Here is a 71067-nt window from a genome sequence, read left to right as displayed (position 1 = left end):
TAAAATGAAAACAAATATTTGACTCACCGGAACCTAATTAATGTTGCTGTGTGGCTGGCTGTGATGTGTTCACTACATTGTTCTTGAATCTGTTTGAAACAATGACATATCCCGCTTGTTATTTGTTCTACAATTACATCAAGATCAAATATCACATACATTTATTGCATAAACGTGATGAAACTAAATGACCCATCAAGACTTACAGCCTTATTTGTTTGTTTGAAAACGTCGCTGGTGATGTCATTGAATGACTCCTTATATTCCAGATTCATGGTGAGTTTTAAGTTCCTCACTGGAACAGAAACAGTTGTTATCACGAAGAAGCAACTTTATGAGACAAACATAACTTAATTCATACATTTTAAATGTATATATATATATATATATATAAATACCACTGGGTGTTGAATTTGGCGTTGTTGTCACTGGTGTTATTGTATTTGGCGTTGTCGTCATTGGTGTTGCTTTTGGCGTTGTCGTCATTGGTGTTGCTTTTGGTGTTGTTGTCATTAGTGTTGTATTTGGTATTGTTGTCATTGGTGTAGTTGTATTTAGCGTTGTTGTCATTAGTGTTGTATTTGGTATTGTTGTCATTGGTGTAGTTGTATTTAGCGTTGTTGTCATTAGTGTTGTATTTGGTGTTGTTATGATTGGTGTCGTATTAAGCATTGTTGTCATTGGTGTTGTTGTCATTAGTGTTGTTTTTGGTGTAGTTATCATTGGTGTCGTATTTAGCATTGTTGTCATTTGTGTTGTATTTGGTGTTGTTATCATTGGTGTCGTATTTAGCATTGTTGTCATTTGTGTTGTATTTGGCATTGCTGCATTTGTCGTTGTTGTCATTAGTGTTGTATTTGCTGTTGTTATCGTTGGTGGTGTTGTCGTTCCTGTAAAAGAGAAAAAGAATATCTGCAACACTTCGCATCAGTAAATGTTATTTAATGTTTCTTTTTCATAACAGTAGTATGACTTTACAAGGAAACCTGGTAGAGGCTTTAAATTTCCACATGCAACAGATTCTTTTATTCAGACATTTACTGAAACAACTATTTGATAAAACTTCACAGAGTGTCACAGGTAGTTCCTTGTTTAATGATTCATTGAAAGCGAAAACTCTTGTGTCAACTTTATCCATTCAAAAGAAAGAAAAAATTGTTCCATACCAGGAGGGGTCGTACACTGAGAGATATCTGTGGAGCCACATTGAAATTAAATTATTACAACATATTTTTATGCTATAGAAAACAGAAGAACAGATCCAGTAAATATTCATTTATTACCTTTTTGCCAATAACATCACTTTTATTGGAACAGCTATAAAATGGCAGTGCTTACTTGTGATTGGTTCACAGAATTCTCCATCAGAAGGAAGTCCATTTATGCACCCACAGGTTTGTTCGGTGGCATTGCTGCATGCACCGTAGATGTTACACTTGTCACATGACCAAGCAAACTGCTCCTCACACTGACACTGCAGTCCTCCAGTGGAGTTTGGGTAGCACACTTTCAAATAAATGTAAAAAAATCTGACACTATTGGATAAAACAGCAATAAATCAGCCATACAAATTACATAAGCAAACAAACAAAAAGCAACAGTTCTTACCTGTAGTGAAATTTATGTCTATTACTTTTAAGAACTGAGTGATGGTGTAGGGTAGTGGGAACTCTTTCAGACCTTCCTTGATTATGCTAATGAGGTTTTGTGACACATTGACGGCTGGGATGCGCAAGTCAAGGACAATGTCAATTTCCACTGGCTCTGTGGAGGAGAACAGACAAATATACATCACAGAAGTCTGTCACCATCATGTAGAACAATATTCACAATACCTTTCACACTGTGCAGTCATCATGACACAAATTATGTTGTTCTGTTACCCACGTGCACTGTTTTTTAAACCTTTCAGCTAACCCTTTGGATTGAATTGAAACTTAAAATGGGTTGCTGTATGAGCCTAAAGGCAAACATATATTTTTCCAAACTACTGAAGTAGATGTGAGCTTTTTTTTTCAAAAGCTTTACAATTTCCGTGATTTTACAGTGCCAGTACAAATTTTCAGAAACACACACAGAGCCCATCATTCTTTCTATCTATGTGTCATACCGTTTGGTGGTGAAGGTGATGGTGTTAGCTCTGTAAAAATAAAAATAATAAAATTAAAGATAGAATCAGAAATCAGCTGCACTTTTAATATTATAGGATATAATAAGACATTATCCGGAACCTCTGTAATATGTTCAATTAAAATGGTGGTATGACTTCACAAGGAAACCTGGTAGAGGCTTTAACTTTCTACATGCAACAGATTCTTTTATTCCTGTATTTACTGAAACAACTATTTGATAAAACTTCACTGAGTGTCACAGGTAGTTCCTTGTTTAATGATTTATTGAAAGCGAAAACTCTTGTGTCCTACACTTGTAGTCACTTCTCTTTTAAACAAAAATAAATTAAAACTAAAATACTTTTGCCCAGTACAGTATAACAGCCACAAATGGACCATTTAGGTTGTGGATTTGATGCATACAAAGCACCATCTACTGGCCAAAAGAGAGAAGAAAAATATGGCACCAATTCATTTGAAAATTAATGAATAATTTTTTATTTTCCAAGAGGTGTCCTCAACTACTACAGACTCTGTTCAACTTTATCCATTCAAAAGAAAGAAAAAATTGTTCCATACCAGGAGTTGGGGTCGTACACTGAGAGATATCTGTGGAGCCACATCGAAATTAAATTATTACAACATATTTTTATGCTATAGAAAACAGAAGAACATATCCAGTAGATATTCATTTATTACCTTTTTGCCAATAACATCACTTTTATTAGAACAGCTATAAAATGGCAGTGCTTACCTGTGATTGGTTCACAGAATTCTCCATGAGAAGGAAGTCCATTTATGCACCCACAGGTTTGTTCGGTGGCATTGCTGCATGCACCGTAGATGTTACACTTGTCACATGACCAAGCAAACTGCTCCTCACACTGACACTGCAGTCCTCCAGTGGAGTTTGGGTAGCACGCTTTCAAATGAATGTAAAAAAATCAGACACTATTGGATAAAACAGCAATAAATCAGCCATACAAATTACATAAGCAAACAAACAACAAGCAACAGTTCTTACCTGTAGTGAAATTTATGTCTATTACTTTTAAGAACTGAGTGATGGTGTAGGGTAGTGGGAACTCTTTCAGACCTTCCTTGATTATGCTAATGAGGTTTTGTGACACATTGACGGCTAGGATGCGCAAGTCAAGGACAATGTCAATTTCCATTGGCTCTGTGGAGGAGAACAGACAAATATACATCACAGAAGTCTGTCACCATCATGTAGAACAATATTCACAATACCTTTCACACTGTGCAGTCATCATGACACAAATTATGTTGTTCTGTTACCCACGTGCACTGTTTTTTAAACCTTTCAGCTAACCCTTTGGATTGAATTGAAACTTAAAATGGGTTGCTGTATGAGCCTAAAGGCAAACATATATTTTTCCAAACTACTGAAATAGATGTGAGCTTTTTTTTTCAAAAGCTTTACAATTTCCGTGATTTTACAGTGCCAGTACAAATTTTCAGAAACACACACAGAGCCCATCATTCTTTCTATCTATGTGTCGTACCGTTTGGTGGTGAAGGTGATGGTGTTAGCTCTGTAAAAATAAAAATAATAAAATTAAAGATAGAATCAGAAATCAGCTGCACTTTTAATATTATAGGATATAATAAGACATTATCCGGAACCTCTGTAATATGTTCAATTAAAATGGTGGTATGACTTCACAAGGAAACCTGGTAGAGGCTTTAACTTTCTACATGCAACAGATTCTTTTATTCCTGTATTTACTGAAACAACTATTTGATAAAACTTCACTGAGTGTCACAGGTAGTTCCTTGTTTAATGATTCATTGAAAGCGAAAACTCTTGTGTCCAACACTTGTAGTCACTTCTCTTTTAAACAAAAATAAATTAAAACTAAAATACTTTTGCCCAGTACAGTATAACAGCCACAAATGGACCATTTAGGTTGTGGATTTGATGCATACAAAGCACCATCTACTGGCCAAAAGAGAGAAGAAAAATATGGCACCAATTCATTTGAAAATTAATGAATATTTTTTTATTATTTATAAGAGGTGTCCTCAACTACTACAGACTCTGTTCAACTTTATCCATTCAAAAGAAAGAAAAAATTGTTCCATACCAGGAGTTGGGGTCGTACACTGAGAGATATCTGTGGAGCCACATTGAAATTAAATTATTACAACATATTTTTATGCTATAGAAAACAGAAGAACATATTCAGTAGATATTCATTTATTACCTTTTTGCCAATAACATCACTTTTATTAGAACAGCTATAAAATGGCAGTGCTTACCTGTGATTGGTTCACAGAATTCTCCATCAGAAGGAAGTCCATTTATGCACCCACAGGTTTGTTCGGTGGCATTGCTGCATGCACCGTAGATGTTACACTTGTCACATGACCAAGCAAACTGCTCCTCACACTGACACTGCAGTCCTCCAGTGGAGTTTGGGTAGCACGCTTTCAAATAAATGTAAAAAAAATCAGACACTATTGGATAAAACAGCAATAAATCAGCCATACAAATTACATAAGCAAACAAACAACAAGCAACAGTTCTTACCTGTAGTGAAATTTATGTCTATTACTTTTAAGAACTGAGTGATGGTGTAGGGTAGTCGGAACTCTTTCAGACCTTCCCTGAATACACTAATCAGGTTTTGTGACACAATGACGGGTGGGATGCGCAAGTCAAGGACAATGTCAATTTCCACTGGCTCTGTGGAGGAGAACAGACAAATATCCATCAGAGAAGTCTGTCACCATCATATAGAACAATATTCACAACACTTTTCATTATGTGCAGTTATCATGACAAGAATTATGTTGTTCTGATACCCACGTGCATTATTTAATCAAACCTTTTAGCTGACCCTTTGGATTTAAACTGAAACTTGAAATAGTTTATGTCTGGAGAACAGCAACCTTTAAACTTGACCTTGTTCATTTGACGAGATTTAACTTGACTTTTATTGTGACAGGTCACTTCCTGTTTCAGTTCAAGCTTTAAATGGTTTACGTAGGTTGTATGAGCCTAAAGGCAAACATATATTTCCAAACTACTGAAATACTCTAATTTCCTTGATTTTACAATGCCAGTGCAAATCTTCAGAAACACACACAGCCCATCATTCTCTATATATATGTGTCGTACTGTTTGATGGTGTAGGTGATGGTGTTAGCTCTGTAAAAAGGAAAATACAAAAATAAAAACAAAAATCAGCTGCACTTTTTGTATCATAGGATATAATAGGACAAGAACCGGAACCTCTGTAATCTTTTCAATTAAAACTGTGGTATGACTTCACAAGGAAACCTGGTAAAGGCTTTAAATTTCTACATGCAACAGATTCTTTTATTCCTGTATTTACTGAAACAACTGTCTGATAAAGGTTCACTGAGTGTCACAGGTAGTTCCTTGTTTCATGATTCATTAAAGCAAAACTTGTGTCCAACACTTGCAGTTTCATATGAACAAAAATAAATTAAAACTAAAAGACATTTGCCCAGTACAGTATAACAGCCACAAATGGACCATTTAGGTTGGGGATTTGATACATAAGCGCCATCTATTGGCCAAAACAGGATATTACCCTTAAATCCAAAATTGATAGACTATAAAGACTTACTGACACTTACTCCTGATTTGTCATACACATTTTATTAAATGATGTCGCAACAGTTAGGTCTTCAGCTGACTAACTGAAGCAGGAATTAGAATCTGATAAAGTATCAAATTGTCTATTAATGGATTGTTTGTACAACTACAACATGTCATCCTATTTAACACTGAACATGTAAAACCTGTACGTTTCTATAGTTGTAGGATGAATGTGGTGGAGTAAAAGTACAATATCCTTCTGAAATGTAGTGGAGGAAGTATAACACATCATAAAGTATCATTTACTAAAATGTACCGGCCACAGTAGAGCTAATTCTACTGACTCTATATACTGCTGTGTGGTTTAAGTTACTGCATAACAATGCCCATGCCCATTATAGTTTTATTGTATTTATAGTCATTAAAAATTACAATCTTTTCCACTTAAATGTCGTGGAAAAAACTTCCATAGCAGCATAAATCTACTATCTAAGTATGTCAAATTCCTACTGAATGTATTTGTATGTATTGTAAAAAAGTTATCTTATGACACTTTTCTAATAGAGCAGTTTATACTCCAAGTACAGATCTTCAGTAAATGTACTTAGTTACTTTTCACCCCTGACGAACCCAGAATTAACATGAAGTTTATTTTCCAGATCTCTGTGTGTATGCATGAGCAGTTCTCTCGTGTGGTTGTGCTGGGCTGACCTGTTTGACTGGTGTTCAGCTGGCAGTACTGATCATCAGCTGGAAGGCCAGTAATGCATCCACATGTGTCATTAATGATGGCATCGCAGGCTCCGCTTATGCAGTTGTTGTATGACCAAGCAAAGCCCTGCTCACACCTGCACTGGTATTCACCCATATTTGATGAACACACTGTGTGGGGAGACAGCAGCACACAACATCAAGGTTTAATGACGGGTTAAAATATGTCATATTGTCATAGGGTTAAATATATTCATCTTTTGGCAAACAGTGCAGCAAGAAAATGACAGGATGTTGTCATTACCTGTTGTGGTGTCAATGCTGGTAATTTCAGCAGTGCTGTTGATCAGTAAAGGAAAGCTGAGTGTGTCCAAAAGCATCTGGAGACGCTCCAGGTCAGAGATGTTTATAACAGCTTGGAGTACATAATCGGAGGAATTAAGGAGTGCTGGGAAGACATGAAACAGGCACAGTCAGATACTGTATCATGGGAAAATTGGTAGTCCGTACTTTAATGACGAGCAAAGCAGAGTTAAGTAAATATTTAATAAAAGATAATCATTTTATCATTATAATATTAAATATAACACTTTAAAAAGTAATCATAGGCACATTATACATGGTAACAAAAGACAATAGCAGAAACAGAAACACTGATACAGTTGAAACATTCTGTTGATACTATCAAAATGTGACTCACCCGCTCTCTTTTCTCTGGCATGTGATGTTTTTGTACCCATCAGTTCCTGGAGAAATCCATATACATCTGAGTAGTTCACTTGTACAGTTTGTCTACATACAACAATAACTGTCACTAAATACTAATTATACACACAACTCCGTATCTCATATAGCACTACAACCTTGTGAGAGTTATTACTTATGAATTATATTTCTTACCTCAAGGGATACATTCAGAGACTGTGTGTATCCCTGATTATAGTATATAACCAGAAGAACAACAATGTATCCCACTGCCTTAGGTAATGCCATCCTGACTAGAGTGAGGATACAAGAAACACAATGATTTCTCATTATGAAATGAAACAGGAGAAATGTTTCTTTTATTTATTGTAAGATAAACTGATAGCTGATGGTAGCATAGATGCTTGAGATGACAAGGTGCTGGAACACAAAATGCTACCAGGAAGCTAATAAGTGAATCAATGCTGTCCTTTCCTGATAACTGGTCTGATAATGAACACACTGCTATTACAGTTCCTTACCCTCAGTGAATGTTTGAAGTCGGAATGTCAACATATAAACAAAAGGGTTCTTTAAAGCAGGAGCTTTGAAAATCTGTAGGAACCCCCTCAAACAACAAATATTATATCATATATGGATTGTACAATATGATCATTAATATTAATAGATTCTGTCACTCTTATTATTATTCTTTGTCTTACTTCTTTTTGGTAGATATTATAGCCCCAAGTTTTGAGAGTTAACAGGAAGCTAAGCTGTGGGCCCGTTTTTTTTTCTTTTTTTCTTTGCCTACATTTAAAAGAAACAGACTACCACTCTAAGAGGGTCGGATCACTAGAGTAGTTTTAGTTTTGGACTTGTAAGTAGCCTGAATTTCTGATGATTTCAAAGCCAATTTATGGTTGTTTGTTTGTAATGACATCAGACCCAAAAATATGTTCATAAGGTCTATATGTTACAGACAGTTATGACAGCCAGAACGAGCACAAGTTTTGATGCAAACTGCTGCTGCCTGAATGTGTTATTGAACGAGCCTAATTACAATAACATTCTGTTCTTTTAGAAGACCTGGATGCATCTCCCTTTCACCTCACACAGTATCTATGCCTCACATCTCTCAAGGAATATTCAAACCATGTGTTGTTTTTACAGTTTGGTCTTGTGCAGATTAAAAAACCCCAAATCTAACATGTTACTTAGTGAGCTTCAGAGGTGTGGGTAGGGGGATTTTGTTTTGACCTTTGGATAAAGCCCTGCAGGCTAGCTGGGAGTAAAACTCATTGAGAGGTTTTTTAAACCAGATTAACTTTGCCTTGTTTCGATCCAATTACATTAATTAACTAAATATTTGAGTTAACTAACTGAACACCGCTCACATCTGCATTTGACGACCCGGGAACAAGTAACTACATTTCATTTAGGAAGTTACATTTGCGGTTATCAAGACGAACCACTTCTACACACTTCCTTTTCACACTTTTCATTCATTTTAATCCTAACGATCAGTGACAGTTGAATGTAAACAAATATGAGATATGAATTGTTGCCTCTTATGGTTATCCCTACTTGGCTTCCTTATCTAACCATGTAATGCCTGTTTGCAAGAGAGTGGGATTCTGTTTTGACTGTTTTATTCGCATTAGAAAAACTAGTCATGCTTCTTTTAACCTCATGACTCTGAGGATTCCACATTTCTCTAGCTTATTTCTGGCTTTAATACATTTGCTGTCACACATTACATTACTCTGATTTTAGCTTTATTACACTGGCTTCGAGTTCATTTTGGAAATTATTTAGAAATGTGTTTAATTTTCTATTTTTGCATTACATGTAGATGAGACAGCTGACACTTAAAAGGACCACGGTGCACTTAACTGTATTTAACTTGCCATATAAAAAAATACAGAAATTACAACGTGTAGAAGTTGGAAATGATAATTTCTTACATACACATTATAATATTAGACCTAGATACTATATACTCATACGCCTATGTCTATAGTCTGTATTTCCTCTAAACTATACTCCTGTATATATTTTTGTCCTGTACAATTTATTATTTTTACACCGTGCCACTACCTCCTGCTTACACTATTTTTTCTATTTTCATTATATCTTTTTTATTTAATGTGTATTTTCTTATCTGTTGTGTTGTATCTGGAGTCCATCTTATCTTACCTTATCTTATCTAATTTGATTACAGCTTTCCCTTTATGTGTTTACCTTACAGCAGTTTTGTTTGCCATTCACTTTCTAAACCGTTTCTAAACAAACAGTTGTTTCAGTAAATACAGGTTATTGAAAAGTTCCATAATTATTTTCAGTTAACATGACATTGCTTGTAAATGTAAATTACTATTTCAATTTGTTGTATGAACATAATTTGTAGGTTGACCACAGTTGGCTGAATGTTTCTGTTAACTATTATTTTTCCTATGTTGTTCGACCACATTATGGAGTTTTTATCAACCTTTCCATTACATTTGTTTTGAGCAGCGTCATGCTAGTCCTGTGTATACACTCTTACTAATAAGGACTAACTTAGCTAGTTGAAATGGATACTGCTACTGATACTTTCAGAGTAAATAATCCAAATGAATTCAAATGTTTTTGAGAAAGCCACTTTATAAGACAGGATTAACTTTTCAAGACTAAAGCCAACGTATATATATATATATATATTGTATATGTATGTAATGTATATTCTGTCAGGCAATTGGCCCAGTATGTGTGTTTGTGCATTCTCACTAAATGTCATCTCTATCTTTAATCCTGTTAATTGCTTCATCCGTAAAGAAATATAGAACTCAATATCATCCCCTTATTCCTGTTTATCTTAAGTAACTTGCCAAATGCTTTCACCTGTTTGGTAAATTGGGTTAAATGTTCAGTGTTAAATGTTGTTCTACATGACAAATCTAATATGAGAAATCAGTGCTTTGTCTGTAACATGTAGCATTATCCTCTACAGTTTGCCTTAAAGCATAACACATATTTACCACCTATATAAGATAAGAGTTAAGTTTTAAAATGTTAATTGTATTTATTTACCTTTCATTGTGTTCTGTCTCCCAAAAAGGGCTCCTGTCAGAAGGAATGTCTCCACATATACAGACCAATAATTAAACATGAGAAAGGCCATCAGTCAACTTCCTGGAATATTTTGTCTGAGTCACACACCTGTCTGGCAAGTTTAGAGAGTTGATCTTGGCATGCTATAATTTTACACACACTGGTAGTCTGTATAGTAGAGAACTGTGAGTGTGGTGATTTGTTGTTGTGTACACGGATATAAGTTTCAGAGATTTTGTTCAGTATCCAAAAGTGGCTGGCACGTCATTCCTTCATAGGTCATTGATAAACTGCTGATCAGGATTATATTTAAGGAGATTTACTTCATGTGCATGCAAGTCCACAGGATCTATATTCAAATAAGGCCACAAATGTCATTTTGTGTATTTCTTTATGATATCCTCACATAAACAGCTTTGACACTTAAAGGACAAAAGTATCTTTATCCAGAAAATTCCAGCTGTGTACAAGTTTATGGATCTGTATCCAGATTATCATGTTATATTATCATGGAAAAATAAAATCTGTCAAAGATACAGTTTGTCATCTTCTGCATACTGTCTGTATCTTTGACAATCTATCTCCACCTTGGATAGTACCTTTTTTTCTGCATTTATTCCAGTGTTAGACTAAAGTACATTTTTCTTTCAGTGTATTATAAATGAAAGCAGAGAATTATTTCTCAAGGCACTTTATTCTGTCAAAAGTAGCACTACAGTGTCAAGCTTTTTTTCCCCCCAGATCATCCTGTTTGCTGACCCAAGCTGTATTCATGATATAATCTGACATATGATGTTAAACAAGAATTTCTCAGGGTTTTTTTTTTAGCTTTTTTCAACTAGATAGCAAGCAATAACCCTCCGTGACACTCTTTTGAGAATAGACTATATTATTAATAACAGCAATAAAGATAATGATACCTGTTACACTGGTACTACTTGTTCTGTTGTTTGTTTTGTTCCTCTTTCTTTATGGTAAATGCAAAACCATTTGAGAGAGGAGTAGCTACTGTTTTAGTCTTGGTCTTTTTAAAAGCCTTTGGATGGACAGAGGGAGGAATAAGTAATCACAGATATCTTGAATATTTGGGCAGCAGAGTAAAACCACAAATTTTACTTTGGGCCACATAGTGCATAAAGAGGAGGTTAGGATTGCTTTTTACTCATTTAGTATTTGTGCATCTGTCAGCCATGGTAGGATCCAGGGTCAGCACTGATTCATCATGAGTCAAAAAATGGGACTCATGTTAGCCTCTTGTGGCCTTTAGGTCATGTGTATTACTGTAAACCTAATACTGTATATGTATCTGTGTCTGTAATAAAACTCTTAAATTAAGTTTATCACTACAATCTTCATTCATTTGTATGTGTCATAAACATTTCTGTTATGATTACACTAATTACTACAACTAGCATTTACAATGTTACATTTATCAAGATGTTACTTTATGTCAGAATATGCCAACAGGAAACTGGTTGCTACTGGAACAAATGACTAATGATGTCGATATGGGATGAAGAGAGACACACAACTTTACAGGAAATGCATAAATATACAGAAGCAAAAAGCACTCTGATTTCCGTTTCATGTGGACTCCACACTATCCATTATCCTTTAGAAACTATTCTTCAAACTCTTTAAATGACGAGTATCGCTCTTACTACGACCCCGTGAACACAGAAATCCAAAGCTTGACAGGCTTGCTGACTAATGGTTAATTCAGGTTATACCTTCTATTCAGGAAGTGTGTTTCCATCCAACTGTTCTCATTCACATTTTCAAAATGAAAAAAAAGTTTTAATATCACAAAAGATTGTTTATGCTTGGCTAAAGTGGAACAGTTGAGTACATTTGACAAAGTGTGAGTAAAGGATGAAAATCTTTTTTGGCCAATTTTCTGGAAATTTTATAATGAGTTAAACTTTTTCTTTGAACCATGAACACAATCTTTCCCCAAACTTCACCAAGTGGTTTTTGTGTGTTTTTCAGTCTTTAACCATAGAGGTGGTGACGTCAGAAAGTTAATTTAAGTAGTCCCTCCTAGCAGATAATATTATATAACTGAGACAAATCCAAACTGTGTCAACCTTACCATCCCTAAAAGGTTAAAACATGTTGCTCTTCTGGACACACCCAAATGGTTTAGCCTGATGTGGGTGTGATGTGCTCAAGTGTTCATTAACAATTATTAGTGATTAAAAATAACCCTGAACACTGTACCTTGTTGTTACACGTGCTAATGTGTATGGAAATATGCTATTGGACTTATTTACAGTATATATTAAAGGTCCAGTGTGAGGCATCTAGCTGAGTGAAAAGAGTGAAAAGAAATATTTCTCCAATAGGAGATTAATAAAGTATATATCTTCATCTTCTTCTTCTCCTATTATAGAAACATGGCAGCTCAACATGGCAGCCTCCATGGAAGGCGACCCGCGGCGTCTGTAGATATAAACAGCTCATCCTAAGGTAACGATCCCTAACTTCAGTTGATTATACACTCATGAAAACATACCTATAAATATTAAATTCCATTTCTGCCAATAGATCTTCCTAAATGTAGGCACAATTTATACTCCAGAAACAAACATATTCATTACGTTTTGGTTTGGTTTTAAACATCATCAACATGTCATAACGTATTACAGAAACTATAGGTTGTAAAGTCTTGACGGGGTTAACTATTGTTGTAGATGACCCTCTACGACAGAACCCCTCACTGTCAGTGGCTCAGTCAAGTGTGATGGTGAGTGTGATTAGATGGCATAATTTTAGCTATATGTTACTTTTCTGAACTATCAAAGTCCATTGACAACTGTTAATTAGTTGTTATTTTTCTGTTGTCCAGATATGTGCACAGTCACATAACACCATGACGTAAATCAAACAAGATTGAATCATCATTTTTACACCGTAGAAAGCTTCTCGATTGATGTTCAGTCAATAACCAGAATGTATTCCCTAGACCATAAGGAGGGCTTTTCTCACATTTCTTGTTTGCTCCTTGTTAAATTGGACTCTGTGGTGTATTATGTCATTATTCAGATCATTAAGTGGCCACACATTTGTTTTGCTCTATTAGTTCTGTTATTGCTAGAAAACAATAAGGCCCCAGGTAGAAGAGGTGAGATGATGCAAGCAGGAAATGTGTGTGTGTGTGTGTGTGTGTGTGTGTGTGTGTGTGTGTGTGTGTGCGCGCGTATATGTGTTGCGCCAAAGGCAGCCCAGGGACCAATAACCATACATTCACACCTCTAATTGAAGACTCTTGAATCACATCATCTAACTGGAGACATAATTATGAAGACATAACTGAGCCTTTGGATCAACGTGCATTAAACTTTAGTTTTAAAAAACATATCACATACGAGCTGTCGGGCTCCACGTTGTAGGGTGTTACAGTGGTCTAACTGTATTGGTTTAATCAATTCATGGTTATCAAAATGTATAATTATCAAAAGATAATAGAAAATTACTTTATTTTTTATTAAGGTCCTCGGGGCACCACCCTTAAATAAGGGAAACGATAGCCAATAATTGATTGATCAGTCTAATAAAATTCACTAAACTATTATTTCAGAAGTCAGTTTAATAATTAAATGAATAACTACAACCAAAATCCTTATTAATAGCTAAAGTGGGAGTTTTGGAGTTCTACATAGAAGAGGTTGGTATCACTCACTCTTGTACGACATTAAATAGGCCAGCAAATATAAACACAAGCATTTATTAAAGAAAAAAAATATAATAAAAGCAAACACAGGAAAATATACTATATACAATCTAACTTAAAGGAAGTTAGAGGAAAAAGGTGTGTGTGTGTGTGTGTGTGCATGGGGGTTGGGCGCCAGAAAAGGTGTGTGTCCTTTGTCCTCTGACCAGATGTTTCAATGTATGAAACATGTGTTGGTGAGAGACAAAGAGCACGGAGAAGCGGGAGGGTTTGAGTTCCCTCTCCATGTATGTGTGCTAAGGTTTAGGCCGAATATATGTGTGTGTGATTTTAGATTAACGGTGTCATTAAAAGGGAGTTAGTTGCATGCAAAGACTGTGTCTGTGTGAAGCATAACATTAACCTAACATCACCTTAGCACTGTCTGAAAGACTACAGTTACTACAGTAACCTGAGTTAATCAAATCCACATCACAATACAATAAGCTGAATAAAACACATCAGTTACATTAACAGTAATTAATCAGTCCTTGTTTAGCCGTTAACTCTGTTAAGTTATCTGTCTATGCCCAGTACGTAACCGACAGTCCAATGGAGATGAAGAAGAGTTGCGGGTGTTGTTCGGATCAGCTGGTGGTACTGTGAGCCAGGCTGATCAGAGTTGTGGTTCTAGAGTCCAAACTTTCTGCTGTGCTATGCCTGCTGGTGCAAGTAGCAAGAGGAAAGGCCTTTCGCTCGTTGCTCTGCAGAGTTAACGTATCAGCGTTAACGTCGCGTTGCTCCGGTGAAGGGGATCGCAGGAAGAAGCAGGCTCTCGTGCCGTGCTACAATCCCTTGCACACCAATCAGCCAGGGTGCCCAGGAGGTCATAATGTTACGGCTTATTGGTGTATATTAGACAGATAAAAGAGAAACAATATTTTAATGATTTTACATTCTCATTGCAGTGCCATTCACATTGAAGCTGCAGAGTTAGTACATGCCTTAGACACAGGGCAGGTATTTGGGGCACAGGGCACAGCATAGCGAATTTAAATTATTTTACTGTCTTTTAAAAGAGTGAACTTGGTAGACTTGGCTAATTAGAAGGTGGTTTGTAGAAATGTAGGAATATACAACCGAAGCCAAGGATTCTTCATAAACTCTGCTTTTGTGCTCTCTCCTCATCAGTGCTGTCTGAAGGTTAGAAGGGACTTTATTACTTTAAACATTTAAATGCCCATCACCTCAGTGTTGCAAGCGATAACTGTGAGTTGCCACACTGTACAACAAACAGCAGTGCCATTATTAGAATATATCTAAGATGTCCACTGTCACAGGGGCAAGAAGATAAAGGGCTGTGGCCTGCAGAAAGGGGGAATTGGATGTTCAACCGTTAACCTACCTACCTTTAAATACACAATAACAACTTAAAAATAATTTACCTTCCTAAAAAGGTAAAAGACAAAATGTATTAGGCTATTATGTGTGATGTCTGGACCACAACAGGCCATTTTACTTCGACTCTTACTTTGACTTTTCCAGTTAATGGAGTTATATGTGAAGCAGCAGGGAAGAAAAACTGCATGTAAGGCCAGAATATTTTCACATCTAAAGATTTTAAAAGTGTCTTAGTCAACTAGACGTGCACTCATTTCTGTTTTAGCAAAACTAACAGTTAAACCGTCAAAGGGAAGAAAACAGGATTAACTTCTGTTATTAAAAGGCCCATCCAAAATTTAAATTCTTTCATCTGCAAAACAATTTAAAGATGGCAGTGCACCTTTTGGGTATGGTCTGGCCATATCGTAGTTAACATTATATTATTGAGATAAAACTAGCTGAAAAAGCAGCAGACTGTCAAGTGTATACTTTGTGGATGCAACTTACAAATATAAAGAGGAAGCACAAGCTGCTAAACTGCTGCTGCTAGTATAATTTGCAGTGCATGCCATTCAAAACCCCTTGCAGCCTTGTATTTCCGCAGTCATACAAACTCTTAGAAGGTCAGTTCATCTAAATTTCCTATTTTCTTTCTTACCCCAGAGGAATCTAGCCATGCAGATAGTTTTGGTTTGGTTAACTGTCACAGAGGTTTAATGTTCACTTGAGAAAAGCTGTGTCATTGTGTTTAACACAGACCTAGAGAGACATTTGATGGCAACCAGTGATCATTCTTCAAAATGGTGGTTTCCCCCAACCTCTTTTAATGCTTCATCTTTCATCCAAAACCTGAAAAACCTGCTGATGCAACATTCCTCTACTAGGACTCTGATGTTGGCCACAAGAGAAAAACTCCACTGGCAAGTCTTTGAATGCTGACAGCTAACATCATCAAACTGTGCTTGATTAGCTTGAATTTTATTGATTTAGGGAGGGATAATGCGCATTAATTATCATGAGCACTTGAATGCATCATGTAAATGTTTTTTTTTTTTTAGATTTAGCCATTCAGACAAATTTTCATCTATAGTCCCTGGCAGGGCCATGGTATACCACTGGTGCAGTACAAGCAGTTAGATCAGTTTCCACTCAGTTGCTTGTCATACAGCAAAATCAAGTTCAAGATTCAAGAGGTTTATTATCATATGTACAGTATAAACACAAGGCTAGTACGCACAATGAAAATCTTACTTTGCCCGACTCTACGGTGGCCGACAAGGGCAATTGGCCGCAAACGGCAAAACGCTGCAAACGCGGGAATGATGCAAATCCAAAAACACACAAACACATATAACAAATGCAACAGAAAAACGCAGCAACAGAAAAATACTGCAATCACAGAAACGAAGCAAAAAAACGAAACAAAAACTAACAAACCCACAAAACAACTGCCAAAAAAAATACTGCAAATACCAAAACACGAAAACCCACAAAACAACTCCAAGAGAGAAATGCTGCAAATTCACTCGACAAACGGAAGTGCGCCAGGCCACTACAGGGACCAGACCTGTGGGACCAGACCCGAAAGACATGAAGAAGAAGAAGAAAGTTGGCTACGTTTTGGAGAGGAGAGTATTATAATATTATAATTATATTATTTAATATTATTATAATATTATAGAAGAATATTACAATTATTATAATATTATTATAATATTCTTCTACAATATTATATTATTATAAAAATATAATATAATTATTATAATATTATATTATATTATAATTGTGTCATATTATTATAATATAATTATAATATTATAATAATTATAAAAGATTATGGCCAAGTGTTTAAAAAAGACATAAAGGAAAACGTACATTTTTACTCTCCTCTTAGCCAACTTTCTTCTTCTTCTTCTTCTTCTTCTTCTTCTTCATGTCTTTCAGGTCTGGTCCCACAGGACTGGTCCATCCCTTAGGTCGGGTCCCCCTAGTTCCCTGGCGCACTTCTGTTTGGTCAAGTGAATTTGCAGCGTTTCTATCTGGCAGTTGTTTTTTGTGTTTTGGTATTTGCAGCATTTTTCTTTGGCAGTTGTTTTGTGGGTTTGTTAGTTTTTGTTTCTGCTTCGTTTCTGTGCTTGCAGTATTTTTCTGTTGCTGCGTTTTCTGTGTTGTGGGTGGGAATTGTCCTTTATGATTTTGTGGGCCCTCCTGATGACCTGGTTGTGTAGATGTCCTGTAGTGATGGGAAGGCTGCTCCAGGGATGAATTGTGCAGTTTTTGGTAGTCGGAGTGAGTGGCATACACAGTGAATAAGCTGCAGACTTGGCTGCAGTTGTTTGAGCAGTATAGTAACAGTGAAACAGTATTAGTGTGCATGTGGCGAGAGTGCATGCTGCCAGTTACAGTAGCTCCTGCTGTCTTCTTTACTTTTTCCCACTTAGATTTTTTGTTCTCAAGTATTTGATTTAAGCTGCACCCTCTCTAAGAATTCTTGTATAGAGAGTTTTGGTTTGGTTTCAAACATCATCTTCATGCTGAATTGCATCTACACCCATCTGGACAAGCCGGCAAACACTTTGAGGGGTCATGTTTTTTGACTTCTCCATTGCTTCCATCCAGCCAGCTCTGCTGGGTAAGAAGCTGACAGCGATGGAGGTGGATGATCCCCTTGTGTCCTTGATTTTCAACTACCTGACTGGCAGACCACAGTATATGCGCCTGCAACATTGTGTGTCAGACAGTGTGGTTAGGATCACCGGGGCCCTGTAGGGAACTGTCCTTTCTCCCTTCCTCTTCACCCTCTACACCAAATACTTCAACTATCACACAGTCCTGCCATCTTCAGAAGTTTTCTGATGACTCTGTTGTGATGGGGTGATGTGTAGGGATGGGGATCGAAACCCGGTTCTATCAAGGACCCGGTTCCACTTTTTTCAAAACCTGAAAATCAATAACGTTTGGGCTTATTGATACCACTATCGAGTCTCGTTGTTTTTTTTTTTCTCCCGTAGGTCCTGTAACGTAATTGTGTGTCCCCCGAGTCGCGTCACAGCATTTAAATCTAATCAATCCAATCACTGCAGCGTGTCCACCAATGTTTTTGAATGAAATTGTAAGCAAACAGGTATTAAAAGTAAAACAAGTGAAGTCTGGCAGTTAACTTGGCTCGCGAGGATGGCTGAACGGGCGAAAAGGTCTACAGTTTGGCTTCATTTTACCAAGCTCAAAGATAAAGAGGAAGCGAAATGCAACTTATACTGCAAAATCCTTTCTTGTGAAGGGGGGAACACAACCTCAATGGCCAAGCACATTAGCATTGTGCATCAAATAAAGGCCAAATGCAGTACCTTCGACTGTCTCTGGGTTGAAAAGACTCTGTCTCCTCCTCCTCCTCCTGCTGCTGCCGCCGCACCACAGATGGGCCCGTCTTCATCATCCACTCAAAGTACCAGCGGTAAGTGCACACACAGACTTTGTAGCTTGTCCCATCAGTTAAAAATAGTAATCCAATTGTGAAATCTGTGTTATAATTGGCAGCATACATGCAGGTAGCTTGAAAAGTAAATAAAGTTTCAGACATGCTGCATGATGATGTGTTCAGGTTGGCTCAGTAAAATGACTATTAGGTTAGGCATATTATTTATTTAATTAATAATATACATTATGACATTTTATTTTTCAGTTGGTGCTGCTGATATAGTCTTTCTATTGTTAGTTTTATGTCATTTCGAAGTGGCCTATTACATTAGCCATGTTTACTAAGGCTAGAAACGTTTTTGTTATGCTCACTTGTTAAGCAATAAAAGCAATACCAGTTCTGTTAAAAACATATTGTCACATCATCTTTCCACCAAATAATAGAAAAGTATCGATAGTGGTATCGATAAAGACTCGGATCGATAAGGAGTATCGATAAAGGTATCGATATCAATAAATATTAACGATCCCTATCCCTAGTGATGAGACTGAGTACAGGACAGTGGTGGGTAACTTTGTCACATGGTGTGAGCAGAGCTATCTGCAGCTCAATGTGACAAAGACCAAAGAGTTGGTTGTGAACCTGAGGAAGGCTGTCATCCACAAGTCCAGTGACGTTGTGGGAGTGGAGCTAGACCCTTTGAATGTGGTGTCAAGCTACATGGCATCTTGGACAATGTCTCCCACCTACTCCATAATGAACTGGTCAAACACAGGAGTAGTTTCAGTGCAAGACTCATTCCTCCGAGATGCACTACAAAGCAAGTAATTCCTGCCTGTGGCCATCCAACTCTTCAACTCAAAGTGTCAAAACTCATCGGTCATCAATCACTAAACTAGTGCTGAATGTTACTGTGGTTAATGTGCAATACAATGTGCAATTCACTGGATTATTCTGTCATTCTTGTAATTATTCAGTCATTGTAATAATCTGTGACTTGTAAAACCACAATCTTTAAAAACTCATTACTATTTAATTTCTGTCAGCACATACTGTGGAACACATTTACTTTGTATATATTAGAATATATTGTGTATATATTTTATTACTATAAGGTATATAGGCTCTTATTATACCTATTATATTTCTATTTAAATGCTTTTAACTTGTATTTGTACCTATACATACATTTAAATTCTATAAATTGTGCTAGATCTTTTTAAGTATTATCGGGGATCTATAAAGTCTTTCTGATTCTAATAAAAAACTGAATTATGTTTCCTACCATTTGCTCCGTCTGTAGCACTACCATTAGCACAGCATTTTCAGTTAGTTTTTTTTTCAGAGATGTAATGATTGCTTTTGCTATCTCACTCTGCATCAGCATCCCCAAGTTCTACAAGCTCCAGGTACACCACTGATAAACGTGATGCTTTTTTGATGCACGTACACAGTCTGTTTTTTTCACTACTTGTCTGTAGATTAATCAAGATAGCGGGAAAAGAGTGAATCACCAATATCCGTCAGTAACTCTTCTCTGAAATGGTCCTTTTTCCTCTTGCATTTTTGGTCATCTTGAATGGAGCCCTGTCCAGCTTTGCCTGTAGAGGCTATGCTAATGGTTTTATAATTGAGTGCACAACGGGCTTTCCTCTGTTTCGTTATGGAAAGCTTTTTGACTCATTACCCGGAACAGGTGCACTCCTTCCGATAGCTTTTCTTATATTGTCCCCTCTTTAGCATTGTACAGGCTTTAGCTAGCAGTGGTGCCATCTACTGTAGCACACAGGTGAATGTTTGCAGACAGCACACCTGCCAACACCATCATAGTGATTGCTATGATACAGTTTTCATACCCTTAATAGATAGGCTATTCAAGTTAAGCTGAATCAGTGAACTGCACAGTGTAGTGTTTAATGACCAAAAAAATTCAGGATTGTTGTATTTACTTACTATCAGTAAACATATGCTGCAAAAAGAAATTTTTTTTCAGCTCAAGCTGATGAAACTAGCCCAGTTGAGCACTTTCCTGCCCAATCTGACAAATCTGAAATGAAACAAATGAAGGTCAATTAGTTTGGGCTGAGAAGTGCACACGCACACACTTTGTTGCATGTTCACACAAGACAAGATGCAGTTTCCCACTGCTGATTGGATAACAATTATGGTAATGGGATGGGTGTTGATAAGTATTAAGGTTTTGCACAGTATTACATGAAATCAAAAACATCATACTGCATGAACAATCTTGAAGGTTTAACAGGTTTGATATGAAAAAATGATGTAATTTATTTCCGTTTGTTGTTTTACTGACATTGTTGAAAGTGAAACTCATTGTTTTTGGCTAAATAATATATATGTTTATGTATGTTTATATATGTTTATATAAGAATTGAATTGTTCGGTCCCTAAAACATGGAATCAGAAGTCACTGTCAACAAGACTGCCGTTGGAACTAACATACATCCCTGCTATGAAATAGAGAATTTCAATTACATACTGACAAACAACCCTTCCATTATATGTGTATTATTATATATTTTCCTTGTATTATTGTCTGTAATCACAATATGTGGAAACCTTCTCGTTATAATCTCCATCATTTACTTCAAACAGCTCCACACTCCTACTAACTACCTTATTCTCTCTCTGGCTGTGGCTGACCTGCTTGTTGGGATTATAGTCTTTCCTTTCAGCATGGCATTCTCTCTCAGCTCGTGTTTGTATCATGAGGATTTATTTTGTAAAGTACGAGGCAGTTTTGATATATCACTGAGCACATGTTCCATTCTGAACCTATGTTGTATTTCTATTGACAGATATCATGCTGTGTGTCAGCCTCTGACATACAGAACTAAAATCAACCAAAATGTTGTTGTGATCATGATCCTGATGAGCTGGGGGGTTTCTGCTTTAATTGGGATTGGTGTCATAATTGCTGGATTAAAAAATGAAACATGTGAGGAAAGGTGTTTAATTGATGTTCTACTTGCAAACATTTTAGGACCTATTTTCTCATTTTACCTCCCAGTGATCATAATGCTCTGTATCTACCTGAAGATTTTCCTTGTTGCACAGAGACAGGCACGCAGCATCCAGAACACAAAGTCTGGAGCAACTGTCAGTAAGATGGAAAGAAAGGCCACCAAAACTCTGGCTATTGTTTTGGGAGTTTTTCTTTTATGTTGGACTCCTTTCTTTCTTTGCATTACCATTGTGCCGTTTAGTAATAATTCAGTACCAGATCCTGTGATTGAAACACTTAACTGGCTTACTTTGTCAAATTCCATGCTCAATCCATTTATTTATGCTTTCTTTTACAGCTGGTTCAGGTCAGCTTTTAGAATGATCATGTCTGGAAAAATATTTCAAGGTAATTTTGCTGACTCAAATTTGCACTGAGTTACTGTTTGGGGTGCAAAATAGCTGATGGAAATGTCAACAATGTTACAGTAAATTCTGACAGAATAAAAGTGACTATGCCAACATTCTCTTGTTTTACTGGACTCCAGTTCAACATTATATAGCTGTTGGTAATTGAAATGTAAACTGTGTTAGGACTTTAATTCAATTAGGTGACAAAAATATTGTCCATGTTTTGTAAGGCAAAATGTAAGGCTCTAACTCCTTCTAAGTTTTGCTGTTATTTATGTTTTTGGCCTGTATATTATTAAAGGTGGAACACTACATGAAACTCAAACAAGGACGCATTGTGGGGAAGTGTATACAGTGATGACGATAGCTTAGATAATGGATGGTCTGTATTAACATGGAACTTTTCCAGTCTACTGACCACTCAAAGTGATTTACAAGCACTCATCCATTCACACACTGCGGCTGCAAATCTGCTCATCAGGAGCCCTACAATGATTATTATTCAAAACAGCCCACGAAAATTCTATTTGTACAGATTAACAGACACGGCACAGTCAAAAGATTGTACAGTTCATGTGGTATGAAGCAATCTGAGGTTCAGGTTCAGGACACTTAAACAGCAGACTGGAAGAGGGATTGAACCACCAACATTTTGAGTAATGGACGACCTGCTCTTCCGCCTGAGCAATTAAAAGCCTATTACATTTTGTTTTGTCAAAATGTCACCTGCATAGAGCACTGACACATTTTATGTTGGACGTGATATCTACAGTTTGGTCTTATTGCTCTGCATAGAAATCTGTTGGATAAATAGGACTAGTTCAAAAACATTGGATCAAATCTGAATACACTTGAATCTTAATCTTTTTGAGTCCCGTATCATTTCCATATAGGTTTGTGAGGTCTCGTCCCACTTCCCAAGTTGTTATTTGTTTCATGTTTTTATTCAAAATACTGCTGCATGACTGAAGAGTGGTATCGAGTCTATTAGCCTGAGTATTCCAGTTGTTAGAAGGTTTAGCATAACAACTGAAAGTAACCTAAGGTTTGAACAAATAAGCATGAATTCAACAGAGCTCTGTAATCATTTTTTGGCTGTGGAGGCAGAAACGCTACAGTTTTGAATAGTAGCTTACTTAATGTTCACAACCTGAAGCTACAAACTAAAAATGAGAAAATATGAGGATAAGATATGTAAGGATACATTTGTTTTCCAACGTAAGCAGCACTCCGACCATTTGGTATTTTTGTGACCTTTACATTTGCAGGGGCAAACAGGGGCGAGGTTCATTCAAAAGAGGCAGTGCAAAAGAGTTGATATTTCAGTGGGAAATGTGTCTTAGACGTTGCACTGAAAATAGATGCCTCAGACCCACATCTTTTTGTGGCAATAACAATAATCTGATGCCAATCTCAATTTTTTTTACCAAGAGCAAACATAATACTTGATGATGATGGTGAAGCTCTCTCTATGCATTGAACTGTGGTTGTCACGCACCATCTAAAAATATCGTGAGACTGACCCTGACCTCCTTTGTCACTATGTTGTCACCTGACTTCCTCCTTTACTCTCATCATAATAACTACCGCAGCTACAAGGGTTTATTACTTGAAAGTAAACAAATGTTTTGGGTCCTTGCTGAAATGACTAATGATGGTGTTTGTCTTGGCAGACAGTCAAGGTACTTACCTTTCAGACCCTATTCTATTAATACTGGAGGCCACATTTAAATTCAGACCTATTAGGTTGATATGGCCAATTTTTTCTTTTTATGAATTAGTATGAAGTTTAACTAAGTAAATTCAGACAACTGAAATTGACATGACAGTCATTTAGTTAACTGCATTCTTGATTAACATCAGTCACACAACAGAAACACTCCCAGTTTGACTAATTTGTAAACATTGATTCTGAAAGATGGACAAGTTATGTTTTTTAATTAGGACATAGTCCCTGTTTTAAATGGGGTTTGTGCATTTAAACCTTTTTTTGAAAGAGAGTATGACCAGCTTCATCGTATTCATAGGATAAGTCCATTGCAGCTTGTTTGAGGAGTCAAGAAGTATTTCCAATATCAAACTAAAATTCAACTCGTTCCAGAGGACTTCCACAGAGTTTGCCTATATGTTCTCTCTGAACTAGGGCAGACACTGTTCCCCAACAAAGAGGCTGGTAAATCATGCACCAAGGAGGTCTTGCCATCTGCAACAACTTCCATGATTCCAGATGGGACATCCACGTCTGCTCCTTCTGTGGTAGAGGCAATGCTTGCCCTGCTTGCTTGCACAACCCTACTTTGCAAAATCTAAGTACGCATTCGACACCCCGTAAAAGATACCAGCATTATCAGTAGCGCTTTAAAATTAATCCTTGTTCCAAACTTCTCTCAACTGGCCCTGAATGCACTGAAGCAAAAGGGAGCCAAATTTAAGTGGACACATGAGTGCCAGTCTGCTTTTGAAGCCCTGAAGACATGTTCGGTCACTACACCCATCCTCGGACATCCAACAGTTCACCTCCCTTTTGTAGTCTACACTGATGCAAGAGACATTGGTCTTGGCGCCGTGCTAGTCCAGCAAACTGGGCTGGGGACCGAAGAAGTTCTGGCATATGGCAGCAGGAGCCTAAACAAAGCAGAGTGCAACTATTCAGCCACGGAAAAGGAGTGCTTGGCTGTGGTTTGGGCCTTGAAAAGGTCGAAATACTACCTATTGATGCTTTGGCCAATGTTCTGCTGGGAAACCTTGGGTCCTGCTATTCATGTGGATGTTACTTTGACATTGTTGCAGACCATGTACACTCTTTCATGGAAATGGTATTCCCTGATGGCAGTGGCGTCTTTCAGCAGGATAATGCTCTCTGCCACAAAGCCAAAAATGGTTCAGAAATTGTTTGAAGAACACAATAACGAGTTTAAAGTGTTGATTTGGCCTCCAAATTCCCCAGATCTCAATCTAATCAAGCAGGACAAACAAGGCAGATCCATGGAGGCCCCACCTCAAAACTTACAGGATTTAAAGGATCTGCTGCTACTTCTAGTGGAGTCCATGCCTAGATAGGTCAGGGCTGTTTTGGTGGCAAAAGGGGGACCTACACAATATTAGGCAGGTGGTCATAATGTTATGGCTGATCGGTCTATGAGCACATCATCATGCCTACTTGTACCCCTCTCCATTAAAATTTTGAAAGATATGGACACCATTGCACCTTATCTGCACAAGATCATAAACATTAATAATAACGATAATTATCTGACAGCTAGTATCACCTGTGGCCTGCCCCAAGGATCAATTCTGGGACCAATTTTATTCTCTTTGTACGTTACCCCCTGTACATATCATTCAGCAACACAATGTCTCATTGTTACTCTGATGATACATAGTTATATCTCTCATTTAAACCACATGAACTGTACAATCTTTTGAACTCTTGTTTATCCAGTGTCAATGACTAGATGGCAGCCAACTTCCTACAATTTAACAGCAGCTTTTAAAACAGAAAATCTAAACTTTGAGCCAGATTGTCATAAATCACAGATACAGTCCTCTCTTGGTTGTCTTGCGACCAGTCTGTGGCAAAAAACCTCAAGGGAACTTTTGATGGCCTCTTATCCTTTGAGCAGCACACAAGAAACATCACCCAAGCTTCTTTTTATCAGTTACGAAACATCTCTAGAAAAAAAACACATGCTCAATTTTTATGACACAGAAAAAGTAATACATGCTTTTAGCGCTTTTATCGTTACTTTTGTCTGTTCATAGATAGATAAGATAGATAATTCATTTATGTATCCCCCTAAGGAGAAATTCAGGTTGAAACAGCAGCAATAGGGCAAAGCAGCGCAAAAACAGAAAACAAAGAATATCACAGTAAAAATATTGCTAATATTATTAATATTAGAAAATATAAAAACTATAAATTAAAGTATTTACACTATTTGTTGTTTAAGTAGGACATGGAGTCCAAAATATGAGCAGAAAATTAAACTTGACTAAAACTAAACTAAAACTACTAAACTACTAAAGTGGAAATTAAATATAAATAGTGCAAAAGGTTTGCGCGTTGTAGGTAGGAGTTCTAAACCAGTCTTTATCTGCTGGGGTTAGAGGTACCGGGTGCTGAGGCGTTGTGGAGTCTGATGGCAGATGGTACAAACAAGCCTCCAAACCGCTTTGCGGTAGGGGCTGGGTCAGTCTGTAGCTGAAGATGCTCCTGAGCTGCCTCAGCTCAGCGTGGAGAGGATGAGAGGGGTTGTCCATGATGGCTTTCAGCTTCCCTGTGATGGCGTGTCTGCAGGTCTGCAATGGTGGAGTGGATAACGTCACAGGCATGCGCCGCTACTGCCGATGGAGGAATGTAAACAGTGATGACAATAGTGGCCGTAAACTCACAGGCAGATAGTATGGCCTTAACCCTATGGCCAGCAGTTCAATATCAGGTGTGCAGATTTCTGCCTTCTTGACAACATGTCCAGGGTTACACCATATAGAGTTCACAAAGACAGCGAGCCCTCCTCCCGACTTTTTACCGCTCTGTTTCTTCCTGTCTGCCCGAACTAGTGAAAAACCGTCCAGTTCCACTGAACAGTCTGGTGTAATGTCATTCAGCCATGTCTCCGTCAGACATAATATGCTGCACTCCCGATACTCTCGCTGTCCGTTGACCAGGGCCGAGAGCTCGTCTTGTTGTTCAGCGAGCGTACGTTTCCCATGACAACCGAGGGAAGACATGGCTTGTATCTCCACCGCCTCTCTGTCTTCTAGGTCCTCACCAATGTGCCTGCTCTGGTTCCTCTCCTTCGTCTCCTTAACTCCACCGGGATCTCCCTTGGGCATGCGACACGTAAAACCCGATACCGTAGGAAGTCCTCACGTGAATAACATCCGGTGTTTTGTTGTGTGGTGGTTGTTGTGTCAACATTCCTACACATTGTTTATATTTAAAAAAACTTAGTTCAACTACGGCTAAAAAAGTAAAAAATTAACTACCAACACTGGAGGTCTGTTTACAACAATAAACACAGTGCTGTTTAAGAAGAAATAAAGAAGTAGTAAGATTTAAGGCAAAAAAATAAGAGGCGGAGCGGGAGTTGTTGCGTCAAGCTGCCACTCTCTGTGGCACTTCATGGGTGGTTCTTGGCAGGGGCCTGATGGGTTTCTGATTGTGATTTCTTTTTTGTATATGTTTTAATCTGGAAAGCACTTTGTGCTCAAGCTTAAAAATGCTTTACAAAAAAAAAAAAGAATAATAGTTATCACACTATTTTAGCTAGCATTGGTGCCATCTACTGTCTACAGGTGAGTGTCTGCAGGCAGCACACCTGCCAACACCAGTTTTTATACCCTAATGGAGTAGGCTAGCTACAGCATGAATCAAAGAACTGCACAGTGTAGTTTTTAATGACCGTAAAAAGTCAGGATTGTTGTATTTACTTACTGTCAGTAAAAATAGACTGCAAAAAAGACCCAGAAACTAGTCATTTTTTTTCAAAACCCAAGAAAACTAGTCCAGTCAAGCACTTTCCTACCCAATCTGGCAACACCGAATTGAAAAATTTTGCAAAGTGTGGTCATTTAGTTTGGGCTGAGAAGTAACATGGTATTGTACTGAGGCATCCAGAAGAAATTGAGAAATGCACATGCACACACAGTGCAGTATGTTCATACATGACGAGATGCAATTTCCCATTCCTGATTGGGCAACAATTATGGTAATGAGATAGATGTGAAGTATAAAGGTTTTTCACAGTATTACATTTGACCAAAACACCCATCAGCACTACTGCATGAACAATCTTGAGGGTTTAGCAGGTTTGATTTGAAAAAATAATCTTATTTATTTTATATAATATATTGTTTGACTCAAATATATGAATTTGTATGTATATTTCGGCTTTGTGTATGTATATATTCTCTATATTTTGAATAAGAAGAATTATATTGAATTGTAAGAATCCTAAAACATGGAATCAGAAGTCACTGTGAACAACACTTTTGTTGGGACTGACATACATCCCTGCTATGAAATAGAGAATTTCAATTACATATTGACAAACAACCCTTCCATTATATGTGTATTATTATATATTTTCCTTGTATTATTGTCTGTAATCACAATATGTGGAAACCTTCTCGTTATAATCTCCATCATTTACTTCAAACAGCTCCATACTCCTACTAACTACCTTATTCTCTCTCTGGCTGTGGCTGACCTGCTTGTTGGGATTATAGTCTTTCCTTTCAGCATGGCATTCTCTCTCAGCTTGTGTTTGTATCATGAGGATTTATTTTGTAAAGTACGAGGCAGTTTTGATATATCACTGAGCACATGTTCCATTCTGAACCTATGTTGTATTTCTATTGACAGATATCATGCTGTGTGTCAGCCTCTGACATACAGAACTAAAATAAACTATCAGGTTGTTGTGATCATGATCCTGATGAGCTGGGGGGTTTCTGCTTTAATTGGGATTGGTGTCATAACTGCTGGATTAAAAAATGAAACATGTGAGGAAAGGTGTTTAATTGATGTTCTACTTGCAAACATTTTAGGACCTATTTTCTCATTTTACCTCCCAGTGATCATAATGCTCTGTATCTACCTGAAGATTTTCCTTGTTGCACAGAGACAGGCACGCAGCATCCAGAACACAAAGTCCGGAGCAACTGTCAGTAAGATGGAAAGAAAGGCCACCAAAACTCTGGCTATTGTTTTGGGAGTTTTTCTTTTATGTTGGACTCCTTTCTTTCTTTGCATTACCATTGTGCCGTTTAGTAATAATTCAGTACCAGATCCTGTGACTGAAACACTCAACTGGCTTGCTTTGTCAAATTCCATGCTCAATCCATTTATTTATGCTTTCTTTTACAGCTGGTTCAGGTCAGCTTTTAGAATGATCATGTCTGGAAAAATATTTCAAGGTAATTTTGCTGACTCAAATTTGCACTGAGTTACTGTTTGGGGTGCAAAATAGCTGATGGAAATGTCAACAATGTTACAGTAAATGCTGACAATAAAAGTGACTATGCCAACATTCTCTTGTTTTACTGGACTCCAGTTCAACATTATATAGCTGTTGGTAATTGAAATGTAAACTGTGTTAGGACTTTAATTCAATTAGGTGACAAAAATATTGTCCATGTTTTGTAAAGCAAAATTTAAGGCTCTAACTCCTTCTAAGTTTTGCTGTTATTTATGTTTTTGGCCTGTATATTATTAAAGGTGGAACACTACATGAAACTCAAACAAGGACGCATTGTGGGGAAGTGTATACAGTGATGACGATAGCTTAAATAATGGATGGTCTGTATTTACATGGAACTTTTCCAGTCTACTGACCACTCAAAGTGATTTACAAGCACTCATCCATTCACACACTGCGGCTGCAAATCTGCTCATCAGGAGCCCTACAATGATTATTATTCAAAACAGCCCATGAAAATTCTATGTGTACAGATTAACAGACACGGCACAGTCATATGAAGCAATCTGAGGTTCAGTATCTTGCCAAAGTACACTTAAACAGCAGACTGGAAGAGGGATTGAACCACCAACATTTTGAGTAATGGACAACCTGCTCTTCCGCCTGAGCAATTAAAAGCCTGTTACATTTTGTTTTGTCAAAATGTCACCTGCATAGAGCACTGACACATTTTATGTTGGACGTGATATCTACAGTTTGGTCTTATTGCTCTGCATAGAAATCTGTTGGATAAATAGGACTAGTTCAAAAACATTGGATCAAATCTGAATACACTTGAATCTTAATCTTTTTGAGTCCCGTATCATTTCCATATAGGTTTGTGAGGTCTCGTCCCACTTCCCAAGTTGTTATTTGTTTCATGTTCTTATTCAAAATACTGCTGCATGACTCAGAGTGGTATCGAGTCTATTAGCCTGAGTATTCCAGTTGTTAGAAGGTTTAGCGTAACAACTGAAAGTAACCTAAGGTTTGAACAAATAAGCATTAATTCAACAGAGCTCTGTAATAATTTTTTGGCTGTGGAGGCAGAAACACTACAGTTTTGAATAGTAGCTTATTTAATGTTCACACCCTGAAGCTACAAACTAAATATGAGAAAATATGAGGATAAGATATGAAAGGGTCCATTTTTTTCCCAACGTAAGCAGCACTCCGACCATTTGGTATTTTTGTGACCTTTACATTTGCAGGGGCAAACAGGGGCGAGGTTCATTCACAAGAGGCAGTGCAAAAGAGTTGATATTTCAGTGGGAAATGTGTCTTAGACGTTGCACTGAAAATAGATGCCTCAGACCCACATCTTTTTGTGGCAATAACAATAATCTGATGCCAATCTCAATTTTTTTTACCAAGAGCAAACATAATACTTGATGATGATGGTGAAGCTCTCTCTATGCATTGAACTGTGGTTGTCACGCACCATCTAAAAATATCGTGAGACTGACCCTGACCTCCTTTGTCACTATGTTGTCACCTGACTTCCTCCTTTACTCTCATCATAATAACTACCGCAGCTACAAGGGTTTATTACTTGAAAGTAAACAAATGTTTTGGGTCCTTGCTGAAATGACTAATAATGGTGTTTGTCTTGGCAGACAGTCAAGGTACTTACCTTTCAGACCCTATTCTATTAATACTGGAGGCCACATTTAAATTCAGACCTATTAGGTTGATATGGCCAATTTTTTCTTTTTATGAATTAGTATGAAGTTTAACTAAGTAAATTCAGACAACTGAAATTGACATGACAGTCATTTAGTTAACTGCATTCTTGATTAACATCAGTCACACAACAGAAACACTCCCAGTTTGACTAATTTGTAAACATTGATTCTGAAAGATGCACAAGTCATGTTTTTAAATTAGGACATAGTCCCTGTTTTAAATGGGGTTTGTGCATTTAAACCTTTTTTTGAAAGAGAGTATGACCAGCTTCATCGTATTCATAGGCTAAGTCCATTGCAGCTTGTTTGAGGAGTCAAGAAGTATTTCCAATATCAAACTAAAATTCAACTCGTTCCAGAGGACTTCCACAGAGTTTGCCTATATGTTCTCTCTGAACTAGGGCAGACACTGTTCCCCAACAAAGAGGCTGGTAAATCATGCACCAAGGAGGTCTTGCCATCTGCAACAACTTCCATGATTCCAGATGGGACATCCACGTCTGCTCCCTCTGTGGTAGAGGCAATGCTTGCCCTGCTTGCTTGCACAACCCTACTTTGCAAAATCTAAGTAAGCATTCGACACCCCGTAAAAGATACCGGCATTATCAGTAGCGCTTTAAAATTAATCCTTGTTCCAAACTTCTCTCAACTGGCCCTGAATGCACTGAAGCAAAAGGGAGCCAAATTTAAGAGGACACATGAGTGCCAGTCTGCTTTTGAAGCCCTGAAGACATGTTGGGTCACTACACCCATCCTCGGACAGCCAACAGTTCACCTCCCTTTTGTAGTCTACACTGATGCAAGAGACATTGGTCTTGGCGCCGTGCTAGTCCAGCAGACTGGGCTGGGGACCGAAGAAGTTCTGGCATATGGCAGCAGGAGCCTAAACAAAGCAGAGCGCAACTATTCAGCCACGGAAAAGGAGTGCTTGGCTGTGGTTTGGGCCTTGAAAAGGTCGATATACTACCTATTGATGCTTTGGCCAATGTTCTGCTGGGAAACCTTGGGTCCTGCTATTCATGTGGATGTTACTTTGACATTGTTGCAGACCATGTACACTCTTTCATGGAAATAGTATTCCCTGATGGCAGTGGCCTCTTTCAGCAGGATAATACTCTCTGCCACAAAGCCAAAAATGGTTCAGAAATGGTTTGAGGAACACAATAACGAGTTTAAAGTGTTGATTTGGCCTCCAAATTCCCCAGATCTCAATCTAATCAAGCAGGACAAACAAGGCAGATCCATGGAGGCCCCACCTCAAAACTTACAGGATTTAAAGGATCTGCTGCTACTTCTAGTGGAGTCCATGCCTAGACAGGTCAGGGCTGTTTTGGTGGCAAAAGGGGGACCTACACAATATTAGGCAGGTGGTCATAATGTTATGGCTGATCGGTCTATGAGCACATCATCATGCCTACTTGTACCCCTCTCCATTAAACTTTTGAAAGATATGGACACCATTGCACCTTATCTGCGCAAGATCATAAACATTAATAATAACGATAATTATCTGACAGCTAGTATCACCTGTGGCCTGCCCCAAGGATCAATTCTGGGACCAATTTTATTCTCTTTGTACGTTACCCCCTGTACATATCATTCAGCAACACAATGTCTCATTGTTACTCTGATGATACATAGTTATATCTCTCATTTAAACCACATGAATTGTACAATCTTTTGAACTCTTGTTTATCCAGTGTCAATGACTAGATGGCAGCCAACTTCCTACAATTTAACAGCAGCTTTTAAAACAGAAAATCTAAACTTTGAGCCAGATTGTCATGAATCACAGATACAGTCCTCTCTTGGTTGTCTTGCGACCAATGTAAAGTCTGTGGCAAAAAACCTCAAGGGAACTTTTGATGGCCTCTTATCCTTTGAGCAGCACACAAGAAACATCACCCAAGCTTCTTTTTATCAGTTACGAAACATCTCTAGAAAAAAAACACATGCTCAATTTTTATGACACAGAAAAAGTAATACATGCTTTTAGCGCTTTTATCGTTACTTTTGTCTGTTCATAGATAGATAAGATAGATAATTCCTTTATGTATCCCCCTAAGGAGAAATTCAGGTTGAAACAATAGGGCAAAGCAGCACAAAAACAGAAAACAAAGAATATCACAGTAAAAATATTGCTAATATTATTAATATTAGAAGATATAAAAACTATAAATTAAAGTATATACACTATTTGTTGTTCAAGTAGGACATGGAGTCCAAAATACGAGCAGAAAATTAAACTTGACTAAAACAAAAAAAACTACAACTAAACTAAAACCACCAAACTACTAAAGTGGAAATTTAATATAAATAGTGAAAAAGGTTTGTGCGTTGTAGGTAGGAGTTCTAAACCAGTCTTTATCTGCTGGGGTTGGAGGTACTGGGTGCTGAGGCGTTGTGGAGTCTGATGGCAGATGGTACAAACGAGCCTGCAAACCGCTTTGCGGTAGGGGCTGGGTCAGTCTGTAGCTGAAGATGCTCCTGAGCTGCCTCAGCTCAGCGAGGAGAGGATGAGAGGGGTTGTCCATGATGGCTTTCAGCTTCCCTGGGATGGCGTGTCTGCAGGTCTGCAACGGTGGAATGGATAACGTCACAGGCATGCGCCGCTACTGCCGATGGAGGAATGTAAACAGTGATGACAATAGTGGCCGTAAACTCACAGGCAGATAGTATGGCCTTAACCCTATGGCCAGCAGTTCAATATCAGGTGTGCAGATTTCTGCCTTCTTGACAACATGTCCAGGGTTACACCATATAGAGTTCACAAAGACAGCGAGCCCTCCTCCCGACTTTTTACCGCTCTGTTTCTTCCTGTCTGCCCGAACTAGTGAAAAACCGGCCAGTTCCACTGAACAGTCTGGTGTAATGTCATTCAGCCATGTCTCCGTCAGACAAAATATGCTGCACTCCCGATACTCTCGCTGTCCGTTGACCAGGGCCGAGAGCTCGTCTTGTTGTTCAGCGAGCATACGTTTCCCATGACAACCGAGGGAAGACATGGCTTGTATCTCCACCGCCTCTCTGTCTTCTTGGTCCTCACCAATGTGCCTGCTCTGGTTCCTCTCCTTTGTCTCCTTAACTCCACCGGGATCTCCCTTGGGCATGCGACACGTCAAACCCGATACCGTAGGAAGTCTTCACGTGAATAACATCCGGTGTTTTGTTGTGTGGTGGTTGTTGTGTCCACATTCCTACACATTGTTTATATTAAAAAAAATTAAAAACTAAGTTCAACTACGGCTAAAAAAGTTAAAATTTAACTACCAACACTGGAGGTCTGTTTACAACAATAAACACAGTGCTGTTTAAGAAGAAATAAAGAAGTAGTAAGATTTAAGGCAAAAAAATAAGAGGCGGAGCGGGAGTTGTTGCGTCAAGCTGCCACTCTCTGTGGCACTTCATGGGTGGTTCTTGGCAGGGGCCTGATGGGTTTCTGATTGTGATTTCTTTTTTGTATATGTTTTAATCTGGACAGCACTTTGTGCTCAAGCTTAAAAATGCTTTACAAAAAAAAAAATTAATAATAGTTATCACACTATTTTAGCTAGCATTGGTGCCATCTACTGTCTACAGGTGAGTGTCTGCAGGCAGCACACCTGCCAACACCAGTTTTTATACCCTAAATGGAGTAGGCTAGCTACAGCATGAATCAAAGAACTGCACAGTGTAGTTTTTAATGACCGTAAAAAGTCAGGATTGTTGTATTTACTTACTGTCAGTAAAAATAGACTGCAAAAAAGACCCAGAAACTAGTCATTTTTTTTCAAAACCCAAGAAAACTAGTCCAGTCAAGCACTTTCCTACCCAATCTGGCAACACCGAATTGAAAAATTTTGCAAAGTGTGGTCATTTAGTTTGGGCTGAGAAGTAACATGGTATTGTACTGAGGCATCCAGAAGAAATTGAGAAATGCACATGCACACACAGTGCAGTATGTTCATACATGACGAGATGCAATTTCCCATTCCTGATTGGGCAACAATTATGGTAATGAGATAGATGTGAAGTATAAAGGTTTTTCAAAGTATTACATTTGACCAAAACACCCATCAGCACTACTGCATGAACAATCTTGAGGGTTTAGCAGGTTTGATTTGAAAAAATAATCTTATTTATTTTATATAATATATTGTTTGACTCAAATATATGAATTTATATGTATATTTCTGCTTTGTGTATGTATATATTCTCTATATTTTGAATAAGAAGAATTATATTGAATTGTAAGAATCCTAAAACATGGAATCAGAAGTCACTGTGAACAACACTTTTGTTGGGACTGACATACATCCCTGCTATGAAATAGAGAATTTCAATTACATATTGACAAACAACCCTTCCATTATATGTGTATTATTATATATTTTCCTTGTATTATTGTCTGTAATCACAATATGTGGAAACCTTCTCGTTATAATCTCCATCATTTACTTCAAACAGCTCCATACTCCTACTAATTACCTTATTCTCTCTCTGGCTGTGGCTGACCTGCTTGTTGGGATTATAGTCTTTCCTTTCAGCATGGCATTCTCTCTCAGCTCGTGTTTGTATCATGAGGATTTATTTTGTAAAGTACGAGGCAGTTTTGATATATCACTGAGCACATGTTCCATTCTGAACCTATGTTGTATTTCTATTGACAGATATCATGCTGTGTGTCAGCCTCTGACATACAGAACTAAAATCAACCCTCGTGTTGTTGTGATCATGATCCTGATGAGCTGGAGCGTTTCTATTGCTGTTGCAATTGGCCTTACAATTGTAGGATTAAATTCTGAAAATTGTGAGGGAAAGTGTACTACTGATCTTCAACTTGCAAACATTTTGGGACCTATTTTCTCATTTTACCTCCCAGCAATCATAATGCTCTGTATCTACCTGAAGATTTTCCTTGTTGCACAGAAACAGGCACACAGCATCCAGAACACAAAGTCTGGAGCAACTGTCAGTAAGATGGAAAGAAAGGCCACCAAAACTCTGGCTATTGTTTTGGGAGTTTTTCTTTTATGTTGGACTCCTTTATTTCTTTGCATTTCCATTGTGCCTTTTAGTAATAATTCAGTACCAGTTCCTGTGATTGAAACACTTAACTGGCTTTCACTGTCAAACTCCATGCTTAATCCATTTATTTATGCTTTCTTTTACAGCTGGTTCAGGTCAGCTTTTAGAATGATCATATCTGGAAAAATGTTTCAGGGTGATTTTGCTAACTCAAAATTGCACTGAATTACTCAAGCTTACTGAACCTCAGCATTACATATTGGTAATAGAAATATAACCTTTTGCCTGTCTTTTAGGTCCAAAACTAGTTGAAACTGAAATGCAGGTGCATTATGGGGTAATGCAAGTACATGCAATGCTGCAGATGGCTTAAATGATAAATAGATTGCATTTATTGTGTGCTGGTCTACCAACTACTCAAAACACTTTACAACTTATGCCAACCTTCACCCATTCACTCACTGATGGTAGAACATGCAATGTAAGGTGCCAACCTTCTCATCAGGAGCAATACAGGGATTCCTATCCAGAGTGCCATGGTATAATTCACACAGTGGCTTGCAGGGAAGCCCTATTTTCCAGTGTGCACCACTACTATATATTTTACATGCACGCACATGTATGGAATTGTACAGTCAATATCTGTTACTACTACAGACATAATATAATAATATACATAATATGGTCAATAACATTTCCTAGAGGCTAAATAACAACAACATACGGCTAATGTTTCAGAATCAAAAATACATTCATTTAAAGAAAAAAACTATAAAATAAAAAAATCATGAAATCAACAGGGGGACACAGGCAATGTTTTTCTGCTACTTGAGGTTATAAACTGTCAATATGGCCCTTTTACTTATACTTTTACTCAGTGCTGTAGTCAAGACCATTTTTGTCCAAGACCAGGATTAGTCAGGACCGAGTGAAGTCCAAGTCCAAAGAGGTTTGGAGTCCAAGTCAAGACCGAGTCCAAATGAGAGACAGAGGCAAGACCGAGACAGGTCTTTTTTTTACTAGAAAAAACAAACATATATTGCTAGACTCGGACAAGATCAACTAGAATATTTTGCGGGACCAATAACCAAGTCTAAGACAAGTCCGAGTGCAAATACAAACAATTCCCAGAAATGTCTTGACTCCAGACTTGAGTACTACAGCACAGCCTCTATGACTGTAGCTACAAATATTACTGTTTTAGCTACTATTACTATAAAATGACCTGACAAGAACTAGAGATTAGGCCCATTCTCAAATCTTAAATAGATTAGGGTTAGAGTATTTTTTGAGGGGGCAGGAGACTTTTGGTTTCATGCCCTAGGAAACATATGATCTGTCTACCTGAATGATGATCTCATTTTCAGTACAGTATGTTACTCTGGCATGTAATGTCATCAAAGATCAAAAGTCTCACAGGCTATTGGACAACTACAGAATGTATTCATTATGGTAATTAGAAAGGGGTAGTTAAAAATAAAGTTTGAGCCCAGACGCACAGGCATAGGGAGCACCCATCAACACTGATAGGTAAATTATTTAGAGCATTTGACGTGAACTGAAAATCTTTTTGTTTATAGATCTTATGTTTTAAATAAATAAATAATTCATAGAAAACTGATTTGCAGGAAAAACATGGCACCAGAAGTCAACCGCACTTATGTTTACTTCCATCCCTGTTATGAAATAAATAAAGTGTTCTCACTGACAAGCACCCCTTCCACAGTATGTGTTTTATTATATATCTTCCTTGGTTCATTGTCTGTTGCCACAATATGTGGAAACCTTCTTGTTATAATCACCATCATTTATTTCAAACAGCTCCACACTCCTACCAACTACCTCATCCTGTCTCTGGCTGTGGCTGACCTGCTTGTAGGAGTTGTAGTTTTTCCATTCAGCATGGCATTCTCTGTAACCTCATGTCTGTTTAATGAGAATTTATTTTGTAAAATACGAGACAGCTTTGACATAGCACTGTGCACATCTTCTATTCTGAACCTATGTTGTATTTCCATAGACAGATATTATGCAGTATGTCAGCCTCTGACATACAGAACTAAGATAAATGTTCACATTGTTGTGATCATGATCTTGGTGAGCTGGAGTGTTTCTGTGCTAGTTGCAATTGGTCTTACAATTTTAGAATTAAACTATCAAACATGTGAAGAAAGGTGTATTGATTTTGAACTTTGTCGCCAGCAGCCAGGGCCTCATCCAAAACTGCTCCGGACTTCTGCCCTTCCTCCTGGTTGTCCACTAGACCTATTCCACCCATCGTGTCTGCCACCAGGCTGCGCGGTTCACGCCTGCATTCTTCAGGTCACAGGCCATTTGTCCCTGAGACAATACCATTGTCTTGCTGTCTTGCATTTGGGTCATAGACCAATATCACAGAACACACTCAAACTTACATAAGTCGTATTCTTCGGTTGCTGTGAATACAAATCACAAATCCATCCATGTCAATGGAAGTTGCTCGCTTAGACTCCACACTCAAAACACCCAGGTTACTCAATTTTTCATCATCCATAGTTGATCTTAGGTAACTTTTAATCAGCTTCAGCACTGAAAAGCTCCTTTCACAGGCAGCTGTACTCACAGGTATGGTGACTGCTATTTTACACAACTTAAAGACCTCATGAAACACCTCATGGTGGGGCTCAATGAATTTGGTTAGTTCAACAATGCTAGATGGTTTTTCTAGGCCTGCTTGGCTTTTCCTCTCTAGGATTCTTTTTAGCTGATGTAACTCATATCTCATGTCTTCAGTGTTGCTTCCATAAATAGATGCAAAGGGTAACAGAGCTGCTTCATCACAAAATGTAGCATTTGTAGGATTCAACGCCTGAATGCCCCTCATCACTAGACAGTTTGGTTTAGGAAACTGTCTGTTGACCTCAGTGAGCATATGGTCAAGGACTGTGTAAAATAACCCTGTGCGAAAATTGTCCTTCTTTTGCTCAGGACGCCCACCAAGCTGGCTCATGACAGTATACCCATCAAGCCTTTTGCCTTTTTGAGTATTTTCTTTCTTTTGGGTGCAGGATCAGTCTCAATATTGCACTGCTCAGCTGTATGGACAACTTCTTTCCACAGCTCTTCAAAGTGTGTTTCACCCCTGCAAAAAGAGTTTGTACAAGAGCCTCAACCAAATCAACAGCTAAACTTAAATCCAGATCAGGAGACTGCAGGGCATCAGAGAGGCATCTTGCCTCACCAAAGAGCTTAGTCATTGTAACTAGAAGCCCTACAAACTGGAGGTCCATTTGGGCAAGCAGGCCTCTTGCATCAACTGACCTGTCACTGTTCCTTTCTTCCACTATTTCTTCTAGGGCACTGATAATTGCAGGCAGTCTATCGAGAATGGTTTTACATGCCTTATATTGACAGGCCCACCAAATGTCACTTAACCTTTGCAGCTCCCTTGGTGCTTTTTGAGCCATTTGGTGTGAACATAGGACCCAGACATGAATGTGTAGTCTTTGCACAAGAGAAAAGAAGCACTCTACTTCAGGGATAGCTTTAACCGTGTCCACAAGAACTAGATTAGGGCAGTGGGCATAACAATGTACATAAAAATGCCTGCTTTGCCACTTCCTTAACACAAGCCTGAACTCCAGAGTTCTTGCCGCTCATGACGGATGCTCCACAATAAGCTTGTCCGACCAAATTGTCCCCATATTCCAGCCCGTATCTTTCGAGGATGTGTATTATTTTGTCTGCCAACCCTGCAGCATTAAGATGCTCATCAGCTTCAAAATGCAAAAAGCTCTCTTTTACAGCTCCCCTGTAGTAATACCTAAGAACAAGAGAAATTTGATCTTTCTTTTTTACATCTTTGGTTTCATCTGCCATAAGGGAAAAGACTTGACTCTCTTTGACCTCACTGATAATGGTGGAGCGCACCATTTCTGCTAATGTGTCTAACATTTCATTTTGGATTTGGTGGCTTGTGTATTTGGCATTACCGGTTTTCAATTTCTTTTTCACAACTGTGTCATGATTACCAAGAAGCTCTATAGCAAGGAAGTTTCCCTTGTTGCCTGAATCCACTGTCTCTCTATGACCCATTTGTGCTATGTTTTTTGTTGCAGTTAACAGTAAAACTTCAGCTACACTTTTAATATAGTCACGGTTTTCCTGTTTTTTGTGCTGTTGTGACAATTTAGTCATCAAAGATCGTTTTTTTATTGTGTCTCAAATTTTTTTTAATTGTGTCTCAAAATTTTTCCGGGCTAACATAGCATTGATGTGTGCTTCAGACTTAGCATGGGATGTAAAGCCTCCATCTTTGAACATAGCCTTTTTCCAGTTTTTATAGCCCCTATCAGAAGTGAAAACTGATTCAGTGTTTGGAAGGCCAAAGTTCCTGCAGGCATAACAATAAAAAGCATCCTTGCACTGAGAATATTCGATCCATATATGATGGGAATACCACGAGGCCTGGAAGTTTCTTTGTCTGTCCCCCATGGCAGTCTTTGGAAACACGGCAAGCTGTGGCTGGACTGGACCTTCAGCTCGAGACCTGGAGATGTCTAAAAGAAAAAGAAATATATGAATTTGCAATTATGCTACACAATACATCTATTTGTAATTTGTGAGTGTCTGAATGTAAATCATATACCTGGCGGTCCACTGTGGTCTGGGCATTTCACTGAAAGCCCAACTGCACTGCTGTGCCCTTGATCCGTATGAAGTCTTTCATCCGTCAATTGAGATAAACAAGTTAAAATGATGATACTAATATGTCTTTATCACATCTAAACCACATTTTTGAAAAAAGATTCTTGAAATGTTATCATTTAATGCAAACAGATACAAACAGTAAGCCTGCAGTAACTTGTGGATTGTGGTTGACATCCTGTAACCTACCTTGCAGAGCACACTGTGGGGGATCTACTCCACCATCACTGTCACTATCTGAATTGGCAGGTCGATCATCTGTTGGTAAAGACAGAAAAGTTAAATTGGTCAGCATGCCAGATTTTAAGCTAATTAACTTTTTTCCCCCCACTGATATGGCTTTGAAAATTAAATTGCACATCGGCTGTTGAAGGCAGAATCCTGTTAGTACTTCAGCTAATAAGGCAGGTGGTGTACTGTACCTGTATGTTCACTTCCATGAAGAGCAACAGATGAGCGCTCTCCTTCAATGTCTGACTCTGTCTCATCACTGTCATCCTGCATCTCCTTCTCCACACCACTTTCCCTCCTCTCATTACTCGGCTTACTACACTGACTGACAAAGTAGGAAGTAGTTTTCCTCTTCATTTTGCCTGAGAGGTGCAAAACCAAAATATAGTAGCTTTAACATTATGGGCAAGCATTTCAAAAATATTCCTTTGCAATACTTTGCATATTATCATTTGACTGCCAACTGCCAACAAAACATTTTAATTCCCTTTCAAGGATGTGACACAGACAGACCACCATCATTAAGTCAGCACTGAAAGTTGACTCTACTTTTAATGGCCTTCTACAACGCTCTTTTAAATGACACTGACACAGTGAAACTGTTTATAGCTTGCGACTTTCATACTGCTAAGTTAACAGCCTAAATTAACTTTAACTCTAAAATTAAGCAAACTTTACCATGTCTGTTTCAACTCCAGCACGCCAGCCATAATATACATACATTAAGACAAGAAACATTTCAAACATAGTGACTAAACTTAATTCTGCTTGATAACTTATCTGTGACCTCTTCTCTGTCGGCGGGAAACAGACAGTCCTCCTACTGCACGCGCAAAGTCGCTTGGAGCACACGCGAACAACAACGCTACTTCTTCTTCTTCTGTGATTGTGTGTGTAATTGAGTGTATTACCGCCACCTTCAGTTTGGGTGGAGAAGTACTTGTTGGGGTGTGCTGTTGACATGCGTCCATATGGGAACACCTGTGTACAGAAATGGTTCCGCAAAAAAGTTGCCGGCAAAGCGGTGGTGGGGGGGCCGGGGGGTTGGCCACCCCCTGGCTCCGCCCCTGCTTGTAACTCTAGTTTTGAAAGCCGTTTTAAAAATAAAATAGAACATGAACAGCAGTCTCCTGTGTGACAGTCCTGGGTTAGTTTCACCCATCACCTCCTACAGACACAGACTTTCTCTTACCATGTCACCTGACTCTGATTTCTAAATGGCAAAACTTTATGCTAGACGGAGCATCCACAAATTAAGCTAGAGGGGTAGCAACAAAGTTTGAAGCGTCACTACTACTACTATAACTGTTACTGTAGCTATTAGTATTACTATATAATTACCTGACGGAAACAGGATCAGAGTGGGCCCATTCTCAAATATTAAATAGTTAGGGTTAGGCAATGGTAACTCAGATATTAGCAGCTTTGGTGAAATGAAAGGATTCAAAAAAGGGTTTAAAAAGTTAATCTCATCTTCAGTACAGTATCTTGCTCTGGCACAGAAGATGAATGTATTCATTAAAGTAAATGAGAGAAGGGTTAATAAAAGTCAAGACTGCGCCCAGTCGAACAGGAAAAAGGAACACCCATCATCTCTGATACGTGAACTATGTGTTTAAAAGAAATCAGAGTGGGCCCATTCCCAAATATGACCTTTGGCCAGATAATTGCAGGATTTAACAATGAAACATTTGAAGAAAAGTGTTGTATTGTTTAATTCTTCTATTTTTTTCTTGTTTTACCTCCCAGCGATTATAATGATCTGTAGCTACCTGAAGATTTTCCTTGTTGCACAGAGGCAGGCACGCAGAATCGAGAACACAAAGAGTTTTTCTGACGTTCTGGACTCCTTTCTTTCTCTGTTACCTTTCAGATTTTGAATCATGTGTAAGCGCCAGTTGCTGTGATAGAACTGTTTAAGTGGCTTGCACTGTCAAATTCTATGCTCAACCCTTTTATTTATGTTTTCTTGTACAGCTGGTTCAGATCAGCTTTTATAATGATCACATTGAGAAAGATATTTCAAGGTAATTTAGCGAAAGCAAAACTGCATTGACACATTTTTTGTACTGAAATAGAGACGTTGTGTTTGTCACAGTAGACACTTTAAGGGCTACTTACCAAAGATTTGACTTAAAATCAGTAGTAGGAAACTTAATATTTAGTTGCACTGCCTGACATTTTTTGGGTGGTGAAGTTAGAAATACTGTTAAAAAATGAATTTAAACTCTTTAATGTGATTTAACAAATTAATCTTCTTAAAACACTTTGTTACAGACTAAAAAATATGGATTACATAAATGTATAAAAAAACCTACCTTTTTAGAAGACTTTTTTGTCATTGACCCATGTCTTCCTTTTTCTAAAAGACAAAAAAGTAACCTATGTTGGAGCTAGTTCTCTGGAATAATAGAATAACAGCTGATGTACGAAAATTAAAAATGACTGTGGGCCTGTCTTTCTCTGCCTCTGTTGGTGAAGTTGACTGCTGTGGTGAGTGTTTTTTTTTTAAAATTCTTTGATTTGCCATCAATTTTCCTAAAACTGCCAATATTCAAAATCTATACAGCTGATGTCTTGTCCCAAAAATAATCAGAAGTGACTTAATAGTAGAATGAAAAGTAGTAATAGTAGTACGAAATTTGCATTTTAAACAGTTTGTTGTAATTGTTCTGGTGCTTTGCATTGTGGGACACAGTAGGCAAGTAGACTGATCTGATGCATACTGGAGATTATTCTGAATCAGTAACACATCCAGGTGTTTTTTTACACTCTGGACCTTTAACTATACAGTATGCACAGTTTATATTCCAGAAACAAACATATTAATTTGTTTCCTATCTGTCATAAAGTATTATAGAAACTATAGGTTGTAAAGTCTTGCCAGGGTTAACTTTTGTTGCCAGATGAACCTTTACGACAGAACCCCTCACTGTCAGTGGCTCAGTCAAGCGTGATGGTGAGTGTGATTAGATGGCATAATTTTAGCTATATGTTACTTTTCTGAACTATCAAAGTCCATTGACAACTGTTAATTAGTTGTTATTTTTCTATTGTCCAGATATGTGCACAGTCACATAACACCATGACGTAAATCAAAGAAGATTGAATGATCAGCAAAAAAACAACTAAAAAAAAACCAGAATGTATTCCCTAGACCATAAGGAGGGCTTTTCTCACATTTCTTGTTTGCTCCTTGTTAAATTGGACTCTGTGGTGTATTATGTCATTATTCAGATCATTAAGTGGCCACACATTTGTTTTGCTCTATTAGTTCTGTTATTGCTAGAAAACAATAAGGCCCCAGGTAGAAGAGGTGAGATGATGCAGGCAGGAAATGTGTGTGTGTGTGTGTGTGTGTGTGTGTGTGTGTCTGTGTGTGGGTGTGTGTGCACGTACATGTGTTTGTGCCAAAGGCAGCCCAGGGACCAATAACCACACATTCACACCTCTAATTGAAGACTCTTGAATCACATCATCTAACTGGAGACATAATTATGAAGACATAAGTGAGCCTTTGGATCAACGTGCATTAAACTTTAGATTTAAAAAAAATATGAGATAAAAGCACTTGTATTTTAAACCATGATATTGCTTTTAATACCAATATCAGGAAAAAGAAACATTACATTGATAAAAGTACACACAGGGTAACAAACAGTAAAGCCACAAACTACAGTTATAATTACAAACAAACAAAACAAGAACAGAATAAATTTGTTGTGAAAACTGTCGGAAATTCTTTTCTTTTTAAGGAACCTATTTTATCCGCCGTAGCTTCTCCAGTCTGTTGGAGTTTGAAAACACAAATAATCATTTCGGCAAGTGCCCCACAACAAGTGGCCGTAGTAATAATGACAGGAGCAAAGGAGGAAGTCAGGTGATTTCTGTGCCTACAATGGGCATGTGAGCATCAGAACTGGACCACAGAGCAAGGTGGCCTGGTCTAATGAACCACATTTTCTTTTGCATTTTGTGGATGGCCGGGTGCATGTACGTCGCTTTTTGCTGGATATTCATACTATTAACAGTAGCAGTAAGTTCAGCTGGGTTGTGAAGTAATCACACCACATGCATTTGGCAGTTCCAGAGCTGCAGCATTCATCTGTTTCGTTGCTGCAGAAATCATCTGTTCCTGAGTTGCAGAATTCAGAGGGATTCTGCCTCCGCTGCTGGTCTCTAGAGGGGTACTGTTGGCTTAAACTGCCCCTGTCCTTCGAGATCCCAGTAGAGTTGGCTTCCACGTGCATGGTGTTCACATCGAGAGTATGTCAGCTGCATGGCTTCTGCAGAGCTGTTGCTGCCAGCCATTTAAACTGTAGTGAAATACGTGGATATGACTACCAACAGATCCTTTCATTGAGCTCTTTTGCTGGGAGAAGCTCGAAAAGATAGGTGAGACCTCGATGCTCTAGTGAAGTGTGGCAGCACACACAGCTGAGATGGTGAGACATGCAGTGTGACCGCTCTAATCTGTTAACATAGGCAACGAAATAAAAATCAAGACATTCGGCCAGGCCTGTGAATGAGCCGCAAGAATCTTGTCAGGAACTAACGGTTGACTGGGGGAAAGTCTAGTTGGGAAAGTCTAGTTATGTACATACATTACGGGACACTAATTAACATAATGTGATTTAACATAAGTCCTCTTCATGGGCCCCGACACAATTTACAGAAAAAATTCAGCAGCAAGCCTCAAAAAAACACAAGACGTAGGCCACACATCACTGCGGTGCTGCACAATCTACATTGGTTATCTATCAAATGCACAATTGATTTTTAAATTATTTGATTTACCTTTAAAGAACTACATGGGTTGGAACCACCTTATTTTACTGAAGTAGTGGGTCCTCTGACCTGGGTGAGATCCCTGAGGTCTACTGACCAAGGCCTTCTGGCGGTACTACAATCTAGGCTTAAAACCAAAGATGACTAAGCCTTTACAGTTGTGGCTCTCACCCTCTGAAACCACCTTGCCTCAATTATAAAAAACACAGAGTAAGTTGATAGCTTTAAAAAGCTGCTAAAAACTTAGCTGTTTTGTAAGTACTTTGTCGTGTAATGATTTTTTGCCTTTGTGTAGTTATTATTTATTATTTATTTTTTAATTATGTTATGTATTATTTATTGTTATTTCCTCTTTAAACTTTCTTTTTGCAGCGTACAACACCTTGTGACTCTAGTTTTGAAAGGCGCTTTAAAAATAAAGTTGAACATGAACTGCGGTCTCCTGCGTGAAAGTCTTTTGTTTGTTTCACACATCCCCTCCTCCATACACACACTTTCTTACTCTTACCATGTCACCTGACTCTGACTTCTGAATGGCAAAAAACTTTCTGCTAGATGGAGCATCCAAAAATTATGCTAGAGGGGTACCAACTATGTAGGGCCACTGACCAAGCTACTGTATTTGACGAGTTGCGAGAGAATGGACAGAAACTGTCACTACTACTACTGCTACCAGTGTTACTGTAGCTATTAGTATTACTATAATGACGTAAACAGGATCAGAGTGGGCCCACTCTCAAATATTAAATAGTTAGGGTTAGGCATAAGAAACATCTGGCTGGGAGACTTTTGGTGTCATGTCCAAGATCGTAGTACCTAAATGGTAACTCAGATATTAGCAGCTTTGGTGAAATGAAAGGATTCAAAAAAGGGTTTAAAAAGTTAATCTCATCTTCAGTACAGTATCTTGCTCTGGCACAGAAGATGCATGTATTCATTATAGTAAATGAGAGAAGGGTTAATAAAAGTCAAGACTGCGCCCAGTGGAACAGGAAAAAGGAACACCCATCACCTCTGATACGTGAACTACGTGTTTAAAAGGTAAGACATGAACTGAAACGCTGTATTTTCATCTAGAGAACTAATATTGTAACTCTGCATTCATACAAGGCAAATTGTTTTTGTTGTTGTTGATGTTTTTTTAATATTGTTAATAATTAATAGAAATTTAATTTACAGGAACCCAGAAACATGGCACCAGAAGTCACTGACAACCGTTCCTACATTGACTTCCATCCCTGTTATGAAATAGATAAAGTGTCTTACACACTGACAAGCACCCCTTCCACAGTATGTGTTTTATTATATATCTTCCTTGGCTCATTGTCTGTTGCCACAATATGTGGAAATCTTCTTGTAATAATCTCCATCATTTACTTCAAACAGCTCCACACTCCTACCAACTACATCATCCTGTCTCTGGCTGTGGCTGACCTGCTTGTAGGAGTTGTAGTTTTTCCTTTCAGCATGGCATTCTCTGTAACCTCATGTCTGTACCATCAAGATTTATTTTGTAAAATACGAGATGGCTTTGATGTAATACTGAGCACATCTTCCATTTTGAACTTATGTTGTATTTCCATAGACAGATATTATGCAGTGTGTCGGCCTCTGACATACAGAACTAAGATAAATGATCATGTTGTTGTGATCATGATCTTAATGAGCTGGGGGATAGCTTTTCTAATTGGAATTGGTTTAATAATTGTAGGAATAAACCAAGAACAATGTACTGCAACATGTTTCATCGATGTTGTACTGGCAACCATAATGGGACTTATTTTCTCATTTTACCTTCCAGTGCTTTTAATGCTCTGTATCTACCTGAAGATTTTCCTTGTTGCACAGGGACAGGCACGCAGCATCCAGAACACAAAGTCTGGAGCAACTGTCAGTAAGATGGAGAGAAAGGCCACCAAAACTCTGGCAACTGTTCTGGGAGTTTTTCTGATGTGCTGGACCCCTTTCTTTCTCTGTGCAAACTTGCAGTTTTTGAATCATGTGTCAGTGCCAGTGCCTGTGTATGAAACTTTCATTTGGCTTGCACTATCAAATTCTATGCTCAACCCTTTTATTTATGCTTTCTTTTACAGCTGGTTCAGATCAGCTTTTAAAATGATCATATCAAGAAAGATATTTCAAGGTAATTTTGCTAACTCAAAACTGCATTGACATATTCTTTGTGCTGAATACAACTACTGATAAAATTTGGCAGAGTAAAGATTTTTCTGAAACCTGTACCTCTGTGTCATGTTTTATGGTTTTTTTTGTTATTATTCAATAAAAATTACATATTAACATGAAACATTGACTGAGGCACAAACCTCTGTCTGTTAGTTTGTCAGTTTCTAATTATCAGTCAGTTTCTCATTATAATGAGCTGTCAGTTCATGCAGTCATGTAAATGACTAAAACAAGCAATGTACAATATTCTGATTGTGCTTGGTCTCTAAATGTGTTGGCCCCATTCTGACCAAAAACCCCCCACAAATTTTAGGCAATCACTTTGGGTGTCATCATTTCTACAATGGCCAAGTTGTATTTTAGCATTTAAACATAAGTCTGATTTATTTAATTGTTCTTTAATGGTCCTATTCAAACATGAACATTGTGGATCATGCTGCGATATTATGGATAGTGTTAAAGGGAGCAAAAGGATGAGAATGTAAACTCTCAGATTTCAGTTCTTCTCACCAAATCAACTGAATGTTTCTTACTGAGTTTGGACTGGGATTCTATGGGTCTCGAACATATGTGTGGGAAAATTGCTTGACATTGCCCCCTATTGAGCAGCCCCAATGACACATTTCACATATGAGTATGAAAAGTGGTACACATGTAGATCATATATCAAATTTCCAAAACACACGTCCCAAATGGCAGCATTTTAGAGTTAGTTGTTAGTTTTTCACATCGGTGTGTCAAAATGGCTTGATTGTGCCGCCTACAAAGTTTAAAAAAGCAGACCCAAAGTGCCGTTTCACCAGCATGTATGAAAATCAGTAGAACTATGTATCATGTTAAGATGTACAAAAAAAGCCGTCTCAGCTGCACTGAGGGTGGAGGTTTGGGGTGACCAGAGAGGGATAGGGAGTGGATGAGTCTCTGACAGGTTTGAACTCTGGTTCCAGACCTCCCTTGTGTTGTTATGTTGGAGGCACTACTTCAGCTTTTTCCTGTAACTGACCTTTCCTTTCCTTATCTCCCATCTCAGCTGCCTTTGAACACTCATCAGCTCTTCTTTGTCCCCAAATCTGAAAAGTCTCTTCTTCTCATTAAGCATGGCCTTAAACTCAGAAATCACCCAGGGTTTTTTAATGGAGAAATACCAAACCTTCTTCGTAGGCACAGTGTTCTCTACACAGACATTTATATAGTCTGTGATGCAGTGGGTTAACTGTCAATGTCCTCCCCATGTGGCCCGCGAAGCACTTTCCAGTCTGTGGTGTCAAAACAATTTCTCTGTGCCTCACTGGTCTCCTCATTTTCTCACATACCTTGTGGTTGGGGATTGTTTATTGACCAAAGGTATGTAAACAGGCAGCATATGAACCAGGTTGTGATCTGAGTGACCAATTGGGGGGAGGGGTTAAAGACTGTATGCATCCTTTTTGTTTGCATACAGTATATCTAATGTTTTATTGTCCATGGTGTGGCATTTAACATACTGGGTGAAGGTGGGGAGAGTGGAGAACATGGAAGCATGGTTGAAGTCCCTGGAGATGAGCAGGAGGGACTGTGGGAACGGTGTCTGCAGCTGTAAAACGACAATGTGAAAGAGCTCACAGGCCACTGTAGCATCGTCTGAAAGGGGATGTATGCAGTTATTGCAATAACGTCCCTGCAGTTAATAAGCCCACATGCTAACAGCTAGCAGCTCAATGTCCTTGGTGCAGCGTTGCTCTTTAACACTAATGTACCCAGGATTACACCATCTGTCAGCTAATCTCACCAGTTGCATATCCTTGTTTTCATGCGTAACGATGGAGATAGTGTCGAAAAAAAGTAGGAAAAACGCTAAAAATACACTAAACACACAGAGCTGTGGTAACAGCCTGCCACTCAAAAATACTGCAAGTACACCCTAAGAGTCCTGCCCCACAAGTCTTCTCTCAAGAAGGGACAGCTCTCCAACAGCGACACCTCCATGTTATCGCCAACAGAGATGCACTGTAGTGTTGAGAGTAAACATAATATCAAGTGATGGATTCTAAAACTTCTATTGATGGTTTATGTCTAGGCTTAATTAGTAACCATTGTGCCTGCGAGGGATGCTCTAGGCTAATCAACCCTTAGCCTATAATGATTTTGTTCAAATGTCATCATTTATTAGACTATATGAGTTTTTGCTGCCTCTAACCTACAATCTGACAGTGCCCAAGCAAAACAAGACTAAGCCATGCTATTAGCTCTGAGAGGTTGTAAATGGACTTTTTTAGTCTTCTAGACCACTTAAAGCGCTTTTACACTACGTGTCACATTCACCCTTCACCCTTTCACGCATCATACAGAAACCTTGAACTCACTTATTCACATTCACAACCGATGACACAGCCCAGAATCAATTTGGGGTTAAGTATCCTGCTCAAGGATACTTCGACATGCGACAAGCAGGGGATCGAACCAGTAACCTTCCGATTACTGGATATACTCGCTCTACCTTTGAGCCACAGCCGCTCCACTGTGCTGACAATAACATTTAGCTCAAAGTACCACTGTGCCTAACAAGCGCACAATAACAATGCTAGCATGCTGATATTTAGCAGGTATACTGTTCACCATTTTCCCTGATTTTAGGTATTTAATCATAAACCAAAGTATTAGACCTGTTGAAGACAACAGAAGAAAAGTTAAGGGATAGTTGGACATTTAAATCAAAAACACAAATTTGGACCTCATGGTGGTGCGATAGGAAACTAATTAAATTCAACACCTAGGTACCATGAATGTTTGTACAAAAGTTTGTGCCAACTATCAAATAGATGTTCAGATATTTCTCAGAATGAGTAAAACAACTGATCTGCTGGTGGGACTAGAGGAAAGCTTATCAGATCAGCAAAGTCATTTGGATTCATCCACTGGGCACCAAGTTTTGTCAAGCCATTCAATTGTTTATAGGAATCACGCTCAAAACAAAAAAGGTCAGCATCATGTTGGCACAAGAGGAAGGGATCACAAAAGCTTTGGATTTTTTAAAGTTTGTTGTAACGTCATTCTCATCATTTAAGTTCACAGTGTTAAAGTGGTGGTCTGACTGACATTGCCAACATTGCCATTGCTATTTTTACTGGAATACTACATACTGTAGTGTAGTATTAATTGGACCAGCTAGTAGTGTTACTATAATGACATTAAGTCTTTTTATTATTGTTTTAACCACAAAAACTGTGCTTAATGCACAATTTTTTCAGGTCAGCCATTTTTTAAGTATTTGAGGATTTCCTCAGGCAGGGAGGTTTTGGTTCCTGTACCAAGTTCACGATTATTTGTTTTGTATTGCGTTTATACATACATTTATACATAACTCTTAGCACAACATTCTTGATAAGATCAAAATTAACACAAACATACACACATACACACACACACACACACACACACAGTCAGCACATTGTTACCTTTTCTGTTGCTATGGCATCTCACAGGATGCATTATGCTACCTCTGATTGGACAAGGGAGCTTTGTACTTATTACAGTGGTATGAATTAATAACATTAAGTCTGTCCTGAAGAGCTCCACAGTAATCAAGGACATTAATCAGTACTGATGTGTAGACGATCTAGAGAGTTTAATAGGTATGGTATGAAAACATAACAAGACGTAGGAACACTGAACATAATATTCTGTTATAAACAGAACTGAACATTTTTAAATATAGTTTTTCATACTGTATGTATGGTTAACTGAATTGCAAGCACGCATGAGCATAGAAATGGAAATCAGCATCAACAGGACTGATGTTCTTACTGACATACATCCTTGCTATAAAATAGATGTCTCTTACGTACTGACAAGGAGCACTTCTGCAAAATGTGTATTGTTTCATATTTTCCTTGGTTTATTATCTGTCGTCACGGTATGCGGAAACCTTCTTGTAATAATCTCCATCATTTACTTCAAACAGCTCCACACTTCTACCAACTACCTCATCCTTTCACTGGCTGTGGCTGACCTGCTTGTAGGAGTTGTAGTCTTTCCTCTCACTATGGAATTCTCTATAAGCTCATGTCTGTACTATGATGACTTATTTTGCAAAATACGGGGCACATTTGATGTATCATTGTGTACATCTTCTATTCTGAACTTGTGTTGTATTTCTATAGACAGATATTATGCAGTGTGTCAGCCTCTGACATACAGAACTAAGATAAATGATCATGTTGTTGTGATCATGATCTTAATGAGCTGGGGGATAGCTTTTCTAATTGGAATTGGTTTAATAATTGTAGGAATAAACCAAGAACAATGTACTGCAACATGTTTCATCGATGTTGTACTGGCAACCCTAATGGGACTTATTTTCTCATTTTACCTTCCAGTGCTTTTAATGCTCTGTATCTACCTGAAGATTTTCCTTGTTGCACAGGGACAGGCACGCAGCATCCAGAACACAAAGTCTGGAGCAACTGTCAGTAAGATGGAGAGAAAGGCCACCAAAACTCTGGCTATTGTGATGGGAATTTTTTTGATATGTTGGTTACCTTTCTTTCTTTTTACCACCATTATGTCGTTTAGCCATGTTTACGTACCACTTGCTTTGATTGAATTACTTAATTGGCTTGCACTGTCAAATTCAATGCTCAATCCATTTATATATGCGTTCTTTTACAGCTGGTTCAGATCAGCTTTCAGAATTATTATTTCTGGAAAAATAATTCAAAGTGATTTAACTAACTCAAAGCTGCTCTGATTCACTGTTTGGTTAATATTCCATAGATGTGTCTATAACTATAATGAATAGCACATTCACACACAAATATGTATATATAGACATGCAATACTATACACTTTGCTACATCAGGGAGAAAATGTAAAAACACAATGATGAAAACATCTTTTGAGAGCCAAGGATCTTACGACATTATTTTCAATTTTTAAACAATAATGAAAAAAGTGAATTGCTGCATATTAATTACCAGTACAACATTGCACACAAAAGAAGAAAAGAGAAGAAACTAAGTACTACCCAGTGACATTCACTGGGTAGTGCTGGATGATTTCAGACTACATGCAGGTTCATAGTGATAATCAGTTCAATTATATAATTGGCAGTACTTTAAAATTTAATAACATTTTATCATTTGAAAAATGAACAGGTCGTCAGTCTAGTGTCTTGTTAAAATCACTGGAGTTTTGAAAACTCTGTAACCTGTATAAGCTAGTGATCACACAGAGTTGCGATGCTACCAAGGCACCCACCAAGAAATTTGTATGACATCATTAGCTACTGCTATGCATTTGCAACACTGTGGAGGGCATTGAGAGAACTTAGTTTCTCCTCATGTCTGTTTAAGTCAGCTGTCTGGTTGCCTGTGTTCAGTTAAGCTAACTTTACTTTATTAAATGCTAATGTTACTTGTGTGAGATTTTTTTCTGTCTTGTGCAATTATTTTATTTATCCTTTAAGTATCCTTGGCCTTAAACTGCCAACTAGACAAAGAGCAAATCTAAGTCATTATTTTCTGGTACTGTTAAATGGTTGTTAAAAAATGCTGCAATTGCGCATGTTAAACTCTTACATACCGTGGCCAGCAGTGGTCCCGGAGAATATGAGCTATGGGGGGATAGACTGTTTATAGAAGGTGCTAATTAATTTTTATGCAACAAACAATAACAAAAAATGTTACGACAGAAAAACAAGATTCAGTGATCCAGGGATGATAATTTAAATGCATGTTACTAAATTTTTAGCATTATACAAAAGCAAGCACAAATAACTCTATTAATAACTGAATTTAGAATGAAGAAATCAAATGTATATAAAAAGTTTACAACAACAAGCACAACCACACTATCTCTCTGGAACTAACTAAAGTTAACAGCAACATCAAATGGCAGAGTACGCACAGTGATTGACACTGGTCCTCAACCTTCTGTGGCTCAGCCTGGAGCTTACCTTGATTTATAAACTCCAATTTATAACACTCCAACTCTAATTGTTTACAAACCGGAACATGAAATAGTTTAGCTTCCCGATTGCGGGATCTTGTCTTCATTTTTCTACCTCTTGAACACTTTTCTTTTTCTGTTTCTGTAGTAGGACAAGCTGCTGTTGTTGCTCACATGTTAACCCAGGCCTAAGACCAGACAGAACAGAAGCTATATTACTCACTTTACTGAGCCCACTTATTCTGGGGGAGCAACATCAGACACGCTAGTCGTTTCTACAGGCACACTTGCACTCCCCACTAGAAGAGACAAAACTTTTTTTATAAACCAACTGGGCTTTTAATGTATCCAACAGTTACATCTTTATTTAACTTAGCCGTAACACCGTAATGGTCAGCTACTTTCCAAAGCTTATATTTTTAATTAGAATTTAGCTAATTCTCAATGGAAGCCATTTTGCAATTACACACTTTAGGGGTACTTTTCTAACACTAAATACTTTGTTGTACAACACCACAGATAGGCCCAAACTGCAAACAAAGACTAAGTTGTCAAACACCAACCTAAAAGATGACAGGCTGCTTTAAATATGGAACCCCATCCTCTAGCTAACTGACTAACCAATACTAGCTGACTCACTCAACCCTAGTCTTCATGCAGGTTAGTGGCAGGATATAAATTAAGCCCAGAGCCCAGTAACCTGATTAACCACAAAAAGAAAAAGATCAATGGAGACAGCTAGTGCCCCTCATTGCTTATGCCTATCAGGAAAAACGGTTCCAAATGACTTACCAGCTTTTAACTCTTATTGGCAGTTCAGGAAAACACAATTTAAGGTAGAATCCATGAAGCAGTACACTTACTGGATAGTCCAGTAACAAAACCATCCAATTCACCCCTAATCATGCCAGAGGAAGCCTTCAATATGTGTGAAACACACCCTTTAAAACATATCGAACCCCCATTTGTTACCAACTGGCTCTATGCAACAAAAAGGGAGGCCATGCACAGATGTATCAGTCAGACAAGTAATTTATTGAACTTAAAATCCAAACATATCAACTAAATGGTGAGATGTGTAAATATATCAGTCGTATCAGTAATGTTAGAGGTGCATGGTTGAGTGAAATGTGGTTTAATGTGTGTTGGATGGTGCAGCAAACCAACCAAAGAAGAAGGTTGAGGGACTTGCTGTAGGCCAGGCTGAGAGAGAGACAGAAACTCCCAGAAGGGCAGTCTTCTATAAGTCACACCGACATGGCCAAGTAAGTAAGTATCTGTAAAGGAGACAACAGAGCAAGGTAAAGCAGACTGGGAGGGATCTTCACAAAACTGCATCTCAAAGCAGTTCAGGAAAGGATCTGCATAATAACCTAAACTGACTTTAATCGGGCAACTGATAGCAAAAATTGTAGATTTTCAAACAAAATCTTAGGATTAATTACAGAACGAAACAAAGAAATGAGGCTATGGAATTAGAATAGTTTATTGCATATAGTGGATAAAGGTAAACTGATATGATAATAAACTGTAGGAGGGATGAAGGGATGAAGGGATGAGGGTTGAGGGTTGAGGGATGGACGATGAGGGATGTAGGGTAAGGGTTGGTGGTTGAGGGATGAAGTGGTATGGGAATGAAGGGTGAGGGATAAAGGGATGGGGGAGAGATCGGGTTTGTCGATGGGTGGAGGAGTTTGTACAAGAATATGGTAGGGAACCCTGAGGGAGTTGATACTCATAGTGGGAGAGCCATTTATTCTTTGCTTTTAGTTAGAGCCCCCAAAAGAACTTAAAATGGAAAGATTGGAGGAGGAGGAGGTGGAGGATAGCTTGCCGGATATTCCTGATCTGGATAGGATTTAGGGAAAGGGGTGGTGAAACCAAAAACGTGTGGCTACTTTGCCTGTTTCTGTGATGAACATGGTCTTGAGGAGAAGATTGGCTAGCTAGCCTAGAGTTAGTGTAGTCCTGTATGGGTTTGAATGGACAAAAGTAAGACTGTAGTTAGAAAGGGTAGATGGGCTTGAGGTGGACCAGACAGGTTGGTCTTGCTGCATTAAGGTGGTATATGAGAATGTCAAAAGAATGAATGGCAGACATAGTTGCATGACAAGAGGGATCGTAGTTGAGTGTGGAAGCGGTGAACTGCAGTGAGTGAGAAGGTCTGAAGTGAGGGAAAAATTTTTGGGGGTTTTGGTGTAGGATGTGGTTCAGCCTTTAGGAGACCTTTAGGCTGAAAAATACTGATGTATGAATGGGACATGGCTGAACACGGTGCCCCTGAGGACAGTTTGATAATAAAATTAATAATGCAGATGTAGACTTGTATGGTGGAAGATTCAATCTTAAGGACGGAATGAATAAACGTGATGAAGCTAGAGAGATGTGGGTAAGAAGGGGTCTAAAATGCTCTAATGATGTCTGGCTTGGACAATCAGGCTCATTGGCATGCAATGTGGCTGAACATCGATGGCTGGACCGATCATTAAAGTATTTTTAACAGTTTATCATTATCAACTAGTATTAGGCTCATAGATAGATAGATAGATAGATAGATAGATAGATAATTCCTTTATTTATCCCCCGAAGGAGAAATTCAGGTTGACACAGCAGCAATAGGGCAAAGCAGCACAAAAACAGAAAAAAAAGAATATCACAGTAAAAATATTGCTAATATTATTAATATTAAAGATATAAAAACTATAAATTAAAGTATATACACTATTTGTTGTTCAAGTAGGACATGGAGTCCAAAATATGAGCAGAAAATTAAACTTGACTAAAACTAAAAAAGCTAAAACTCAACTAGAACTACTAAACTACTGAAGTGGAAATTAAATATAAATAGTGCAAAAGGTTTGTGCGTTGTAGGTAGGAGTTCTAAACCAGTCGTTATCTGCTGGGGTTGGAGGTACCGGGTGCTGAGGCGTTGTGGAGTCTGATGGCAGATGGTACAAACAAGCCTCCAAACCGCTTTGCGGTAGGGGCTGGGTCAGTCTGTAGCTGAAGATGCTCCTGAGCTGCCTCAGCTCAGCGTGGAGAGGATGAGAGGGGTTGTCCATGATGGCTTTCAGCTTCCCTGGGATGGCGTGTCTGCAGGTCTGCAACGGTGGAATGGATAACGTCACAGGCGTGCGCCGCTACTGCCGATGGAGGAATGTAAACAGTGATGACAATAGTGGCCGTAAACTCACGGGGTAGATAGTATGGCCTTAACCCTATGGCCAGCAGTTCAATATCAGGTGTGCAGATTTCTGCCTTCTTGACAACATGTCCAGGGTTACACCATTTAGAGTTCACAAAGACAGCGAGCCCTCTTCCCGACTTTTTACCGCTCTGTTTCTTCCTGTCTGCCCGAACTAGTGAAAAACCGGCCAGTTCCACTGAACAGTCTGGTGTAATGTCATTCAGCCATGTCTCCGTCAGACAAAATATGCTGCACTCCCGATACTCTCGCTGTCCGTTGACCAGGGCCGAGAGCTCGTCTGTCTTGTTGTTCAGCGAGCGTACGTTTCCCATGACAAGCAAAGGAAGACATGACTTGCATCTCCACCGCCTCTCTGTCTTCTTGGTCCTCACCAATGTGCCTGCTCTGGTTCCTCTCCTTTGTCTCCTTAACTCCACCGGGATCTCCCTCGGGCATGCGTCACGTAAATCCCGATACCGTAGGAAGTCCTCACGTGAACATCCGGTGTTTTGTTGTGTGGTGGTTGTTGTGTCCACATTCCTACACATTGTTTATATTTAAAAAAAAACTAAGTTCCACTACGGCTAAAAAAGTAAAAAATTAACTACCAACACTGGAGGTCTGTTTACAACAATAAACACAGTGCTGTTTAAGAAGAAATAAAGAAGTAGTAAAATTTAAGGCGAAAAAATAAGAGGCAGAGCGGGAGTTGTTGCGTCAAGCTGCCACTCTCTGCAGTGCTTCTAGAACTATAATGATGCCTGACTGCAAGTTGTGGTGTGTGAAGGAGTAGTCTAGCTACATCACCTGCAAACCTTGGTAAAAGCCATGTGTGAAATCATGTATGAGGTAGTACAAACTGTTGGTCTGGGTGATTCTCCTCCGGCCCTGGTAGAGGACTGGTCTACTTCTCTTATCAACGCCCTTGGGAAGAGGGCTGAGGGTGGTTGGCTTAACGTTGGCTGGTTTAGGGGTGACAGATGGAGAAGGGGGTGCTGAGGGTATGTTGCACGACGGGGCTACGTTTGTTTGGAGGTGTGTGGGCTGCATGTTGTGGTGGGATGGGATGGAGCACCTCAAAGGTCGCAATTCAGGCAAGAGTGAGCTGTGAAAAAGTGGCAAAACAGCTCAGGATCTAATGTTCCCCAGTAAATTCCCTGACTGTATTGCTGCAGGTAACTGAACGTCTGGGTGACAAATCTTCAAGAAGATGACTGTCTAAAGGGTTGAAAAGAAACTTGTAGTCAACTGTTTAAAGTATTTATTTTTCTCTTTCTTACTAATCTGACACAGGTCATGTTAAAACCTGCGTCAAAGAGGGAGTGTACAGATAAGGTGTGCTTAAGTACTTTTTTTGTGGAAATTAAATGAGTTTGAGGCGTGGTCTTTATTACCAAACAGGTAGACCTATTATGCTAATCTCCAGCTGTAACTATATATATAGCAGTAACTAAGGAAAAGCAGAATATTTCCCTTTAAGTAAGAAAAACCTGATCAAGACAAATTATAGAAGAATACAGCTTGACTGGGTAAGATAACCCAACCCACCTCGCTGACTTACCAAAGGTCAGGTTCAGTATTTGAGTGTTTGCCCAGGCAGGGACCTTTTTGGTTTAAGGGCCAGGGGAAAGTTCATTACTATGCATTTTGTTTATACAATAACTTTTAGCATAGCATTCTTGATAAGATCAAAACACACACCTACACACACACACAAACACACACACACAGCAAATTTTTTGTTGCTATGGCATATCACAGGATGCAGTATCCTACATATGATTGGACAAGGGATCTTTGTATTAATTATAGCAATATGAATTAATAACATTAAGTCTGTCCTGCAGAGCTCCACAGTAATCAAGGACATTAATCATTACTAATGTGTAGACGATCTAGAGAGTTTAATAGGTATGGTATGAAAATGTATGAAGAGGTAGGATAACAGAAAGCAGCTGTTTAAATACTGCATTAAAACTCAACATAATATTTTGTCAATCAAATAAGACTGCAATTTCTCAATATCATTTTTTAGATTCAGGGTAACTGAATTCCAGGAACGTACAAGCCTAGAAATGGAAATCAGCATCAACAGGACTGATGTTCTTACTGACATACATCCTTGCTATAAAATCGATGTCTCTTACGTACTGACAAGGAGCACTTCTGCAAAATGTGTATTGTTTCATATTTTCCTTGGTTTATTATCTGTTGTCACGGTATGCGGAAACCTTCTTGTAATAATCTCCATCATTTACTTCAAACAGCTCCACACTTCTACTAACTACCTCATCCTTTCTCTGGCTGTGGCTGACCTGCTTGTAGGAGTTGTAGTCTTTCCTCTCACTATGGAATTCTCTATAAGCTCATGTCGGTACTATGATGACTTATTTTGCAAAATACGGGGCGCATTTGATATATCACTGTGTACATCTTCTATTCTGAACTTGTGTTGTATTTCTATAGACAGATATTATGCAGTGTGTCAGCCTCTGACATACAGAACTAAGATAAATGATCATGTTGTTGTGATCATGATCTTAATGAGCTGGGGGGTATCTTTCTTTATTGGAATTATTGTAAGAATAAACCAAGAACAATGCGCTGCACCATGTTTCGTCGACAACGTACTGGCAACCATAATGGGACTTTTTTTCTCATTTTACCTTCCAGTGCTTTTAATGCTCTGTATCTACCTGAAGATTTTCCTTGTTGCACAGCGACAGGCACGCAGCATCCAGAACACAAAGTCTGGAGCAACTGTCAGTAAGATGGAGAGAAAGGCCACCAAAACTCTGGCTATTGTGATGGGAATATTTTTGGTATGTTGGTTACCTTTCTTTCTTTTTACCACCATTCTGTCTTTTAGCCATGTTTACGTACCACTTGCTTTGATTGAATTTCTTAATTGGCCTGCACTGTCAAATTCAATGCTAAATCCATTTATATATGCGTTCTTTTACAGCTGGTTCAGATCAGCTTTCAGAATTATTATTTCCGGAAAAATAATTCAGAGTGATTTTACTAACTCAAAGCTGCTCTGATTCACTGTGTGGTTTGCTAAAATATTTCATAGATGTGTCTATAAGTATAATGAATAGCACAGTAACACACAAATATATATACACAAAATACTATACACTGTATTCCATCTGGGAGAAAATATAAAAAACACACGATAAAAACATCTTTTGAGAGCCAAGGATCGTATGATATTTTTTATAAACAATAAAAAAAAAAGAAAATGTGAACAACAGAAGCCTTTTAGCCTTTTTATTTTGGAAGACCTCCTCAGGCATTTCTTGAGTGTTGCTATAAAAGGTGAAGACTCAGTTGTAAATTAAGTCACCCCCCAAACACATACTTTGACTCACTCAGTCAAATTAAAGGGTCAGTTCACCCGAATCCCAAAACATAAATTGATAGTCCACACACCACACAGTGAACAGTTTGGATGATCTCAGACTACATGCAGACACATAGTGATCATCAGTTCAATTATATATAACTGTACGGTTTTATTAAACTAAATCCCACTGCACGGGGTGCGTTTGACCGGCGAAACAGTGTCACACTCAGCTCCGACACTCAATATCTTTTTCACGGGTTTATTTCCTTTTATCAGCAACTCCACACATGCTTTTCTTTTAGCACGTAAACAGTGATCGTGCCGTCAGCAAGTAATCAACTGGAAAACACAAAATATAAACAACATCGCTTCATTAATGGCACGGACATATTTATGATATTTAACTCAAGTTAAATAAACACTTTGTATACATATTAACTCACCAGCTCAGCTTCACCAGTCAACCCGAAGCACAGCAAGTAAGAATAATCAAAAAAAAACAAAACAAGGTGGACTGCTGCCGCTAGAGGGCGCTATGAACTCCCAACATTATAAAATAGTAGGAGACAACATGACATATTTGAAAATAGGAGAACTTCACACAATAACTGTCAGTGCTTTAAAAGTTAATAACATTTTATAATTCAAAAATGAACAGGCAGTCTGTCTAAAGAGGCTAAAATAAGTGTCTGGTTAAAATATATGGACTTTTGAAAAGCCTGTAACCTGTCTAAGCTAGTGATCCCACAGAGATGTGATGCTAGTGATGCTCTAGCAGCAAAACCATTGTTTCTGGCGGTTTTTAGACGCAAATTTAAGTAAAAATATTTTAGACTTTTCAGCACAAGGCACAGAGTTGCACCACTCGTTAATGTCATACTTGGACCAATCAAGTCAAGCACGTTTTGATGCTGATACATGTTATAGGAACAGAGTATGTGGAGGGTAAGGGGAAATTCATAGCTCATTGTTGTGATTGTTGTTTCATGTTCTCAAATCACGTTTGATTGCCTGGTTGTGCACAGAGCTCCATTCCACAAGCACATTAGCTTTTGCCTGACGTGCTTTGCCAAGGCAAATAAAAAGAACACTGTAGTAATGAAAATGTCCTGTAGTGAACTAAGCATACCAGAGTCAGTACAGATAATTGGAACATATGTGTTGGTCAGTAGCAAAAAATTAGATGCCATGGCAATGAACAAATATGCCCCAGAAAAAGGATATACATGTAAAACAGAGATGGATGCAGAATTGATCCTTGAGTCTCTCCAAACCTGATTTTGGACAATGAAGAGACAAAATTGCTTACAGAAACATCAAAATTGTCTATTTTCCAGGTAGGAGGAGAACCAGTTTAAGCTTACACCATATTAATCTCAGGCAGAGCTTTCGAAAGCAGTGAAGTAAGGAAGAAGCAAGAAAGTCGCATCACAACACGTCTGCTGATGGTGCTCTGCCTGTGGATTTGACATCATTAGCTACTGCTGTGCATTTGCAACACTGTGGATGGCTTTGAGAGAGCCTAGTTTCTCGTTGTGTCTGTTTAAGTCAGCTGTCTGGTTGCCTGTCTTCAGTTAAGCTAACTTTACTTTTTTAAATGCTAATGTTACTTGTGTGAGTGGGGCTACTGGGCTTTTAACCCATGTTGGCAGATAACACCCTGTTCACATAGGCGTGAGACGCTGCGGGCAGTGTGACCGCTCTAATCTGTTAACATGGACACCAAAATAAAAATGAAGATGTTCCGCCACACAACCCACGCAGACGCAGGCGGTGTGACTAAGCCTTTATGTTTTAGGACACTTAAAGGGTCATTTCTTACTACTGTAGAGCTAACTTTTGTGTATATAGCATTATCATTGCTACTAACTGTTGTTTCTCACTGGAATGTCATGTTAGCTAGAAGCTGACAAGCTCAAACTACAGGCCAATTTACCTCAGATTCACCCCAATCTACAATTAGAGGAGAAATCTTGTCCAGGGCCTTGGTCAGTACCAATGTTAGGCCCAGTATATCTTTAGCCCTAACCCCAATCACGTGATTATAGTTATTAGTTAACTGATCACTATCGTCCTCTGATTGGACAACTGAATGACTGAGGCAGCTCATATGTGTATTGGAAGCGTTGTCATTCTGCTTATATACCCGATGAAGCTCATTTGACTTCTTGTTGAGAGAGCTGAGTTAGAATATAAACTTGTCCCTCATAATGTATATATAATACTAAAGGTTGGCACAATAAAGATTCATATTTTCACTCTCAGTCATACACAGTTATATTTTTACTCCTACTGTACTTTGTACACAAATTTGCAGTCATCCATTAACATTAATATGTACGAGTATAAATTCATTTTTTTGCATATTTGGCAGTATATTAAAATGTAGAGAATATTTAAATTAACTCTTCTGACAGGCATCAAAAGACTGGCTGTGACAGTCTGGTCAGGTATGTAATCATGTAAACCCACTTGTCTCACAGTATGAAGTTAGGGCCTTTGTACACTGTATGACTGATCCCATAATAATGTCCTACTTTAAAATGAGGCTTATGTCAAAAGTATTAGTAAAATAAAGATAGTGTTTTAATGCCTGTACCATTGTGTCGAATAGATTTTATTCTGTGAGATGTGCAATTATTTACATTTTTTAAAGTGTCCTTTAAACTGCTGACAAGACAAAGACATTATACAGCGAAAAGTGTATAGGGAAACATTCATCACGTGCCGGACATGCCACACGCTGCTCAGATGTGAACAGGATGTTACTCATGCATGCAGACATGAATGTAGTGTATCCCATCTGATTGGGCAAAATACCTTTGTATTAATTATGGTAATTAGGGATTTGTATTGAATATTTTATCATCAAGTAAAAAGGTTTTGCACAGCAGAAGAATGAAGGACAAACATCACCGCTGATGGTATGGTATGAAACCTAATAAACTATGCATTTTTTTAGTTTAACTTGAACTAACTTTAACTTTGTTTCTTTAGAACATTAATGTTGTGGTGTCACATACTGAAATAAATATTCAAGTATCTACAAGGTTTTTTCAATGTTATTGGTTAATATTCCTTTTTTTTTTCACCACTGATGGTATGAAACTTGAACTACAAGTCTTTATTGTTATTCAATGTAATGTCTTTGTTTCTTAATAACATTAATGTATCTCAGTGTAGTTTTATATTGGATTTTCTTTGCAGGAATCTGAGAGCATGGAACGAGCAGTGACTTTCAATGGGACTTACACTGTTAATGACATACATCCCTGCTATGAATTACATAATAGAACTTATGTATTTACAAGCAATCCTTCCATTATATGTGTATTATTGTATGTTTTCCTTGGCTCATTATCTGTTGTCACAATATGTGGAAACCTTCTTGTAATAATCTCCATCATTTATTTTAAACAGCTCCACATCCCTACTAACTACCTCATCCTGTCTCTGGCTGTGACTGACCTGCTTGTAGGAGTTTTAGTTTGTCCCTTTAGCATGGCATTCTCTGTAACCTCATGTCGGTATCAACCAGTTTTATTTTGTAAAGTACGAGGTAGCATTGACGTTACACTGAGCACATCTTCTATTTTGAACTTGTGTTGTATTTCGATTGACAGATATTATGCAATATGTCAGCCTCTCACTTATAGAAGTAAAATAAATGATCGTGTCATTGGGATTATGATCCTGATGAGCTGGGCAGTTGCTGCTGTAATTGGAATTGGCATCATGATTGCAGATTTTAATCGAGGAAATTGTGGACAAAGTTGTTTAATTGATGCTGTAATATCAACCCTTCTAGCATGTGTTTTCTCCTTTTATATACCAGTCATTATAATGCTTAGTATCTACCTGAAGATTTTTCTTGTTGCACAAAGACAGGCAAACAGCATCCAGAACACAACCTGTCAGAGCACAAAGTCTGGAGCAACTGTCAGTAAGATGGAGAGAAAGGCCACTAAAACTCTGGCTATAGTTATGGGAGTTTTTCTGTTATGTTGGACTCCTTTCTTTTTTTGTTTGACATTTCTTTTTTCTATCAATGCTAAAGTGTCACTCCCTGTCTTTGAAATACTCAACTGGCTTTCATTATCAAATTCAATGCTCAATCCATTTATTTATGCTTTCTTTTACAGCTGGTTCAGGTCAGCATTTAAAATGATAATTTCCGGAAAGATATTTCAAGAAGATTTTTCTAATTCAAAACTCCTTTGATTTCTTGTTTAGAACTTGTCAGTAATTATATGTAATAATAAAGGTTGGCACTATAAATATTCATATTTTTTACTAAGCTGTAAAATGCAATAAACACATGACATTATATGATATTATTGCAGAACTTGGCAGTATATTGAAATAGAGAGTACATTTAAAATAACTCCTCAGGCAGGCATTTGAATAGATTTAGAAAGGTATTTACATGTAGTATTTGAAGCATTGCTGTGGGAAGACTGATAGGATTATCAGTAGTAGAAAATAGGAATTTGGGTTTGTTGTTACTGATGATATTTGAGAATAAGGATTTTCTGGCAAGTTTCACCTATTCAGACTTTGTTGTAATGTATAGATATATATTTATAGCTGTCATGATCAGACTTTGGTTAATATTCCCTCCGTTTTCAATTCACTACTTTTAAAGAATACATGACCGACAAATTTGAAAACCCATTTAAGGTGATGACATGGCCATGATTTTGGCAGGATAATACCTTACGAGGTGTATCCTCCACAACTATAATTGACTCCAAACCACTCCCTGCCTTTGCAGCACACATTATGAAATATATTTTCAGTCTAATACATTACATTACATTTTATCCTTTACATAATGATTGTGAATTCTACTGGGATTGTATTTATATGACCCTACCTCTGCACTGAAAAAAAATATTTTGTGGTGTAGTAATATTTATTAGGTTAACTGTCACAATTTTTATTTTCTAATTGTAAATATCAGTGAGAACTGGAATTATGCAAGTGAAACTATATATGTCATTCATGTAATAAATAAACTGTGTGGGAAGAGTAGGTTTTATTATGTATTTTCACATAATCACAAAAGGTTTCATAGTCATTGCACATGAACTTAGAAATACCAAGTAAGTTTTAATAGTGTTGAGTGTTTTGAATCCGCGCATGCGCCTTGTGACACGCATGCGCTTCGTTGTCCGCCAAAACACAAGAAGACGACGACGGCGGTCAGGTTTAATGGAGGCAGGAGCAGCTAAATCATCTTGAAGGTAAGTCATTCAGGGTTTTTCCTGCATATGTAACGGAGTTCAAATATAATATGATCCCACTTGCCATTATCACACATCACGTATCACTGTAGCTTAATTTTACTATGGTCACTAAACGCAACGTACCTGTGGACTTGGGTCGTGCACCCCGGGGGTACAGCAGTCAGACCTTGCTGTCCCCTTGGTAAGTGCACAAGTTATGAGCTCTATGGAGCCAGAACGGTGACTTTAAAATTTGACAAAAACAAAATTGGCATTGAAAACAAAAACAAGTGCTGAAAAAGGAAACATTGGCATTGAAACATTTGTATTGAAAACAGTTGTACTGGCATTGAAACAAGTATTGGCACTGTAAAAAGAAACTTAATTAAAATTAAAATAATTAAAATGTTATTTATTATTTATTGGGATTTTTTTGTATTTTTCAATGACAATCTACTTCTTTTTTCAGTGACAGATTTTTTTACAATTTCAGTTTTTTTTCAGTGTCACTAATTTTCAGTTTAAACTTTCTGTCACTGTTTTGGCGTTGAGAGGAGGGGTCTGAAGGGAGGGGCAAGTAGAGCGTGGTTTGCATATAATTTGCATATCGGCATACTCGCCGTCTGCTCTGAAGCCTCTGGCATGGTGGCATTACTAAAATGTCCTGTTCACCGGGAACTTCCAAACCCAAGTAAAGCCCTATTCGCACGGGACTAGTATTACCTGGGGACCTCTAGTAATTTGTAATAATTGCGGAGGTCGTCTGTGATCTTTTGCAAATCTGCCATGTCCGTAATTTGTAAAGTAAAAATTCCAGCGCAAATTACCTACCATATTTTGCCAAACACAGAGGTCATGTGATAATATTAGTCCCGTGCGATTTGGGGTCAGGAACATTTGCATACAGCAGATCCAAGGTCTTATTGTCTCTGGTGGTGCATGTGACAAACTGGTGGAAGGTTGGGAGTGTGGAAGAGAGAGAAACGTAGTTGAAGTCCCTTGTGATGATGATGAAGGCCTCCGGGTGTTTCGTTTGTAGTCCTGCAGTCACAGTGTGGATGACGTCACACGCTGCTTCTGCTTTCCCAGACGGAGGAATATAGACAGCGATGATGATGATGATGATGATGAGCCCTCTCCTGCTTTGCTATCGGGATGATTCGCTATACTACGAGTTCGTTTACCATCGAAATTACTTTGAAGCTGTTATATTAAGGTAAAAATCTTGCATAGTGTGCCTTTAAAATACAGACTTCACTTATCCCATGCGAAACAGTACGAACAAAACACAGACGTGGTGGGGTAAATACTAAATCACATGAGGTCCCCAGGTAATACTAGTCCCGTGCGAATAGGCCTTTACTTGGGTTTGGAAGTTCCCGGTGAACAGGACATTTTAGTAATGCCACCATGCCAGAGGCTTCAGAGCGAACGGCGAGTATGCAGATATGCAAATTATATGCAAACCACGCTCTACTTGCCCCTCCCTTAAGACCCCTCCTCTCTTTTTACAGTGCCAATACTTGTTTCAATGCCAATACAACTGTTTTCAATACAAATGTTTCCCTTTATTTCTAATTCCCTCGTCTATATTTTGCTCATAATTTGATATGAAGCCTCATTGTTCTCTATTCTGATTCCGTTTACACTGTTTAAATTTTGATTCTGCATTATTCTTGATACATATGACACAGCTCTCTCTCCACAATGTGAATCTAGACCAGCAATGCTCTACTGCTTTTTTGAGGAGAGGAACTGAATCGTAGCGGCAAAAATGCAGGATTTTCTTAATTTAAGATTTAACATAATGGTTCCGATTCTGTATGAAAGATGTGAAATTTTTTAGATCAGAGCAATATTTTCAAATATTTTGACAGCATATTATCAAAAATACATTGGTTTGACAGTGGTACAGTTAATTTTGGTTACATGATTCTGTCGTTTTAATGTAGTATTTCTTGTAGTATTCTGTAGTTTTAATGTATTATTTTGTCTTTGAGTTTTTGTCACTAGTCTATAACTTGAATAAAAACTGCTGTACTATGCACCTGAACATAGATTCACATATATTTTACACGATGTCAGCAGAGAGGAAGCTCAAGAGGACCAGGCTGAGCAAGTCCTGAGGATCTGTCTTCCACACAAGTGAAGAAGATGAAAGTGCATCTGACACTAATGTGTCAATTGTTTTTGAAAGGACTGAGGTACTTGACAACTGTGGAAGTGTTGCAAAGGCCTGTCTCCTGCTCATGGGCATCATTTATGCCATGAACTTGAGTTATCCCCCAAAAACGAGTACACTTTTGAAGTTTTTCAAAAGCTTCTCCTAGAGCTTGATGTCTTTAAGCTGTCCCCGAAAATCCTGTCTCTGCGAAACAAGCTTATAGCTTGAGTGCACATGTTTGACCCATGAGTAGGGGTGGGCGATATGGGCAAAAAATAATATCTCATTATTTTTGGGGATTTTGGCGATAATAATCAGTCGATATCCTTTAAAATGTGATTGGAATTGTCTGAGTTAGGTCTTGTGTCCACCAAACGCGTTTTTAGCGCTGAGAGCGCTCAAAAACTCATTTTCCGAACAGATTTCAACTTGAAGCGCTCTGAGCGCTGCGCTAATAAAACGTCTCCGCTCGTTTCGAAACCAAACCATTTCCATGCCAGAGAGGTAGACCAACGTCTCGGCACTAAATCATCTGAGGTACCGGTAGCTTCAGGGACTGGAGGTGCTTGCATTTTCTCTCTACCATCACAACGCGCTGCTAAACTGTTGTAAGGAGGATGCTAGCGAGAGGTCCTGTGATCACGTCATGTGATCACGTAGGTCCACTAGTCGTGTGACTGAATCCTGCCATGCTGTAGAGATCGTTGCTGCACCGTGTATTGAGTGGATGTGAGGAGTTTCCACGTGTGTTAATATTTTTGGCGAAGTAATTTAAATACTGGATAATGGAAATTTGCACATTGTCAAAACAACAATGACGATATTATCGCAAACGATATATATCGCCCACCTCTACCCATGAGTTGTCCTTTCAAAGAGGGCGCTAAAAGAAAAATACGGCACAGTTGTTTATGTGGCTATTTGTCTATTTTCTTATTTTTCTCTCGTTTTAATGATATAATTTTTATTTTAACTTGTTGCACTGTATTAAACATGTGGCCATGTGGAGTGGTTTTGGGGACAAAAGAAAAGAAGTTAGATCAGCATTTTCAAGTTAAACCAGAGGTTCTCAACTGGTGGGTCATGGGTTCATTTTCAATGGGTCAAGGATGTGGGCATGAAAAGAGCGAGGGGCGAAATATCGCACTTTTTAGTGTCAAGATGCTCTGCTTTTTGTAGGATATTACTCAAGATACAGAAACAGACGTTTAGAACCTCAGGGCAAAACACTGTTCATTGAGATGAAACGTTTTAAGATGAAACGAATAATAAGCATGTCTTTTAAGATGCACTGAAGGTTCCTGAAGCATGTCAAATGTTTTTTTCGAGAGTTTAAGGTTAAAAAGCCTATTCAAAAGATAGGCTACATATGCTCTATGCAAACAGTTCCTGAACTTGTCCTTGTGCCTTTAACAAGCTACCTCAAACCCATTTTAGCCACCCTAAGATGAAATTTCTGTCATCATCGACTCACCCTGATGCCGATAGAAGGACTGAAGTTTTGTCAACATTCATGCTCTTCTGGGAGTTTGCCGAGATGTTTGTTTCTCACAAAAACTGCGGTGAATGGCAACTTGGCTTCAAACATCCAAAAAATGTCATGAATCAAGAAAATGTCTCCATACTGCTCATCTGAAGTAATCCATGTGTCCTGCAGCTTACACATTCCTAGATGTTTTGAAAAAAACATAACAAAATTGTGTTTTGGCTTTGTTTGCTCTGCTTTGCTTCCTCTGTGGTGCTGCGAGTACACGGATGGGCTGGCTGGAAGTTAGTAGTGTGTAAGTTTGTGTGCGGCGTTGTAAGGAGCACGCATAGGAAGAGCAGCAGAGCAAACAAAGCTGAAAACACAAGTTTGTAATGTTTTTTTTACAAATGTCTTGGCATGTGTGAGCTACAGGACACTGGATTACCTCAGACAAGCAGTATGGAGACATTTTATTGATTATTGATGTATTTCAATAATTCAGACGAATTTCAAAGAACACGCAATATGTTTGAATTAATTCAAATAAAATATCTATCAAGGCATGGTACAAATGTGTGACACCATTCAGGAAAACATAACAGATAACTGTTAACTAACTATATAACTATAATAGGTTAAGACGTTTGCTCTTACCATACCAATGGGCCACATATCTGTATATCCTTGCATATAGGGAGACCCTCTGCTGTCCGAAGCCGCCAGGGAGTTGGAACATGACAGTGCTGATTGTGGCAGTAGGGCGGGACAGTCATGGGGAGAACAAATATCTACGATATCCTCCCTACCACTGAGTATTGAAGCATGAATGAAGACCTGGTCGATATCACCGTCACCATGGATAATATACCGTCCAACGATAAACAGTATCTTGCCAGGGGTTCCCTGGTAACTGTTGCGTGTTTCAGGGGGCTTCTCAGAAAGGGACACAGAACCCGGAGCCGAGCAGCTGAGCGCCTCGAAGTGCCGTGGCCAGCTTCACCTCCCCGCCAACAGCACAGACAGCTGGTCAGCAACTATTTTCCCCCTCAGCAGCCCGCAATGGTGAGACACAAGGGTATGGAAGGGTATGGAGTCTGCTGGGTTGACTAACATCCCTCCGATGGACGAAACACTGGCCATGCACCTAAGCTTAATAATGCAGTTGGATGAGGTCTGCAGAACGGCTGATTTCATTCACCGGTTGGGCAAAGGCACCGAGGTGGCAGTCGCTCAGCGTCATCTGTGGCTAACGCTAATGGAGCTTCCCGAGACACAGCGCTCTGAATTTCTCCACCAAGCACTTGAACCCTCTGGGCTGTTCAGACAGGCTCTGGACAGAATTCAGACCCGCAGTGATCAGAGGAAAAAGCAGGAAGAGGCACTGCAGATGAGTATGTCAAGGCGGTCATATACACAACCGAATCCTCCAGGTGACCAGAGACGCTGTCGTCCGCAATCCCACTCCCTCACTCGACACGCAGCTCGGAAGAAACTCTACCTGGAGTATTCTCACCACCAGAACCGCAGCCCCAGCCCCTTTTGTTTTCCTTACAATTGCAATGAGATTATGGTCACTACAACCTATTGGCACAGATATGGAGTTAGAGCAAAACTCTGGCGTATTCATAAAAATATGGTCAATACAAGTAGCTCTTTAAAAATATTCTCCTTCTAATGCACACATTAATTTAATTTTCATTGGACAGCAAGGGGAATTCCAGTCTATGTTTAAGTCTCCCAAAAAATATATTTCATGACTTGTACTACTCACAAGATCCAACATGTCACATATTTTGTCTAAATACCAACTATTAGCACTTGGGGGTTTATAACAGCAACCTATTAATATTGGCTTTAGATGTTTCAAACTAACTTGCAGCCAGAGTACTTCAATTTCTGGTGACATTAAATCCTGCCTAACTTTAACATGTATATAACTTTGAACATAGGTAGCATCCACTCCTCCATATGCATTCCTATCTTTCCTGGAAACATTATATCCATGTATCATCAGTGATGTGTCCTCAAACAGAGTCTAAATGTGTCTTGGATACAGCCAATATATGTAGATTATTTAATAATAGCACATCTTCTACTTCAGTTAATTTATTCCTAATACTACATATGTTTATATGGGCAATTTTAAGACGTTTCTTGGGCAGTTTATGTAACATTTATCAATTA

At 38.4% G+C, this 71067-nt stretch overlaps 8 protein-coding genes, 1 long non-coding RNA gene and 1 pseudogene across 52 annotated transcripts in view; 8 read left to right on the top strand and 2 right to left on the bottom strand.

Moving 5' to 3' along the window:
* Window positions 1-10351, bottom strand: part of adgrf8 (adhesion G protein-coupled receptor F8) — a 47917-nt gene extending 37566 nt beyond the window's left edge. For 4 of the 43 annotated variants that reach the window (XM_051409392.1, XM_051409397.1, XM_051409399.1 and 1 more), the window contains exons 1-14: window positions 10171-10346; window positions 7315-7412; window positions 7115-7160; window positions 6719-6862; window positions 6415-6585; window positions 4666-4821; window positions 4395-4562; window positions 4220-4249; window positions 3638-3667; window positions 3136-3291; window positions 2866-3033; window positions 2691-2720; window positions 2111-2140; window positions 1609-1764 (exon numbers count right to left, since the gene is read on the bottom strand). In XM_051409392.1, coding sequence (XP_051265352.1) covers window positions 1609-1764; window positions 2111-2140; window positions 2691-2720; window positions 2866-3033; window positions 3136-3291; window positions 3638-3667; window positions 4220-4249; window positions 4395-4562; window positions 4666-4821; window positions 6415-6585; window positions 6719-6862; window positions 7115-7160; window positions 7315-7412; window positions 10171-10261 — 1474 coding nt within the window. In that variant the 5' untranslated portion in view covers window positions 10262-10346. Of the gene's footprint in view, window positions 1-27; window positions 90-206; window positions 296-398; window positions 891-1166; window positions 1194-1338; window positions 1507-1608; window positions 1765-2110; window positions 2141-2690; window positions 2721-2865; window positions 3034-3135; window positions 3292-3637; window positions 3668-4219; window positions 4250-4394; window positions 4563-4665; window positions 4822-6414; window positions 6586-6718; window positions 6863-7114; window positions 7161-7314; window positions 7413-10170 lie in introns of all 43 variants that reach the window. The other 39 variants (XM_051409402.1, XM_051409421.1, XM_051409400.1 and 36 more) reach the window with 34 other exon arrangements.
* A 10452-nt stretch (window positions 10352-20803) lies between these two features.
* LOC127368537 (trace amine-associated receptor 1-like) lies at window positions 20804-22132 on the top strand. The gene has a single exon (XM_051409454.1). It carries the CDS (start codon window positions 21060-21062, stop codon window positions 22044-22046), a length of 987 nt encoding a protein of 328 aa, XP_051265414.1. The 5' UTR covers window positions 20804-21059; the 3' UTR covers window positions 22047-22132.
* Window positions 22133-27797: 5665 nt separating this feature from the next.
* LOC127368536 (trace amine-associated receptor 1-like) lies at window positions 27798-29051 on the top strand. The gene has a single exon (XM_051409453.1). It carries the CDS (start codon window positions 27983-27985, stop codon window positions 28967-28969), a length of 987 nt encoding a protein of 328 aa, XP_051265413.1. The 5' UTR covers window positions 27798-27982; the 3' UTR covers window positions 28970-29051.
* Window positions 29052-34728: 5677 nt separating this feature from the next.
* Window positions 34729-37387, top strand: LOC127368535 (trace amine-associated receptor 1-like). Its single transcript, XM_051409451.1, has one exon. The coding sequence runs from the start codon at window positions 34912-34914 to the stop codon at window positions 35896-35898; it is 987 nt and encodes a 328-aa protein (XP_051265411.1). The 5' UTR covers window positions 34729-34911; the 3' UTR covers window positions 35899-37387.
* LOC127367920 (trace amine-associated receptor 1-like) lies at window positions 37299-42646 on the top strand (annotated as a pseudogene).
* On the bottom strand, window positions 40177-40615 carry LOC127368550 (uncharacterized). Its single transcript, XR_007885845.1, has 3 exons — window positions 40549-40615; window positions 40301-40374; window positions 40177-40211 (listed from the first exon to the last, which is right to left on the bottom strand). It is a non-coding gene; the product is annotated as an uncharacterized LOC127368550 (long non-coding RNA).
* A 3505-nt stretch (window positions 42647-46151) lies between the features above and the next one.
* Window positions 46152-47618, top strand: LOC127368539 (trace amine-associated receptor 1-like). Of its 2 annotated transcripts, none has more exons than XM_051409456.1 (2): window positions 46152-46419; window positions 46558-47618. In XM_051409456.1, the coding sequence occupies exon 2, from the start codon at window positions 46570-46572 to the stop codon at window positions 47548-47550; it is 981 nt and encodes a 326-aa protein (XP_051265416.1). In that variant the 5' UTR covers window positions 46152-46419; window positions 46558-46569; the 3' UTR covers window positions 47551-47618. The 2 variants fall into 2 exon arrangements, with proteins under 2 accessions (XP_051265416.1, XP_051265417.1); XM_051409457.1 differs by lacking the exon at window positions 46152-46419 and having other exon boundaries at window positions 46466-46668; window positions 46765-47618.
* A 3475-nt stretch (window positions 47619-51093) lies between these two features.
* LOC127368540 (trace amine-associated receptor 1-like) lies at window positions 51094-63321 on the top strand. The gene is made up of 3 exons (XM_051409458.1): window positions 51094-51523; window positions 58963-62947; window positions 63231-63321. Exons 1-2 carry the CDS (start codon window positions 51299-51301, stop codon window positions 59716-59718), a joined length of 981 nt encoding a protein of 326 aa, XP_051265418.1. The 5' UTR covers window positions 51094-51298; the 3' UTR covers window positions 59719-62947; window positions 63231-63321.
* LOC127368544 (trace amine-associated receptor 1-like) lies at window positions 51110-52964 on the top strand. The gene is made up of 2 exons (XM_051409461.1): window positions 51110-51173; window positions 51503-52964. The coding sequence occupies exon 2, from the start codon at window positions 51584-51586 to the stop codon at window positions 52286-52288; it is 705 nt and encodes a 234-aa protein (XP_051265421.1). The 5' UTR covers window positions 51110-51173; window positions 51503-51583; the 3' UTR covers window positions 52289-52964.
* LOC127368525 (trace amine-associated receptor 1-like) lies at window positions 63130-65052 on the top strand. Its single transcript, XM_051409438.1, has one exon. The coding sequence runs from the start codon at window positions 63243-63245 to the stop codon at window positions 64242-64244; it is 1002 nt and encodes a 333-aa protein (XP_051265398.1). The 5' UTR covers window positions 63130-63242; the 3' UTR covers window positions 64245-65052.
* Window positions 65053-71067: the final 6015 nt, after the last annotated feature.

Source organism: Dicentrarchus labrax, unplaced genomic scaffold (assembly GCF_905237075.1).
Source record: "Dicentrarchus labrax unplaced genomic scaffold, dlabrax2021, whole genome shotgun sequence".
Lineage (NCBI taxonomy): Eukaryota > Metazoa > Chordata > Actinopteri > Moronidae > Dicentrarchus > Dicentrarchus labrax.
Note: the sequence above shows the minus strand (reverse complement) of the source record. Positions and strands in the feature narration are given on the sequence as shown.

Excerpts from the sequence above, each read along its gene's own strand:
- LOC127368537 (XM_051409454.1), top strand. The coding sequence starts at position 21,060 with ATGGAATCAGAAGTCACTGTCAACAAGACTGCCGTTGGAACTAACATA.
- LOC127368536 (XM_051409453.1), top strand. The coding sequence starts at position 27,983 with ATGGAATCAGAAGTCACTGTGAACAACACTTTTGTTGGGACTGACATA.
- LOC127368535 (XM_051409451.1), top strand. The coding sequence starts at position 34,912 with ATGGAATCAGAAGTCACTGTGAACAACACTTTTGTTGGGACTGACATA.
- LOC127368539 (XM_051409456.1), top strand. The coding sequence starts at position 46,570 with ATGGCACCAGAAGTCACTGACAACCGTTCCTACATTGACTTCCATCCC.
- LOC127368540 (XM_051409458.1), top strand. The coding sequence starts at position 51,299 with ATGAGCATAGAAATGGAAATCAGCATCAACAGGACTGATGTTCTTACT. Across the intron at positions 51,524-58,962 it reads TCCACACTTCTACCAACTAC|CTCATCCTTTCTCTGGCTGT; the intron begins CTCATCCTTTCA and ends TCTACTAACTAC.
- LOC127368544 (XM_051409461.1), top strand. The coding sequence starts at position 51,584 with ATGGAATTCTCTATAAGCTCATGTCTGTACTATGATGACTTATTTTGC.
- LOC127368525 (XM_051409438.1), top strand. The coding sequence starts at position 63,243 with ATGGAACGAGCAGTGACTTTCAATGGGACTTACACTGTTAATGACATA.